We start from the raw sequence: 72089 nt of genomic DNA on the forward strand, positions 1-72089 counted from the left end.
ATAGCTTTATAAGCAAGTAGAAGTGTTTTATATTGAATACGGTAATATACAGGCAACCAATGGAGGGACTGGCAGAGCGGATCAGCAGACGATGAGCGTCTTGCAAGGAAGATCAGCCTAGCAGCAGCATTTAAAATTGATTGCAGTGGTGAGAGTCTGTTCTTGGGAAGACCAGTTAGGAGACTATTGCAATAATCAATGCGGGATATAATGAGTGCATGGATAAGAGATTTGGTAGTGTCTTGTGTGAGATAGGGTCGTATTTTGGATATGTTTTTTAGATGCATGTAACATGATTTGGAGACAGATTTAATGTGGGGAAGAAAGGACAGTTCAGAGTCGAGGATGACCCCTAAGCAACGAGCTTGTGGGGTAGGGTAGATTATCGAGTTTTCAACAGCGATGGAGATGTCAGGATGGTAACTGTTCTTAGTTGGCGGGAATATAAGTAATTCCGTTTTGGAAATATTGAGTTTGAGTTGGCGACAAGACATCCAAGATGAGATGGCAGAGAGACAATCAGAGACTCGACCCAAAACCACTGGTGACAACTCTGGGGTTGATAGATAGATTTGAGTATCATCAGCATACAAGTGATACTGAAATCCGAAAGAGCTGATTAGTTTGCCAAGAGAGGAGGTATAGATTGAGAAAAGCAGAGGACCTAAGACTGAATCTTGCGGAACTCCGACTGACAGAGGTAATGAAGAGGAAGTAGAGTTAGAGAAGCAAACACTGAAAGAGCGATCAGATAGGTAAGATGTGAACCAGGAAAGGGCTGTATCATTAAGACCTAGGGAGTGTAGTGTTTGTAAGAGAAGAGAGTGATCGACGGTGTCAAATGCAGCAGAAAGATCAAGAAGAATAAGTAGTGAGTAATGGCCTTTAGACTTAGCCGTTACCAGATCATTCACCACTTTAGTCAGTGCTGTCTCAGTGGAGTGTTGAGAGCGAAAACCTGACTGAAGTGGGTCTAATAGGGTGTTAGAGTTAAGAAAGTTTGTGAGGCGAGAGTAGACAAGTCTCTCCAGTAGCTTGGAGAGGCATGGGAGCTGAGATATAGGACGATAATTAGAGAGAGAGTTAGGGTCAGAATTCAGTTTTTTTAGAATAGGAGTTATCACTGCATGTTTGAGCAGAGAAGGAAAAGTACCAGTAGTAAGAGAGAGATTGCAGATTTTAGTTAAGGTTGGAATAATCACAGGAGATAGATTTTTAATGACTTGCGCAGGTATAGGATCGAGAGGAGAGGTAGTAGAGTAAGAGGATAAGAAGAGTGCGGATACTTTCTTTTCATTTGTGGGCTCAAACGAAGAGAAAGTGCCAGAGGGTTCAGGTGTGGCAGAAAGAGGGTTAGAGATTGTGGAGCATACCATTTCATCTCGGATGTTATCAATCTTGTCCTTAAAGTAGGAGGCAAGTTCCTGTGCACTGATGGTAGCCGGTGGAGGAGGAGGGGGAGGGTACAGAAGAGACTTAAAGGTCTTAAAAGTCGCTTAGGGTTGGTGGCATGAGAAGAGATGAGAGATTGGTAGTATGTTTGTTTGGCAGTGTCCAAAGCATTGCTGTAGGAGCTAGTTTTATATGCGAGGAAATCAGTCATACTAAGAGATTTGCGCCATTGGCGTTCTACTTTACGTGACTGATTTCGTAGTTGTCTTGTTGTTTTGGTGTGCCACGGTTGGCATCTAAGCCTACGTGGGGTGTAATGGGTAGCTGGAGCCACGTCATCAAGGGCTGTTTCAAGAGTCTGGTAGAGGTGGGAAACAGCAGAATCAGGAGAGGTAAATGTATAAATTAGTGAGAGCTGTTGTTGCAGGGAGGTGGTAAATTGTGGAAAATTAATTGCATTAGTATTTCTGCGGGTTAGAGTAGGCTTGCATGATTTCAGTGTCAGTGAGCTTGGGGTAATGGAAGAGAGTGAGAGGGTAATGAGATTGTGATCAGAGAGAGGGAAGGGAGTGTTAGTAAAATCAGAGACTGAGCACAGCCTGGTGAAAACAAGGTCAAGGCAGTGGCCTTCCTCATGAGTAGAGGAGTCAGACCACTGGGAGAGGCCGAGAGAGGAGGTTAGAGAGAGGAGTTTGGAAGCATGCAAAGATGGTGGACTGGCAATAGCAATATTGAAGTCACCCAGGATGACAGTTGAGATGTCAGAGGATAAGAAATGGGGGAGCCAGGCAGAGAAATCTTCCAGAAATTGAGTTTTGGGAAGCCCAGGTGGGCGATAGATAGCAGCAACACGCAGAGAGAAAGGGGAAAAAACCCTAATAGAGTGAACTTCAAATGATGTAAATGTGAGTGAAGGAGCAGATGGTAGAACTGAGTATGTGAAGTCTTGTGACAGTAATATACCAACCCCACCTCCTTTACAGTTACCAGGCCTGGAGGTGTGAGTGAAGTGGAAACCACCATGTGACAGTGCTGCAGGCGAGGCCGTGTCTGATTGTGTGAGCCAGGTTTCTGTAACTGCCAGCAGGTTGTTATATATATATATATATATATATATATATATATATATATATATATATATATATATACACATACATACATACATACATACATACACTAGGGATGTGCACCGGCCACTTTTCGTGTTTTGGGTTTTGGGTTCTGATTACCTTCAGGTTTTGGGTTCTAATGAGTTTTGCCAAAACACCTTCTAAACGTTTTGTGTTTGGATTTTTTGGTTTTTGGATTCTGATTTTTTTTTTTTTAAGCATAAAAACTGCTAAAATCTCAGAATTTTTTTTTCTCCTATGCTATATTGACCTCAATAACATTAATTTCCACTCATTTCTAGTCTATTCTGAACACCTCACACCTCACAATATTGTTTTTAGGGCAAAAGGTTGCACCGAGGTAGCTGGATAACTATGCTAAGCCACACAAGTGTGCAGCACAAACACGTGGCTCATGTAAGAGTGGCACTGCAGCAATTTTTTTTTATTAAATTATATATAGCAGCCTAGTATGTAGTTGTACTAGGTAGGTACACTTAGGCAGTAGCACTGCCAGTGGCAACAGTGGACTGAGTCAATAATACTGGCAACCTCTATTCACAGTATTCAGTGCAGGCAGCACCAGTGGACTATATATAATTAAATTAATTAAGTATTAATAATATAGCAGCCTAGTAGGTAGAGAAACTAAACTACTAGGTAGGTAGGCAGGCAGGAAGTAGCACTGCCAGTGGTCACCACAAAAGGTAGTTATATTACACACCACCAGCTTTATGCAGTGCACCAGCAGAATTTATAATAATTAATTTTATTATTAGGTACTGCTTGGCAGTGGCACTCAGTGGCACACGTCAGTGCACCAGCAGCATGGAATTATTTTTTATAGTCCCACACAGCACAAGTATTATTTTTTAATTAAATTAGATATACCTGTAGCAGTCTAGTATGTACTAGGTAGGTACACTAGTAGGCAGTAGCACTGCCAGTGGCAACAGTGGACTGAGTAACTAAATAATACTGGCAGATTCAGTGCAGGCAGTACCAGTGGACTATATATAATATAATTAATTATTTATTTATTCATATAATATATATTACAGCACAGCACCAGAGGTAGGCCCCAGCACAGAGGAGACAGTAGTACTACAGGTACACAGTTAGACTGTCCTCCTTGCTAGGGAGAGCCCACCCTAAGCAGAGAGGAGAACAGAGTACACAGCAGCACTGAGGGAGACAGCCCCAGCGAATAAAATAATTAATTACAGCACAGCACACCAGAGGTAGACCGCACAGAGGAGACAGTAGTACTACACAGAAGCACTGAGAGACAGCCCCAGCGAATAAAAAATATTGCGTTCAAGTCAAGGTCAAGCTCAAGTTTAAGCCCCAGCAGCAGCACCAGCACACCCTCTCCCAACCCACTACTAGACTGGAGTGCAGATGGCGGGCGCAGCAGCCGCTATTTAAAGCCTCGTGAAATCCGGCGCATGGAGATGACGTTCTGACCACGCGGACGGACCCGAGTCAGGCGGGAATCAACAAAAAATAAGAGGCAGACGCCTGTTTGGCTGATCAGGTCAACGTTTGAATGCTTTTGCAATTTTTTCAGGACACACAAAAATACAAAAACTCAACAATTTATGTGCTCCCCTCACCATGCGCCACCTTCCTCAGGTTAATTCCGTGCATTGTGTCAGCTGACGTCACACCTGTGCGCCCATCACCAAGGAAATGGTGTTTGTCTATATATGATTCAATAAAGTTATTACAAAAAAATGTCAATTTTTGTACTCGAAAATTTCTATCCATTGTACATGTACTGTATAATCATGAGACAAACAACGTCTTTAAATAAGCACCAAGAGATATACTGTACAAATATTGAATAATAAAAATTATATAAAATACATACATTAGTAAGAATCCTGGTACGCTCTCAGAAAGATCTGACTGCCATCTAGTGGATAATAAAGGATATAGCACTTGCTGCTAAGCATGAACAGGGAATATATACTGTACAGGGCCTTATTCTAGTTCAATCTTAGAGGCAAATTCCTTCTTAGCTGGACAAAACCATGTGCACTGCAGGTGGGGCAGATGTTACTTGTGCAGAGAGAGTTAGATTTGGGTGGGGTTTTTCTTCAAAGTGAGATCTATATTGCAGTGTAAAAAAAAAGTCAGTATTTTCCCTGTACAAAAACAAAATAACTCACCAAATCGAATTATATCATAGAAACATAGGGGTTTATTCTGGTTCGGGCGGCTGGGCCGTAAGCGTACGTTCTGGTTTTTTTTTTATCTGCGCATGCGTACCTTCCGCAATGCGCAGGCGCGACGACTCCACAACGCTCACGGACGGATGTTTCTGTGCGAAAAAACCTGTCCGCAAGAGTACGGTCACTGTGGGCGGCATAGGGGCGTGTTGAGGGGAGCGGCCGAAATAATGAGGAAAACTGGGCGTAAACATGGGCGTACACGGGGGTGTGCACAAAAAATGTACTCTGCTACAACCGCTCGATCCGCGAAAGCAACGTGCATTTCGGACACAAAACAGGCGGCCGCCACCTCCAGACCACCCCTACAAATACCGCATGAGAGCAGAATCCTGGGTCTGCTAATTAACGCTGATTACTACTCAAGCACATACACCTGAATGTAATAAGCAATGCTGCAGTCTATTAAGTCCAAACCATTATTTCACTACCTGCAAGCCACACACAGCACTCAAACACCTTGGAAGCTTATCTTTCTACACTTCTCTACATGTAAAGGTTGGTTTCATTTTAGTTAAGATTCTTTTTAAGACCTGCTTATATATGCTAAGGTAGTTATTTGGCAACCATTTACACACATTCAGTAAGTGTTTTCATATACTTTAAACAGCAGCACACTCAATCTACACAAGTCGACATGTGTCAACGTTTTCACTCGAATACAAACAATTTTTTTTTAATTTTGATAAAAATACATAAACCACATCTAAGAGCTACAAGGATGTGGCAGCAATGTTCTAAGGCCATGGCCACTATTTTGCACACAATCTTTGTATAGTACCCAAAATACATAACTTTACCACTTTCTGATCTGCTATGTATTGGATTTTACTACACTCAGGATGTAAAATGCACCAATCACATTATTGCAATCACATCTGTCTAACAAAGGATTCCTACATCTGCTTATGACACTGAAAAATCATATATATTAAAATATTTAAACATGTTTGTTCACAAGCAATTTTATCATGTTTGGTCGACTCACACATCTTTAACATACCTGTACCAACACGTGACTGGTTTTTTAGGGAGGACACATATGCATTCCTACTCAAATGTCCCTTTTGCCCCTTGTTGGGCTACCTCACCCAATCCATGACAAACTCATTGTTCTGGACCTGCTTTTAACTACTAATGTAGGAGTTACCTCACCTGCACAGAAACTGGGTTCTCACCTATTAAGTTGCTCTGCACATGTGCTGACACAAACTAATTAGCTGGGAAAAGTTGGATATGAACATGTGAATGGCCATGGAGAGGGTTACACATGGGAAACTTCTACAACACATCAATAAATGCACATAAATACCCTGGTCAGTAACTACACATAAATGTATTATTTGTTTGACATAAGAAATTACACATACAACAATTGTGTGTTAATTGTGAAATTAAATTTATTTGCTGTTCAGCATCACAGCTTATTTGACAATTTAATATCATAAATAAAATTAAAATATAAAATATTGACAAAAATAACAATCAGCAAGAACAAGAGGTTGCATATCTCCAAACATGTGTTACCCTGCAAATGCAATGGTGAAAGAAATGTGGACACCAGAATACGACCTGCAACAACCAGGGTGAATACTAAGCAAGATACACACCACCAAAAATAAAACCTGCATTTCAAGAGGTCACAATAAGCACTTTACTGCCCTTTGCAAGAAAATGGATATATGGCCAACTCAGGAAGTGGATGTCCAGTGCAATGTAAAAATTTGGGGTCCAAACACAGAGGAAGTGACCCAGGTGTCATTATTTTGGCCCTTTTTTACCCTTTTTGGATGGGGCCTTGGGGACAGGGGCCTTTGGCACTGAAGGCTTGCGCCGTCTTGCCCCAGTGGACAGAGGAGGGTCAGCAGAGGTGGTAGCATGTGGAGCAGCTTGGGGTGGGCCAGCAGATGGGGGATTGTCCCTTTGGGACCTGGCGGTGGTGAGCAGCTCCGCCAGAATGTCATTGCTGAGTTGTTGGGCAATGCTTTGCATGCCAGCCACCAGAATGTCATTCTGGCGTTGGAAGGCCTCAAACTGCTGGGTGTTGGTCTCCTTCCAAATCCCAATGAACTCAACCAACTGATGCTGACGTTCTGCAGCCTCCATCCCATGCTGCTCGATCTTGTCCAGCATCTCCAACAACCTGACATCATATGAGGCCAGTGAATGGGGGTGGCGTATTGGTGGAGGCTGGACCACTTGCTCCACTTGTGGCTCTGAAGAGGAAGATGCTGCCGGTTCATCATGTGTTTCTGCTTCTTCTAGGATAAAAATTTAAAACAATGTCACCATCACATACACAAAAAATCTCTCTTACCAAATACAATGCATTACTGTGACTTACCATTAAAGCAGCAGCAAAGACCTCCGCCGGGAGCTCACTATCCATATTGGATACCCCCCTGACCTCGCCCACATCAATCATATCCAACGAGTCCTGCTCCAGGGGGGTATATTCCAAACTCTCTGGCATAGGCCCCCTCCCGGTGGACATGCTGTGGTTGTACCGGTCAGTCATCTTCCTCTTCAGTACAGTTTTGAAGTCTGACCACCTACAAATTAAAAAAAAACAACAACATGAGATATGTGCACCACTGTGCTAGTGAACATCATTACTACGTAACATTTCCTAGTGTGGGTGTTTTTATGTTTTTTTATGCATGTTTCCCACACACACATTAATGTCTCCATTATGAGGCATTTCAGTGTCTCATCTCATTCATTAGGCCACTAAATGCACATACATAGATCACTATGCAGAAATGACATCATCCATGGCCAAATTATGCACCTCCACCTGGTGTGAAACTACACATCCCACCATAGCTTGACAGTGTTGATAATATGGATTTAGTTAACTATGGGAAGGCATGCTGGGATGTGTAGTTTCTCACCAGCTACATGTGCACAGTTTTGACATCCTTGTTTCAGTAGCATCATATGGAACGTTTTACTACAACTCTTTTTCAACAACACACTTTCTGTTGTCCCATCACATACTGTACTTCACATGAGCAGAACTGTGCCCATAACCTCACATCACACCAATGGTGCATGTTTCATATATAAATTAGAGATGAGAGGGTCCGGATTCCCGAGATCCGACAGATCCGAATATCGGGGATCCGGGCCAGATCCGAGCCAGCTCGGGAGTTCCCGCCTGAATTCCGGACCAATAACGAGGCCGAACGTCATCATCGCACTGTCGGATTCTCGCGGGATCTTATAAAAGACGCACGCGCGCCCCGCCATCTTCACTCCAATCTTGGAGAGGGAAGAGGGTGGTTGGGAAGCTCTGTGTGCTCCGTGCTGTGCTCTGTGCCATGTGCTCCGTGACCTGACCTGTGCCCTCACTGCCCTGTGCTGTGCTCCGTGCTGTGCTCCGTGACCTGCCCTCACTGCCCTGTGCTGTGCTCCGTGCCATCTGCTCCGTGCTGTGCTGTGCTCCGTGACCTGCCCTCACTGCCCTGTGTTGTAGACTTGTGACTGTTTATAGGCCTGAGCCCTGTAGTGTGATTTAACTAACAAGGTGCTGCAGTGCTCACACGCAGGGGCTGCAGTGTCCACTGTCCAGGGGCTGTCCTGTGGCCCGTGCCCTGTTGTGATTTATTTAGCCCTAAGCCCTGTGTTGTGATTTATTTTATTTAGCCCTGAACCCTGTGTTTTTTTTTGTGATTTAACTAACTAACTCAGTGCTCAGTGAGGGGCGGACCACGGCGCACGTAGCGTAGGGAGACACGCTCCCCCCTCCTCCCACCTCCGGCGTTAATGGAAGGCTGTAACTAAGCCAGATGCACAAGCTAACCCAATGTGGCTTCTAACCCTGCCCGAGTTCGAGACGTACCGGAGCAAGTGAGTTGGCGTGTGTGTGACCGCCGACGGGGGAGCGTCCTGTGTCACGGAGAGCACTGAGTCAGAGCACCAGCCGGCGTGTTGAGGTCCCACGTGTGGCGTCTGGCAGGCGTCTCAGCAGTTGGAGCCGGCAGCGGTACAGTGAGAGAGTACACGCTGCCGATCGTACTACAGCAGTCGACTATACGCTGCCTCCCAGAGCCATCGGGTATACCGGCGAAAGAGGAGGGTGCCGGTTGGGTGCCCGCTCACGGAGGGTGAGTCAGTCCACGCCGCCGGTCCTGTTACAGCATCCAACTACACGTTGCTTCCCAGAGCCCCCTGTGCATACCGGCGTAAGAGGTGTGTGCCGGTCGGGTGTCCAGCTCACGGAGGGTGAGCCAGCCTGAAGCAAATCGGCGTGGAGAGGCCGCCTGTTCCCCCCCCTCGCACAGAGCTACCTGCAGAACCGTGAGTGCCCTGAATCAATGTAACTTGGAGGAGGCCGATATTTCTCAGGTGCTGGGACTGTTGTTTTTGGGCCCATTGAAAAAACAGTTTGAGGTTGGTGGTTGCCCTATAACTGCCCGATTGGAATCTACCGGGTAAAAGTGGTTGTATTAAACCGGCCCTGAAAGAGCGGGGGTGTGGCACTGTAAGTCGGCTGGTGATATTAAGGATTGATATCAGGACGGGACTGATCAGTTGAATATATATTTTTTCTGTCTCCTCGCTTGTGAAGGACGGCTCAGTTGTGACGGCGGGACAGTGATTATTGCAGTGTATTTTGAATACCAATTTTTGTGTTGGCCAAGATGGGTAAAACAGGTCAAAGCACCGCGGCCGCTAGGCTCGAGAAGTACGCTAGAACCCAGGCCTTGTCCCAGTCTGGGAGCAGGTCACGATCTGTGACCCCTGTATCATCCCCCAGTAAGAGCGAAGGGGCACTTGCCACCCCGGACATAACTTTACAACAGGTTATTGAGGCAATTAATAAATGTGAAACTCGCCTTGCCGAGCAGTTGGGTAAAGTCCAGTCGGATATCATGTTGATTCGGCAAGATGCGGAAAGAATGAGAGAACGGATGACCGAGGTGGAGACGCGAATCTCATCTTTGGAGGATTTGGCTACACCCTTAAGCTCTCAAATTAACTCCATCTCCTCGCAGGTGGGCGAGTTGAGGATGAAACTTACCGATATGGAGGGCAGGCTCCGGCGAAGTAATGTTCGTTTTCTGGGTTTTGACGAGAGAGTAGAAGGTAGTGAATCAGAAAAGTTTTTAGAGGATTGGTTGGTCCAGGTGTTTGGAAGGAACATTTTCTCTCCCCAGTTCTCTATTGAGCGGGCCCACCGTATCCCAGGGAGACCCCCTGCACCGGGGGCACCACCGCGGACTATCATTGCTAAATTCTTGCACTTTAAGGACAGGGATACCCTCCTTCGAATGGCTAGGGATAAAGGGGACCTGTCTTATAATGGGAAGAAGATATCCACCTTTCCTGACTTTCCCCTTGAGGTGCAGAGGGACAGAATGAAATTTAAAATGGTCAAGGCTCGGTTACGCGAGTTAAACATTCAATTTAATATGCTGTATCCGTCCAAATTGAGAGTAGCGGTTGATGGTGTGACTAACATTTTTTTTTCCCCAGGAGAGATGGCGGAATGGTTAGACCGCTCATACCCAGGGAAGCGTCAAGTGTTGGCCAGCTAAATTGATAATGATAACTGCTATTAGGATGTTCGGGGTAGTTCTGCAATATGTTGCTCGGGTTGGGTGAGGCCAGTCCGATTCTTACTGGCGGTCAGTAAGTAAAATAAGCCGGAGGGAGGGGGGGAGGGGGGAGGGGGTTGTTTTTGTTCTTCCGAGTGGTTAAGTAGTATAAGCCTCAAAAAAGGGTGGGGAGAGCGAGTAGTAAGGGTAGGTATGCCCGGGGTAGGGCCTACAGGGAGGGGGGGCGGGGGGGTGGGGTTGTGTTTGTTGTTGTCTTTTCTATGTTTGGGTGCTTACATGGTCCGGTCACCCCCGAGAGAATGTAGAACCTATGTGGGGAGGAAGGAAAAGTTGTTTGGCTGTGGATGGAGAGGTTTTATTTAAGGCTGACCTGGAATGGGAGTGCGTTTTTTGTCATGGAACGTTAGGGGTCTGAACGACAGGGTCAAGAGGGCAACGGTCTTGGGGCAATGCAAAAAGTATGAGGCGGATGTGATATGCCTCCAAGAGACTCATCTAAGTGCAGAAAGATCTAAGTCCCTAAGGCGGCCCTGGATTGGCCCTGTGTTTCACGCCCCTTTCACCAATATGTCCAGGGGGGTCTCTATTTTGATCAAGAAGTCCCTGGCATTTACCCTAGGTAGTTACAAAATTGACCCGGGTGGACGGTTTATATTTATTGAGGGTCGCATAGACCAAGTTCAGATTTGTATTCTGTCAGTTTATATCCCCCCCCCCATTCTCCTACGAGGTTATTAAAAAAGCGGTGGAATTTGCGGCAGGTTTCCCTCAAGCGTCGACAATTTGCATGGGTGACTTTAATAAGGTTCTAGATTCCCGATTGGATAGGTGGAGGCCGGGAGGGCAGCCCATAAATGAAGGTAGTAAGTTCAGGGAATTTGTTCAGGAGGTTGGACTAGGTGATCCATGGAGGATTAGGTACCCCGACCGAAAACAATTTTCGGTACTTATGTAGTAACTGGGCTGCCGATTTTGAAATCGGGTCCATCGCATCGCATCGCACCCGACCAAATCGCATGCGATGCGATGCGATGCGATGCGATGCGATGGACCCGATTTTTCCATAGGATTCAATGTTAAAATGGACTGAGTCCATTTTAACATGGAATTCAATGGGAAAAAGGGGTCCTTTTCATACCCCTACTATCCAAGTGGGCATGGAGTTGGATATAAACCTGTGGCGAGCGTAGCGAGCCACCGAGCCCGAAGCGTGGCGAGCGTAGCGAGCCCCGCGAGGGGACACAGAATACCGTCCCCTCGCGGGGCTCGCTTCGCTCGTCACGCTTCGGGCTCGGTGGCTCGCTACGCTCGCCACAGGTTTATATCCAACTCCATGCCCACTTGGATAGTAGGGGTATGAAAAGGACCCCTTTTTCCCATTGAATTCCATGTTAAAATGGACTCAGTCCATTTTAACATTGAATCCTATGGAAAAATCGGGTCATCGCATCGCATCGTATGCGATGCGATGCGATATCGCATCGCATCGCATCTGATTGTATGCCTTAACTTAAGGCATACAATCAAAAAATCGGCAGCCCAGATACTACATAAGTACCCAATTTTCCTGCTACTCGGATTCGTATGGGGTCTTTTCGAGGCTGGACCTAGTGCTTCTCTCGAAGGACCTACTAAATAGAGTCCAGTCGGTTGAATATAAGTCGCGTGGTATCTCGGATCATTCTCCGATTATGGTTGATCTCGATTTGGCAAGGCAGGTTGGATATAGGTGTTGGAAGCTGCAGCCATTCTGGCTCTCACAGATGGGTGAGGTGACGGAGGTCGAACAATTGATTGGGGAGTATTTTCAACTGAACTGCGGCTCGGTCTGTGGACCCATTTTATGGGATTCATTTAAAGCGTATATTAGGGGGGTGTTCATTAAAAAGATTGCTTATGTTAAGAAGAATTATAGGGCGGAGACGGGAAGACTGGAGGGCAGGTCAGTGGAGTTAGAAAATTTGTACGTCTCCAGCGGTCAGGAAGTGGATCGGGTAGCGTGGCAGGCTGCTCTTAATGAATGGCGGGATCATGTTCAGGACACCTTCTGTCAGAGAGTTAGAACGGGGGATCATAGGCGATATATCAATTCTGATCGGGGTGGGAAATGGCTGGCTTTGATGGCTAAGAATGAGCGCTCCTCTAATCTCATCTCTGAAATAAAGGATGATTCTGGGAATAGTGTAAGGGATACCCCCGCAATTGTGTCCAGTTTTGTGACATTTTATAAAAAACTATTTACCTCTCAGGGATCAAACAGTAATGGGAATATTGTAGATTATTTGGGGGCATTGGAACTCCCGCAAATCTCTGTGGCCTCTAAAGAGCTTTTAGATGCCCCAATTACGTTAGAAGAGGTAGTCTCTGTAATTCAAGCCCTCCCTAAAAACAAGGCCCCGGGGCTGGACGGGTTACCGGGGGAATTTTATTCCAAATACTCGAGTGTTCTGGCCACTCCATTATGGGAACTGTTGGGTGGTGTCCAGGCTGAGGGTAGGCTACCCCCCTCTATGGAAGAAGCTTACATTGTTATGATTCCCAAGGAGGGGAAGGACCCCTCTCAGGTTGGATCTTATCGACCAATATCAATTATGTCTTCGGACGCAAAAAATTTTTCAAAAATACTGGCCAATCGCTTGGGGAAGGTGTTGGATGAGATAGTACACAATGACCAGACAGGTTTCAGACCCGGCAGGTCGACGGCTGTTAACTTGAGGAGGGTCCTTTCCTATATTCAAATTATTAATTCTGGTAATAAAGGTGCGGCTGTGGCCTCATTTGATGCCAGTAGGGCTTTTGATGTAATCGAGTGGGAGTATTTATGGCCTGTTTTAAGAGCATTTGGTATCGGGGAAGGCTTTATTGGATGGATAAGACTAATGTATCGGCAGCCATTGGCTCGTATCTCGGTGAATGGTTTTACCTCCTCCTCCTTCCCCTTGGCTAGGGGTACAAGGCAGGGGTGTCCGCTGTCCCCGCTGCTTTTTGCGGTGGCAGTGGAGCCACTGGCTCATTTACTGAGACAGAAGTTGGGCTGTTATAGTTCGTCTGGAAGTAAATTGGTTTCTTTGTATGCTGATGATCTTCTAATTGGGTCTGACAGTCCGGGCGTTGATCTCCCATTAATTGTGAACCTCTTAAATGATTTTGGGGGTATATCAGGTATAAAAATGAATTGGGACAAGTCCCATGTTATGTTCCTGGGCTCCGTGACTCCTGATATCCAGCTTGCCTGCCCGTTAAAAATCTCTAGTAAATTTAAGTACCTGGGGGTTACGATTTCTGACAACCCGCGGGACTACATCGCGGACAATCTAAGGCCGCTTCTGGGTGAAATTAAAGCCAAGTGTCGGAGATGGGTTGGGTTGCCTATTTCGCAATTAGGAAGGGTTAATTTGTTGAAGATGTGTATCCAGCCAAAACTTTTGTACCTGCTGCTCCATTCCCCTTGCTATATAAATGTTAAATTTTTTCATGAGTTGAATAGTGTTCTATCTTCATTCATTTGGAAAAATAAATGCTCGAGGATTAGATTATCCGTCCTGACCCGGGATAGAGGAGAGGGGGGTCTTGCCCTCCCAGATTTCAGTCTCTATTATTATTCATCACAGTTATGTCATCTTTGCCCATGGATAAAGGGAAGTGAGGAGGGTGGGGAATTTAGGACCCTAGCAATGGCAGGGAAGTCAGGGTTATCTCCCCTTCAATTGTTGTTGGCAGGGAAGGTATGGGGTAAAGCACCCCCCCTGATAGCCCAAGCTATATGTGTGTGGAGACAGGTGCAAAAGTTGACAAAGTTTGTGGACACGGATCCACAGTCCTCAGTTTTCTCCTTGTCGGAGGTTAAAAAATTGAAGGCCGTAGGCGGAGTATTATGGGATACGTATGGTTTGTTGGATGTAGGGACATGGGTAAAGGAAGGGATAATCTGCCCCTTTGAGGATCTACAACAGGGGCATGACCTCCCTAGGAAAGTGTACTTTAATTACCTTCAGGTCAGAAGTGCATTAGCCTGTATGATGAGGAGAGGATCCCTGACTATTAGGGAAGCTCCATGCAAGGAATTTATGAAAAAGTTGGGTACCAGGAAGCACCTCTCTAAAATATACTGATTTATCCACTCCTTTAAACAAGAAGGGGGTCTGGACAAGTTAAGGACTCAGTGGGCCAGGGTAATTCCCCATGTCCTGGTAATAGATTGGAGGGAGGTTTTATCGGCTAATGGCAAATCCTCAATGTCTCTCTCGGTCCAGCAGGTACAATTTAATATTTTACATCGAATCTATTTTACTCCAGAGCGATTGAGGCATATGGGGAGTTCTGCCAGGGGGGGATGCCCCAGATGTGGGGTAGAGCCAGGTACATATTGGCATTTAATCTGGGAGTGTATGGGTGTACAAGCATTTTGGTCAGCCATTTGTAAGGTTATGTTAGAGTTAGGAATTCCCAGCTCTATTTTCAGTCCTATTTGTTTAGTACTAGGGGTGGTGGATACACAACAGAGTGGGCAAGCGACACATCTGATTAGGATCCTAGTCTCATGTGCTAAAGTAATTATTGCTAGGAAGTGGATGGCAAGGGTGGGGCCCTCGGTGGTGGAATGGATTAATTTAGTCAATGCTACCTGCTCCCATGAAAAATATATGTATGCTACACGAGGGTGTTTTTCAAAATTTTATGTGGTATGGGGTGGGTGGACGACATCTAAATTTTATATTGCATTATAATGAGATTGTGATGTATTCAATAACAAAAGGGTCTTTCAATGTTAGTGTTAGTGAAATAATTTGTGCACGGTTTATTAAAGATAATAATGGTTGAATTATATATGAAAAGAAATTAAGTGATGGTCACGATAGTGATACAAGGGGAGATAATGTTGGAATTCACTATATAATCTAATGAAGTAAACTATACATCATGGGGCATGTTGTAGTTATGAGTACAGGACACAAAGGGGGTTTATAGATTTATAGGGATAGGGGTGGGGAGGGTATCTAATCACTAGAATATTTGTTTAAAGTATATGGATTCACGCTTGGATTACAGGCCGTAATGTATTTTGTGAGTTAGAGAGGTAGGCATTGACTAATAATATTAATTCGATATAGGTTATAACAAGTAATTTAAGGGGGTCATGATGGGCTTAAGTGTTATTGTTCACGATGAAGTTATGAGTATTAAGTGTATAATGAGGGAGGACGGGTTTTCTACCTTTTGGGGTGCAGGGATATAGCAGATTGGATTGGATTCTTGATTTAGTGCCATTCACAGCCTAGCATATATAGCATATAGGTGTAGTTTTTTCCTGTATAGTTGGGGGAGTGACCGGCCAGGGGGATGTAAGCGGGGTTTTTATGTACATGTAATGTATTGTGCCTAAGTGTATGTATGTTTGTATTTTGCATATGAAAAATAAAAACTCAATTAAAAAAAAAAAAAAAAAACTAACTCAGTGCTGCAGTGCTCACACGCAGGGGCTGCAGTGCTGCTGAGTAGTACACTGTGTACAGGGGCAGCATTAATACAAGGGGCTGTGTCCAGTGTGACGGCCTATATCTTATCCATTGTCCAGTGTCACGAGTCACTCACGACATATATCCTGTGTCCTGTCCTGTGTGACGACTGACGACATATCCTGTGTCCAGTGTGACGACATATATCCTGTGTCCAGCGTGACATATATCCATTGTCCAGTGTGACGACATATATCCTGTGTCCAGTGTGACGACATATATCCAGTGTGACGACATATATCCTGTGTCCAGTGTGACGACATATATCCTGTGTCCAGTGTGACGACATATATCCAGTGTGACATCTAACCATTGTCCAGTGTACAGGAGCTGTGTCCAGGGGCGGTGTCCAGTGTGACGGCTGTGTCCATTGTCCAGGGGCTGTGTCCAGTGTGACGGCTGTGTCCAGTGTACAGGAGTTGTGTCCAGAGGCTGTGTCCATTGTCCAGCAGCTGTGTCCAGGGTGACAGGCTGTGTCCAGTGTCCAGGGGCAGTGTCCAGGGGCTGTGTCCAGGGGCAGTGTCCAGTGTCCAAGGGGCTGTGTCCAGTGTGACAGGCTGTGTCCAGTGTAAAGTAAGAAAAAGAGATAAAAGTAATAAATAAAATAAAAACACATTTTTGGAGGATGATGGAGGAGGAAATAGTGGGAGTGCTGAAGCTGCTACCACCAGTCATGACAAGGCCGATACCTCTTTGTATTTGCTGTTTGGAGCATTTCTCTTTTTTTGGGATAGTTTATTAAACTGCCACCCTGTCTGCCCCTGCAGTGCCGCTCTGCCAGGTTGGAAGTGTAAGGTCCACATGTATGTGATGCCGACTGCTGTCGCTTAGCTTAGTCATCCAGATACCTCGGTATACCCTTTTGGCCCAACTACAGTAAATGAAAACAATTTTGTAAGCTGTGAAGTGATCGAAATTGACTAGAAATGAGTGGAAACTAATGTTATTGAGGTTAATAATACTTTAGGGGCAAAAACAGGCCCAAATTCTGTTATTTTAGCCATTTTTAGCATTTTTTCATAAAAATCCAGATCCAAAACCAAAACCAAAACCCACAAGGGTGGTTTTGCCAAAACCAATCCAAATCCAAAACACGAAGGGAGAGCCAGATCCAAAACTAAAACCCGAAAAAGTGGCCGCCGCACATCTCTAATATAAATGTGGGTTATCTGACATTGTTGTGTTCACATGTGTCATTGAAGTGTAGCACTATCTACAAACACACCTTTCTATTATTCTCAAAACATACATGTAACATATATGACATTATCAGGGGGAGAAACACACTTTCCTTTTCTTCACTGATGTCACATCCCTTTCCACTCTTGACACCTGGTTCACTTCCTCTGTGATCTTCTCCCAAAGCTTTCTCCTTGCACACTGGCACCCGGCTTCCTGGTAGGTAATTCAATCCATTCTCTTGCTCTGGGCACTAAAATTCTCATTTCTGCCTCTTGAAATGCAGGGTTTCGCTTTTTGGTGGTAGTATCCTGCTCAGTACTCGCCCTAGATGGTGCAGGTCGATTTCTGGTGGCCCCAGTTCTCTCACCATGCAGCTGCTGGGTCACACATGTTTGGAGAGATGCAACCTCTTGTTCTGGCTGGTTGCTTGGCCCTTGTGGAGCTGGTGGCGTTGTTAGTGAGGGGCCCCCTTGCTCTTGGGCCCTCCTTCTCCTCTCCTGCTCCCTCTGCCTCAAGCTTTCAAGCAGGGATTCTGCTCTTGCTCTCTGTAGAGCGTCCTCAGCTGCGGAATCATCTGAGCTAGACATGTTTGCAGCAATCATGGGCTGCAACTGACTGGATATTTATATTCAAAACTCCCGCCTTGAAAAAGGGGCGTATATTCCCCCCCCCCCCCCCCCCCCCCAATGTAGTAGCTAATTTTCGCCAATATTTCCCACCGATAATTCCCGCCAATGATCTTGGCAGATAATTACCGCTTAAATTACGCAGGTCTCCACACGCCTGAGCATTCACCTGTACATGCACATACACAGGTTGTTGACCATTGTGTGCTACATGGTTAAATGTGTGCACATGTCACTCCAATGATGATTGTTTTCAGGTGGTTTCTGTGGGAGTACGTGTATGCTTTCTTAAACAAATGTATAAACATACCAACGTTACAATGCTTTCCTTACATTTGTAATGAGGATTAATTTGTCATGCACCAACATGTTGTATGTGCGTTGTTATAAGCGTGTGTATTAGTAGATGGGTGCGTGTATAATTTTACGCACACTGAATATACACAGTACGTGTCTCTACATTGAAAGCATAATGTATGTTATGGTGTGCATATCGGAACGGTCCGTGAAAGTTTTTATTCGCATACATATTGTTAATGTAAGATGGATTAATAAAGTTTACACTAAAAAAACAAGGTTTTAGACCAATCAGCAATCACCAAAAGTTACAACGTACCTGCAATTAATATCTGCGCCATTGCCAATATGTCTTTGACACGGGCTGCCCCATTCTCCACCCAGGAACTGTTGGCCCTGGTCTATATTATGGACCGTCGCCTGGGGGCCAGGGGCCCTTATGTCTCCAATATGGAGAAGCGCCGGGCGTATAACGCTGCCCGGCGCTTAATTTACGCCAGGACCCACGTCCATAGAAGCCTGGGTCAGGTGGAGAGGCGCTGGTCGGACCTGCGCCACCGCCAGCCAGTGCTTCTATGCACACTTCGGCGGCATATTAGCCGATATAAGTATATATTTTATCTCAAATATGTATGGGTTTTTTCGCAATGCTTTCAGGAATTACTTTTAAAATGTGCATGTGTATGTGGGTGTATGTGGGTGTATAGGGGTGTATAGGGGTAAGTTTGGATTTTGTCTGTAGCAGATCTTAAATTTTTCACAGAAAATTTTAAATCTAAATGTAAATGTATAATTTCTATTTAAATGACCATGACTAATGTAATTTTTTCTTTCACTTCTTTTGATGAAACGCAACATTCAATATCGATACCATCAACATGAACATTTCAGCACGCGCAAGGGCACGCATGAGGGCCAGAGAGGAGGCCCAGCTGCAGGAGGCCCAGCTGCAGGAGGAGGATTTGGTTGAGACCACCTTGGGGCCTGCTGGTACCCATACCATCTCCCCCTCCACTTCCCCCAGCCAGTCACCCACCCCCAGCCAGGCAACCACCCCCAGCCACTCACCCACCCCCAGCCACTCACCCACCCCCACCCACTCACCCACCCCCAGCCACTCACCCACCCCCAGCCAGGCATCTGCTGCCAGCCAGGCAACCACCCCCAGCCACTCACTCACCCACCCCCAGCCACTCACCCACCCCCAGCCACTCACCCACCCCCAGCCAGGCATCTGCTGCCAGCCAGGCAATCACGCCCAGCTAGGCATCTGCTGCCAGCCAGGCAACCACCCCCAGCCAGGCATCTGCCGCCAGCCAGTCACCCACCTGCTACTGGACACCCATCCAGTGAAGAACAGGATGGCAGAAGTAGCCGTAAGTAAACAATGTGCCAAATGTTTACATAAACATTTCTACACATAAACAATCACAACAACCACATATGTGTATCCAACATCATCATTAGTTGCAACATATCAATGCAGTGAGAGCCATAGCTGTGGCCTGTCCTCCTCCAGGAACAAGGGTCCCCTTGGTGTATTTTCAGAGTGTGGCGAAGCCTCACCTCTTGAGTATTTGACATAACAGTACATCCAATGACATATCCTACAGTAGTGGTGTTGAAGTTATGTGGGCCCAGCTGTTGTGTAACTATACTTCCCAGCATGATGTGCAACATTAATTTATAGATTGATTTGTTACTAGTGTGAGGCCATGCGGATGCCTGCTTTTCAAAAATAGCTGTAGGCCTATAATTTGTTCAGCAATGTCCTACATTTTAAATAGTAAGGAGTGCTTAAGCCTAATTGTGAGGTTAGAGGTGAGTCCCCCCAGCACAAACCTCCCAATTAAGATACAGCATACATTCATCCAAGAAGGAGGAATTCATTTAATTCATTTAATGTTATGTAATATGTACAGTATGTGTGTGTAAAAAGATTAGTATTTAGTACCGTGTTTACAGCAGACCCATCTTCAATGTAGTTGACAAATGTATGTGGCCTTCACACTTAATTCACAACTTGGTATTATGTTAAAATACAACAAACATTTGTGTATATTATATATAATTTTTTTTTGTATTTTTTCCCTTCACTACAGACACTGAACAGCACCAGGAGGAGGTGGCACGGATAATGAGGGAAATCTTCCTGACCCTCCTCTATTTAAATATTATTTTTGGGCAACTGGAGGCACTCATTTAATTTTTCTTTTCAAGTTTTAATGTTTGTTTAAAAAAAAAAAAATTCTGTACAGTTAGAAGTTGCCTGTGTTGTTAATCATAAATATGTTTGAGGGTTTGTAACGGCAGGTACATACAGATGTGTAATGTCAGTTATATTTGTAATTTGAAGCGAGGGGTAACGATTGATGTGTGAATTTTTGAGTTAAATAACACATAGTGAAACTGCATGAATGTTTAATGTTGTTATATTAAAACATCACACATAACATCAGGGTAGGTATACATATTAAAAATTCGGATCTAACTAATTATGGACATAATTCAGTACATACACACAAACAACACCATGACTTTATTTAAAAGTAAAAGCAATGTGGGGACACATAGATAATGCAACATTAGAACATAAAAAATATACCTCTAAGGAGGGGTAAAATGTATTTTTATTAGGGTGTTCATTAAGGTAGATAATTGAAGTAACATAAAACAATTAGAATAAATCATTTAATTGTCTTAATCATAGTTGAAAGGCTAGATTATGAGGGCCATATATGTGAAGGCCCTTGTGCCTTCGTGCCAGCGTGCACGAACGTACGCTAATTCTCACGATCGGTGACATATGCTGAGTTTTCCATTGAAAACAGACGAGACCCGTCCGTACAAGGTGGCGAACGCTCAGATAGCCGTAAGATGTTGGTGTGAAAACGGAAGAGTCCCGTCCGTAAACGGTGGCGTACGCTCTGTTGTACGCCAGTTGTCGGTGTATAAGCGGTGATCCGTCCGTGTACGGTGGTGTACGCTCAAGTGTACGCCACTCCCCTTTGTCGGTGTTTGTGGCCGTCCGTATGCGGATGTTTTGTGGGTGGACTTTCGCTCAACGTCTGTGTACGGTAAACGTACGCTGATACGGAACGTACGTACGGCCGCCGCAACCAGAATAAGGCCCATAGAAACATAGAATTTGACGGCAGATAAGAACCATTTGGCCCATCTAGTCTGCCCCTTTTTTTACCCTTCAGGTAATCTCAACCCTTTTTCATCCTTATTTCTTTATAAGGATATTCATATGCCTATCCCAAGCATGTTTAAATTGTTCTACTGTCTTAGCCTCTACCACCTCTGATGGGAGGCTATTCCACTTATCCACTACCCTTTCTGTGAAGTAATTCTTTCTAACATTTCCCCTGAACCTACCTCCCTCCAGTTTCAGTGCATGTCCTCGTGTTTTATTACTTCCTTTCCTTTGAAGAAAATTTCCCTCCTGTACTATGTTAAAACCCTTGATATATTTGAAGATTTCTATCATGTCCCCCCTTTCCCTTCTCTGCTCCAAACTATACATGTTAAGATCTTTTAGTCTATCCAGGTAAGTTTTGTGATGTAGGCCATGCACCATTTTAGTTGCCCTTCTTTGTACACTCTCCAATGTATTTATATCCTTCTCCAATGTATTTATATCTGCACCGGTTACATCTGCCCCCCTGCAGTGCACATGGTTTTATGCAGCTAAGAAGGAATTTGCCTCTAAGAGTGAACACAGTTTGGCCCTTATTCTGATTGCCTCGCTCGGGCACGTATTATTTCGCAGAGCATTTCTTAGCTCACGAGTGCATACCATTCGCAAGGCGCATGTGCAGGGTTGGGGAACCATGCACACTCGCGACCTTACGTGTAGAAATATGCTAGCGAACGAACTCGTGCAGAGTAGGCATAATGTGGGCATATGAATGGGCGCAGCCACAAAACTGGGCAAAAATGGGCGGCATCCAGGGTGTATACTTGGGTGGTGGCTACATGTTCTGGGCGGTGGCTTCTCTCCAATGTCCGAGCGCACGGACTGAACAACATGTACAATTGATAAACAGGGTTGCAGACTTTTAGAATCTCCTCTCAGAAGCCAGGAGAGGAGACCTTCAGCAGCAGTTCGGGGGGGGGGGGGGGCTTGAGCATGGCGTCATTAAGCCCCAACCCCAGGATGTAAAATAGCCAAATTTGCGGATCTCGTGGAGGGGGTGGGGCTAAAATGACGCAATTGTGACATTTAAGCTCCGTTCCCTCCTCTGAGACCCGTGGATTGCGGCATCTAAATGCAGTGGTCAGGGGAAGATGGCCGCGATCGGGGGGGGAGGGGGGGGTAAGTGTTTTTCAGGAGACTCCCGGCCATTCCGGGAGGGTAGGTAACCCTGGATAAACTACATGCACCTGCACGCAATACACACCCATGCAGCATACAAGTTTCTCTCATTAATCAATTAACAAACAACATGGCAGCCACATGGGAAGCACTTTTCCAGTTTAACCATTTACCTTATCTGCATTCATATCTCTTATCGAGAGAATAGTAATGTGTGGCAGCAACAAAAAATTGCTTATCGCTCGTCTGCCCGCTCACCAGCACGCTGGATGTCCGAGCGGACAGGCCGAGCTCCGTGTGAACAAATTAGCGTACGTGCGGTAGCACGCCACTCCCCTTTGGCTTTAGATGCGAACGAATGGGATCACCAGTGTTATGGGCGTGCCTTCACTGCCCGTATCCATGTGCGGTCTGGTCGCTCGGCTACGTGCGAATGTGTGTCCGAATGATCAATCAGAATGAGGGCATTTATATGCATAGGGGAATGCCTGTACATGCATGATAACAAAAATCTTTGTAGCCCAAGAGATTCATTGAGGCCCTTGGGGCAAATGTATCCAAATGGAATATAAATCTAGATTCCATTTGTATTAGCACTTTGCCTCGGTTACCTCCACATGCATCCCGTCCCTTATGTTTAAGGGAGGTAAGTGATTGACATAACTGGGTAAAATGCCTAGCAACCGGTTTCTCGCTTTTTGTGCCCCAAAAGCCTGGCTTCTCATATCACCGAGCGATGTAATGAAATCCATTCCTTAAAGGTACTTTGGGTTTTGCCTATGTAGACACACTACAAATAAATCCATACCTCCCAACTATCCAGCTTATCCCAGGAGCGTCCTGGTTTTTTGGGGTTGTTCCCACGTTCTGCCCAGACGCATGCGCATAGCATCTATTCCTACAGCAGAGAGGCTGGCCAGCAGCTTTCAGAGCTGCTGGTCAGGCCCCCACAGCAGCCTCTTGCCGCTAAGCATGCCCTCTAATTTCAGACGCGCGGAGCTGTCCCTCTTTCCCTGTATAAAAAGTTGGGAGGTATGTAAATCACATACCGGCTGCTGCTTGTGAGTTTGTGACACATTTGAAATATTCTCCAGTGTAAGGCAGGGTTGCCGACTTTTAAAAGCTCCTCTCTGGGAGAAGCCCGGAGAGGAGACTTTCAGCAGGAGCTCGGGGGGGGAGGGGGGAGGGGGGGGGTTGACCCGTTTTTCGGGACCCTCCCAGCAATTCCGGGAGGGTAGGCAACCCTGGTGTAAGGATGACTTTTAGAATCCTATGTTTGCATGTAACTACAGGTCACACAACCTAAACACTAAAGGTGCCCGTACAGGTGCATTTTTCGAGTGCAATGCGATGCGAGCTCCCGTGCAGAGGCAGAACTCTGGGAGGCAATTGAGTCATCTGCCGCCAGGCTCCTGCTCCCAAGGGGCACCTCTCCTCCCCTGCGAGTTTAAATCAGTTAATTGAAAGACAACAATATCATTTCTGTGGCTAAGTTCTGAGAAATACAGTATGTGTGTTCTCTCTCCTTCTATCTCTCTCTCTATGGCAGGTATTCAATACTTTAATTCTCCTTGTGCAGCGAATCCTGTTTTGGATTCGCTGCACAATCGCCGGGTTCCGGAGGGCTGCAGCATTCGCTGCCAGCCCTCCCTCACCCCCTATTCAACGCCTCAGGGCGAATGCCGCAGGGAGCCGGAGGACGGCTGCAGGCAGAGAGATGGAAGCCTCCCTGCCTGCGCCGGACACTGTGTAGTTGAAGGAGGGCTGTCGGGGACACAGGGAGAGCCCCCCAGAGCTGGCAGGGGGCTGTGTTAGGGAGCCCCTACACACTGGTCCCGATTGTGCATATGTAATGATCGGGATCAGTGTGCAGTGAATATATGAATATTAATGAGCGGCTCCCGGCTCAGCCCCCTGCAGGTGAATGTGTAAAAAAAAAAAAATATTGTTAAATTTTTTTTTTAAATAAATTCATGTGCTGCAAGGACATAATTATAAATAGCATGCCCCTTCATAGGAAAAAAATCAGATTTTTTGACACCAAAATAAAAATAAAAAATAAATAGAAAATAAAAAACGCTTTATTTTCAAAGATCACATTCCAGTTCACCTAAAAAAGATGACAAATGTAAAATGGAGAATCCCGGGAAAATCACTGGAGAAAGCAGTTCACTTCAGCATTGAATACACTCTCGGCGAATTCCACTGAAAACCCCATTGAAAACCACTGGCGAATCGCGGAGAATCACAAACAGAGAATCACCAGCCATTCGCTCTTCATTTGCAGCGAATTGTGTCCATTGAATAGGGCGAATTGTTTTTTCTATGAGAAAATTCGCCAGAAAACAGGCGAATTGCCAGATTCGCTGAAAAAAATGGAGAATCAGAGGCATTGAATACTGGCCTATATATATATATAGATACGGGCATATATAGAGAGCGATATAGATATATATTGAACACATATATATATTTCAGAACAGACATATATTGGGTTGTGGGGGGGTGGACACAATATATATCTTGCCTCCGGGCAACTGGAGCGAACTTATGCCACTGCCCCCATTCACAGCACATCGCACAACACATACAGGGGTAGATTTATGAAGTGGCGTTGATGTGTAAATGCGCTATCCCCGTGCGCTGAAGCAGGGGATAGCGCATCGCCTAATCTATCACACCCGCCGAGCGTTTACTCTAACGCCGGCGGTGTGGGGCAGGAGGCATAGCGCAGGGGCGATATTTTGCACTGCGCCCCTGCCTCCTGCCAGATTTATGAATGGTCAGCATCGCTGACCGTTCCGCCGCCTGCAGCTGTCGACTTCGCCAGCTGCAGACGGCGATGCCTATACCTAACAGCAGGGACAGCGCTGTCCCTGCTGCTGGGGCTGAGCTGCACTGGGATCTCGCGAGACTAGCGAGATCCCGCGCATGCGCAGTAAGCCGGCCAGGGGGAAAGGAGACGGCGCATCAGTATTAACTGATGCGCTGTCTCCAGGAGGGACATCGCCGGAGGGGGGAGTTAGCGCTCCCCCACTCCGGCGGCAAGATCTTAATAGATCTTGTCGGTGTCCCCTCCTGCTTCGCCTCGCTAATGAGGCGAAGCAGGAACTGTTATAGTGGCGCGATAGGCGCCGCTATAATAAATCTACCCCAAAGTCTGTGCAGCCCATGCTTTTAGTACTAGATTTCATCGTATCTAGTACAGAAAGCACAGAGTTCATTGCACCGTGTATGCTGCCTGGTTTTAAGGTGGATAAGAAACGTTTGTCATGCTGGATTCCAAATTTACTGATGTCTGTTCAGACAACTAGGGGATTCAGGTTCACTCTCAAAAAGCATTTGGGAGGTCATTCTAGTTCAGATGCAGAGCTGCGAAATTCGCAGCTTTGTGTGAGCTTTAAACGCCACCTGCACGAACGCCGCCCCCCCCCCTCGAATGCCGAGTTCCCCCGCACGTGTGTGAATGGATGTTTAGCATAACATCCATTTGCAGTTTACTTGCGGGGAGGAAATCATTTGATGGTCGCTGACCATCAAATGATTTCTAAGGTGCATGCAAATCTAAGACACTCTCTGTGATTTGCTGATCCCTTGTACAGGAAGAGGGTTTGCAGCTGACATCTGGTGATGTCAGCTGCCTGCCCCCGGCACCTGCGTCATTGCCCCGGCACCTGCGTCATTGCTGAATCACCATTTCACTGGGCATTCCCATTGGCTCAGCCAGTGGCCACTGCCCCACGCCCCCTTCCCACACTTCTAGGTGTGAACGGAATGGTGAATAAGCATGAATAAGCATGCCTGCTCGCATCAAGTGCTGTACATGCGCATAAATGTTTATGCACATGCGCAGAAGCTAAATATCGCTCCCTCGTGCAAACTCGCAGGGGATCGATCACATCAGAATGACCTCCTTGGTTTGCTAATGGACAAAACCATGTGTACTGAAGGTGGGGCAGATGTAACATGTGCAGAGGGAGTTAGATTTGGGTAATTGGTTTTGTTTCTGTGCAGGGTAAATACTGACTGCTTTATTTTTACACTGCAATATAGATATCACTTTGAAATACAAACCTGATCGAAATCTTACTCTCTCTGCACATGTTACATCTGTCCCACCTGCAATGTACATGATTTTGTCAATTAGCAAACCAATTGGGTGGTCAGAATCCTGAACATGAACTCCAGGCAATTCCTCTGGGGGATCACCTGCTGCAGCTGCAGGGTGTGTAATGCATCTGAATCCTGCAGCCTCTACCCGTCCTCTGCACCTGACAGATGTCTTCTGCCATTTTTGCCTTCAGTACCAGCTTAACATAATTGAATTTTTTTTTATGTTGTGCACATTGTGCCTACAGATGCTAATGGCATCGATTGCATGACATCTTGCTAGTGCCAGCCATAGCTTATCTGATGCCCTAGGCAAGATTTTGGTTTTTGCCTCATGGCACTGTTGCTAGTTCCACCCTGCACATTATTCACATTACACCACACCATATTGATCCTTATTCACATTACACCTCTCTGTATTGCTCTGTATACATATTACACTGCACTGTATTGCTTCTTATTGACACTGCAACACACAGTACAGTAGTTCCCTTAATTCACATTATACCACACCATAATGCACTGTATAAAAATAATGTCTCTTAAACATTATACCACACATTAGTAATATCCTTATACATATAATGCCACAACGTAATGCTGCTTACACATATGCCACACATTATTACAACCCAATCCCTCCATACAAATATGCACAGCACTTACCCAGTCTGAACTCTGAAGATATTGAAGCCTGTTGTGATGGCTGCAGGGAGTCAGTCAGTGAATGCGTGTTCTGTTGGACTCCACATTGCCCATAGGAGGAGGAGCTGCTGCAGCTCGGCATGCACATAAGCCCTCCACCAGGGAAGATGGACATTTTGTTACTGCCCACTGCTGCCACACTGTCTCTTCTCTCTGCACTGATGCTACTGGTGGCACAGTTGTATGCACTGCATATCCCTGGGCATTCAAAATACCATAGACCAGGGGTTCCCAAACTTTATTGAATTACAGCACCCTGGAGTATCAGAAATGTTTTTTCGGCACCCCTAGACAAAAAGTTTCTCATTGAGAAAGTCAGAAAAAAATAATAAAGTAAATTGTGGTTATCTCATCCTAAGGGTCAGTTATATGGTTATGGAGAGGATTAATTTCTATTTGTCCACCATTTTGCTATTGCATTGGCCATAAATAACTTGAACTGGCCATGGACCACCAATCTAGGGCACCCCTGCAAATTCCAACAGGCACCCCAGGGTGCCATGGCCAGAGGCGTAACTAGAACTTTGAGGGCCCCATAGCAAAATTTTGAAGGGGGCCCCCTATTGTCAAAATGCCACATAGGGGAGAGCAAGAGAGAGAGAGAGAGAGTGAGGGAAATGAGAGGCAAAGAAGGTGTTAGGGGGAGACAGAGAGAGGATAGAGAGAGGAGGGGAAGTGAGCACTATCTCACTGCAGCACAACCATACAGTAGGTCTCTGATCAGGCAGGAACTCCATGGCATTAGACCCCACACCATAAAAATGTGAATTGTGGTGCTGCTCTGCTGCCAAGAGCCAGCCAGTCTAGGGCTAAACTTTCTGCAGTGTGTGTGTGGGCACTAACAGGGGTGGATTGGGACAGATAGGGCGGTTTCACACATTCTGGCTCCTGCCGGGCGGCGAAAACCTGCTGCTGCTGCTGCTACCGGACGGCCGGGCCGTTGCTGTCCCGTGTGAATGGGCACAATAGTGTCCATTCACAACTACTGTGCATGGCACGGCTTCCTGGCCGTGCGGGATTTTGCCATCCGGCAGGAGCCGGACAGTGTGAAATAGCCCATAATCAGCCCTAATTGGGGTGGGGTCTATTAAGGGGGTGGCATGCAGCCTAACCCTAACCTTCCCAATTGTGTCTAAACCGATGTTCGCTGTCTGTATCCTGATACTTTTTCGAGATTTCTGGTGCCAGTCTTCTGACAGCAGTTGGGATGCTGGAGTCGGTATTCTAAACACCAGCATCCTGATCGCATCTTGCTCTGATACCACTACTCCTCCATAACACCTAATCATACATCTACACCAGAATCTTACTATAACTACTACAATAAAACCATAAGGCAATTGTGTTGATGTAGTGATCCCAAACAGTTAATTTGTTACCAGCTCCCACTGAATTGTTCATGCAGAAAGATACATACATTAGTTGGAAGTTTTAAATACCGTCAGGAGTGTTTTATATGACCTGCCAGTGAGCAGGGGAGGCTGAGCTCACAGCGCGGAGAGGTGAGGACTTAATTTATTGAACAAGGGAAGCTGGACTGGTACCTGCACTGACCTGTGATGTGTGGCTGGACAGTGCAGCAATCACTCATCCCCGCACTTTTGGTAGACTGTGTATCCGGCTCCCGTAGCTCTCAGCTAAAGCAGCAGCCTGACACTGTGCTATGCTGCTAGTGCACTGCCCTGCAAGCCTGCACCGCTGCTGTGTTGTACTGTCCTGGTGAAACTAAGTAGCGGTGCCTGCTTTCGGAAATGGCCAATAGCCTGTGTTGATGATAGCAAGCCACCTGATGCTTTCCGCAGCGGAACGCAGTGCGCACATTTCTGAATCTTGGTCTCAGGCCAGCAGCAATATGGATTGTTGGAGTGACCTAGCTGAAGATACTTCAGGACAGTAAGTCACTGGGTGCAGGGGGAGCTGCGGGCCCTTGAAACAGCTCGGGCCCCATAGCAGCTGCACCCCCTGCACCCTCGGTAGTTACGCCACTGGCCATGGCACACAGTTTGGAAACCACTGCCCTAGGCATTTACCTAGTTTGCCTAGGGCTGTCTCTGCATCTGGCCACATGACCCTCATCAGGGCCGAAACTAGGGTTTCCGGCGCCCGGGGCAAGGCAGTCTTTTGGTGCCCCCCCCCTAGTGATGCTGCTGCGCGCCGGAGACGCGCCGACATTTTTTTGGGGGGGCGTGGCCTAATTTGGGGGCGTGGCCTATAATCGCTGCTCTCCCGCGAGGCCACGCCCCCATTTTGCCGCTATGGGGGCATGACCCAGAGGCTCTGTGAGCCTCTAGCCATGCCCCCAGCCCCCTGGCTGCGGGAATAGACGCTGTGCGCATGCGCACAGCGTTTATTCCCCGCTGCTTAGTTAGCAGCTGACAGGGGGGACCGACCAAATGACGCCTTGTCCCTGGCGCCGGAGACCCCCCCCTCCCCGCACAGTCCTCTCACCGTTGAAGCCGCAGAAGCCGCAGCCGCATCTTACTTTGACTTCATCCGTCTCCTACTAGCGCTGCGGCAGGAAGCGCTGATGACTTCAAAAAGACTTGCCGGACGCTGATTGGCTGAATTCAGCCAATCAGCGTCCGGCAAGTCTTTTTGAAGTCATCAGCGCTTCCTGCAGCCGCGCTAGTAGGAGATGGACGGAGTCAAAGTAACATGCCGCTACAGCGTCCACATACCTGTCACCGGACCTCACAGCGCCCCTCACCTCCAGCGCCCGGTGCGCGTGACCCCCCAGCCCCCCCCTAGTTACGGCCCTGCCCTCATGCAGGCAGTTGGGGTATAAATCCGTCCATGGCATGGACCAATGCGCAGTTCTCAGCATAATAAAAGTGCACATTCCTGCCAGAGGGTGTTTTGCCTGGTGCTGGAGCAACTGGGTCAGCTGAAACAGTGGGTGCCCCCAGAAAACACTGGGCTTCCCTATGCGAATGCAGGCAGGCAGCTGGAGGCTAATGTCACAGTACATCAGCCGTCCACCCCATTCTCGAACCAGATGCCGCAAATATAGGTCAGTGAAGACTCTATATGTAATAAACTGGAATTTTATTCTAATGTTTCTCTGCCTTTCTATTTTGCAGGATACTTCTTCTTTCCTCTTCCACTTCCAGGATTATTCCATTGTCGGTAAGTATAAACAGGTTTTTAGTTTATAATGAAGTATTTATTTATGAATACATTTATATATTTGCGAAGTATATAATAGTTCCACTTCAACAGGTTATGCAACAAGAAATTGCAACATAAAACAAATTAAATTAAATTTACCATTTTCTAGCAATACATTAGAATTTTTATAGATCAAATAGCTAATAACAATAGTTAACCCACAGTGAATATGACAAAAATTCACTTGCATACATCTAACGTCTCAATTACAATACACATTTACAACTAATATACTGTAGTCGGCATTGCCACTTTAAAACGCATATTTCACTCTTCTGCTAACAGCATAAATTGAGTCCCAAAAGATTTTGTAACAGTCTATCCTATTAACTCGCAAAGTTCTGAGTATACACTGTGCACTGCTCCTCACAACGATTCTCTCCTTAAGGTAGAACTACTCTTGCAACAATGGATTATCTTATCCTATAATATTTCGAGTTCCTAGTCTTTGTTGGTTACAACAGAAGGAATATTAACCTATTGTTTCCAGCTTGTAATCCCACACTTTGAACAAGACTTTGCTTTACTTTGTCTGACTTTTATTTGCAGAAGCTGAGAAGACCCTGAAGTATAAAACCCTTTTCCTTGCAGGCAAGTGTTTTGTCAATCATCACTAAATGCTTTCCTTTATAGGTAGAATAAATATCTAACTGTATAACATCCTTAGCAAAGTTCTTCTTTCTTTATTCCACTGCTTCATCACTTTATCTCTATCTATTTCGCCTCTTTGCAATATTTATGGAACTGTGAACTGTATAAAGGTGCTCCTCTCTAGGACTCCAGCCTCTCAACTGTTTAGTGTGACACTTGTAGTTCTGCGACTGGCAATTTATACTTTGCTATCTCCTTATGCAGGGTCTCAAGACTATACGTTTTGCACTATAAATCTTTGGCTACTTTATTTGGAATAGTACTTATACTCCGGCTCTTCTTATGCTGGGCAAATCTCACCAACACCTCACTGTATTGCAATTGCTAACTTCTATAGACAGCTCACTAGCCAGGGGGATGGAGGCAGGGGTAGGGTACAACTGCTCACCGCTGGGTTAACTGATGCTGCTATTCGTCAGCACACCTCCGTGGCTCCACTCCACTGACAGCCATGGGGGCCTAACTGCGTCACAGCACTCTCCTCTCCCTCTCAGCCTCCAGCGCTTACCGTTGGTTTCTTTCTCCAAGGCCTCGCCTCAGTTACCACCCACCTCTAGGGCAATTGGTCTCAGCTACTTGCCGGGATTTCAGCCACATTCCTCCACCGTCTACAGCCCGCCTCCTGCTGTAATGTTTACTCTTGCACCCCTCAGTGTCATTCCTTACTTTAATGATTCTGGCCGCGATTCCGGGTCCGCTCAGCGAGCAGTGTCACGCCTCCTGGCGGACCAGAGTGCGATAGGCTCCGGCACCCGGTCACCGGATTTCGGGCAGATAAGTATCACCTCTCCAAGTTCTCACCGGCCTTCCTGTCCCAGCAGCCGCTCTCGGCTTCCTCTATACTGCGTTACTCTGCTTTACACAGCAGCTCTCCATTTCAGCTATATTGTGCCGCTCTGCAGTCTCTCTCCTCTCTAACTGGTCAACTGTCACCTCCAAACGGCCCCCTGCCTTTTTTTTATGCCTCTGCATGCGGATTTGTGGCATGAGCTCCCCAACTTTATTAGTACTTCACAGTGGCTGTTCTCAGAGATTTTCTCCCCTATGTGGCAGGAGAAATAGTTCAGTCCGTGATTCCTTCGCATGGACTAAGCAAACAGACTAGTCCAAGATGCCTAAAGTGAGGGGCATTTCAGTTCACCTAACAGTCTCTGATGACACTCACATACTTTTCTGTAAAAAGGTCTCTGGTTTCTAATATTTTATTCCCTCTATGAGGGACCATAGTTCATTAACTTACGGTATTTACTATATATACATGTATAACATTACCACATGTGCTGGTTATTACATACAACCCCCCTAGAAATTTGCGTGTCCCCACGCACTCTTACATAAAATATTACAACTTATCAAACAGATACATATCAATTTTATACAAAGCTACTCTCTATATCGTAAAGGTAAATTACCCTTACTACTTCTCTCTGAACTTCTTAACTCTGGTACAGACATGTCTATCTTTGACAAAGCAGTGCTATTCATATCATCAATTACAATTTCATGACGACCATAACATGAACTTTGTAAGCTTGGGCAACTAGTCCCCGTAATAACGGGCCCAGTCATAAGCATTAACAATGCCATGGGGTCAGTAAGAGGATCACCCCTCAACATTAAAATTGTTTCATTACAATATTTACATTTTCATCTTCACAATTTCCGCTAAACTAATATTCTGGACCAACAATATATCAGATAACAAATGATATTCTACATCATGGCTAATATCTACGCTGCCTACTTGAGGTACTTTGGTTATATACCTTAGACCTCTTCAAAGCCTGCTGGCACATCAGTTTTATCTCCTCAGAGGTTATAGTGGTGAACTCGAGGTCTGAGTGATACCAGTCTGGAAGAAAATTTTTCTCTGAATCTTTAGCTATGCCAAGGGATTCTTCAGGAACCTTAGATTTAGAGTTTGACACAACAGAATCTGGGGAATTTGGTCTAAGGGTTCCCAATCCCCCAGCCTCAGCCACACAAATCACTTCTGTGTCTTTTGCTTGATCAGATGTGCTTGAATCTGCTCGACTTGGGTTGACCATACTGAAATTGATGTCTTCAACTTTTAATTTACTGTCACAAACCATCTCTGGAGGCGGTTGCTGTTTGACCACATTCTGCAGACTTTGCTGCACTGTCTCATTCTGTTTCTCCACAGTTTGTTTGTCCGTTCGTTCCACCAATTCACTTTGCTCAGGAAAATCATGTTGTTGCTGTCCAGATTCTTCTGTTCTCATGTGGCAATAAGGGCGATGAGGATTAGTACTTTCAACCGCACTGTGACCTTCTCCTGGTTCCTCTCCACCTCCATTGTGTCGAATATCCTGTTGACAGGTGCGTGGAGAATCTCTACAGCGTGGACAGGGCCAGTATTGGCTGCGATTTGTGACATATTTGTTGCCTTGCACCGGAACACCATTAGGACCTGTTACATTAATCGCTTTGATGCCCTTCTTTCCATTTGCCAAATCAAACTCAACTATTTCTCCAGTTACCAGACTCTTGAAGCACTCTTCAGGGTTGGTCTTCTCAATGGCAGTGTAATGCACATAGACTCTTCTTTTGGTGTCAGTTCGCTTTATAAATCCAAACCCACGTGGTACACTAAACCACACAACATGACCTGAAATCTTTCTTGGGCTGAATTGCTGAATATCGCTTACAGATGTTGCTCCAGATATGCTAATCTGGTTCTGAACTACTGTATTTGAGCCTATATCTCTGGGTCCTCTATATCTCTGGGTCCCCTGCCTCGGGACCTCCGCGTTTAAAGCTTCCTGTTGACAGTTGCAAGCAATATGTCCACTCCTCTGGCACTTCCTGCAAATGGGCCTACCTTGAGAGTCAAACTGATCCGTAGGTAGCCTTCCTGTAAATCTTGGAACATCCCATCTTCGAGGCGGCATTCTTCGATCTGAACGCCACTCTTGCGGTTTGTTAGGCATCTGGTGTTGCTTAAGTTCTCTCAATTCTTGACAGACCAGGTCAAGGCTCCTGGTAAGCTGTGTCATCTGTCCCTCTAAGACCCCTACTCTGTCGGGTTGAACAGGGGCTTGCACTTGTTGGAGGACAGGAAACTCTTTGGCCTTTGGCAAGTCGGTTTTATACACTGTGTGTTTTTTTTGTGGAACATCTGACTCATACATATCGTCTGACTCGGAACTCTCATCCTCATCCGGCTGTTCGTCCTCCAAAATTTTCAGTACCGCCTCCTTAAAGTCTAAAAACGAAGCACCTGGATTCTGGGATCGATACATCCGGAGTTGTTTTCTCACATCTTTACACCTGGCCCCTTCTACGAATACATTTGTCAATGTCTCATTCTCTTGTTGATTTTCACGAGGGTCCAAAGCCTGTAATGTCTTAAGTGACTCCTGGAGACTCAACGCAAAGTCTCTTAGTGTCTCATTGGGTAATTGCTGTCTTGCGTAAAGCCGTTTCTTCAATGCCGCCATGGTTCGAGATTCAAACATGGCAACTAATTTTTTGAAGATCCCATCGACGGTCTTGATTTGTTGGTCTGGCCATGTCTTGACTTCCCTCTTGGCAGCACCCCTTAACTGTCCAATGAGCATTTGGACCTTCTGCTCCTCCTTCAATGGGTGGATGGTAAACATGGCTTGTAAGTGGGATTTGAAGTCCTTAAAGGTGGTGGTGCCAGATAGTCGCACTTTGCCTGAATATGTGGGCATCCACGGAGCTCCATAATAGTAAGGCATTGTGATGGGTGAAGTTATTATCGTTGGGCCAGCAACATTCTCGTTAAGTATGCCTTCCCCTTGGGCTCCAGAAGCTGACGCTTGTTCCTGAGACATTTTTTTTTCTCTTCTAGTTTTCCCCTTGCGCACAATTAATTATCCGTATCCTGTTCGTGACGCCACGAAAATTCCTTGTAATAAACTGGAATTTTATTTTAATGTTTCTCTGCCTTTCTATTTTGCAGGATACTTCTTCTTTCCTCTTCCACTTCCAGGATTATTCCATTGTCGGTAAGTATTAACAGGTTTTTAGTTTATAATGAAGTATTTATTTATGAATAAATTTATATATTTGCGAAGTATATAATAGTTCCACTTCAACAGGTTATGCAACAAGAAATTGCAACATAAAACAAATTAAATTAAATTTACCATTTTCTAGCAATACATTAGAATTTTTATAGATCAAATAGCTAATAACAATAGTTAACCCACAGTGAATATGACAAAAATTCACTTGCATACATCTAACGTCTCAATTACAATACACATTTACAACTAATATACTGTAGTCGGCATTGCCACTTTAAAACGCATATTTCACTCTTCTGCTAACAGCATAAATTGGGTCCCAAAAGATTTTGTAACAGTCTATCCTATTAACTCGCAAAGTTCTGAGTATACACTGTGCACTGCTCCTCACAACGATTCTCTCCTTAAGGTAGAACTACTCTTGCAACAATGGATTATCTTATCCTATAATATTTCGAGTTCCTAGTCTTTGTTGGTTACAACAGAAGGAATATTAACCTATTGTTTCCAGCTTGTAATCCCACACTTTGAACAAGACTTTGCTTTACTTTGTCTGACTTTTATTTGCAGAAGCTGAGAAGACCCTGAAGTATAAAACCCTTTTCCTTGCAGGCAAGTGTTTTGTCAATCATCACTAAATGCTTTCCTTTATAGGTAGAATAAATATCTAACTGTATAACATCCTTAGCAAAGTTCTTCTTTCTTTATTCCACTGCTTCATCACTTTATCTCTATCTATTTCGCCTCTTTGCAATATTTATGGAACTGTGAACTGTATAAAGGTGCTCCTCTCTAGGACTCCAGCCTCTCAACTGTTTAGTGTGACACTTGTAGTTCTGCGACTGGCAATTTATACTTTGCTATCTCCTTATGCAGGGTCTCAAGACTATACGTTTTGCACTATAAATCTTTGGCTACTTTATTTGGAATAGTACTTATACTCCGGCTCTTCTTATGCTGGGCAAATCTCACCAACACCTCACTGTATTGCAATTGCTAACTTCTATAGACAGCTCACTAGCCAGGGGGATGGAGGCAGGGGTAGGGTACAACTGCTCACCGCTGGGTTAACTGATGCTGCTATTCGTCAGCACACCTCCGTGGCTCCACTCCACTGACAGCCATGGGGGCCTAACTGCGTCACAGCACTCTCCTCCCCCTCTCAGCCTCCAGCGCTTACCGTTGGTTTCTTTCTCCAAGGCCTCGCCTCAGTTACCACCCACCTCTAGGGCAATTGGTCTCAGCTATTTGCCGGGATTTCAGCCACATTCCTCCACCGTCTACAGCCCGCCTCCTGCTGTAATGTTTACTCTTGCACCCCTCAGTGTCATTCCTTACTTTAATGATTCTGGCCGCGATTCCGGGTCCGCTCAGCGAGCAGTGTCACGCCTCCTGGCGGACCAGAGTGCGATAGGCTCCGGCACCCGGTCACCGGATTTCGGGCAGATAAGTATCACCTCTCCAAGTTCTCACCGGCCTTCCTGTCCCAGCAGCCGCTCTCGGCTTCCTCTATACTGCGTTACTCTGCTTTACACAGCAGCTCTCCATTTCAGCTATATTGTGCCGCTCTGCAGTCTCTCTCCTCTCTAACTGGTCAACTGTCACCTCCAAACGGCCCCCTGCCTTTTTTTTATGCCTCTGCATGCGGATTTGTGGCATGAGCTCCCCAACTTTATTAGTACTTCACAGTGGCTGTTCTCAGAGATTTTCTCCCCTATGTGGCAGGAGAAATAGTTCAGTCCGTGATTCCTTCGCATGGACTAAGCAAACAGACTAGTCCAAGATGCCTAAAGTGAGGGGCATTTCAGTTCACCTAACAGTCTCTGATGACACTCACATACTTTTCTGTAAAAAGGTCTCTGGTTTCTAATATTTTATTCCCTCTATGAGGGACCATAGTTCATTAACTTACGGTATTTACTATATATACATGTATAACATTACCACATGTGCTGGTTATTACATATATTTGCGAACAGAGGAACAGAGGCCTCTTTTTCATATGCAAGCATTCATTTAAATTGCAAAAAGATAGATGATATGACAGCAATCCATCAATATTTGCTTTTGTCAAAGTGAAAATGTGAGGCTACTTTGCCAAAATTTCCATGTCACCGTGCTGATACAGACAGCTTTGTAAGTCAGTGATCATCTCAGTACAAACCAAACACCTGAGATGGAAAATAACATTTTTGTCTATACTATACGTTTGTTTTGTAAAATGGAAATAATTTCATGTGCCACGTCCACTTACATGTGGCAAGGGGGCTACCACTATCACCCTGCCCAAAGAGGAAACAGTCCTGGCACCTGCGCAATGGATCCAGCAGTTGCCAGGAACAATGGATGTGCAGATACTGCTATGCTACTGCGCACGCACATACCCCCAGCTTCTATGGACTGCACTGGCTCAAAACCCATGGAAACCGGATTGAGCTGCACTGTAAGGCAGGAAGTGGCTTCATACAGGAAGCCTGCTTTCTACTTATTACAGCCAGGGCCGGCAGTCCTGGATTGAGGGAACACCCCTAAATGGGACTGCCTTGAGTGTCTGTGACTGGCAGGTAGGACTTCCAATAGGAAGTAACTGCCAGTCACACTGAAGCCAGTGGACTGCAGCTGGCTCGCTGACACTGAGCTGGCTAGCGGATTTTACCTTGGGAGGATGCAGTCCTGCAGCCCATAGGTAAAATCCGCCACTAGCCACATCCTAACAGAATCATATGTAAGATGCTGTAGCTGAAAGCACCAAAAAATCGAAGAGCAATGATCTATTCTGAAGATATGATATTGTTAATATTTTCAGGGAACTGTAATAATTACAAGCTCAAAATAGATGACTTGAAAGCAAACAGCACAATTTATTGTAGAAAATTATCAATATGATTGCAATACTGTGGAACTCCAATGCCATTGCATTCCAACAGTATTGGAACTGTGTATGAGTGGATTCAGGCTCCACCAATCAGAGTGGGCACAGATGTTCATGGTTGTGCTATTCATGACTTGCTGCATCTAAATCCCAAACCCCCTGCTTTGGGGGATGGGATTAAGGCGTAGGACATAGGTAGACTGGTTCAGATCAGCTCAGTGTGAAGTGACAGATTGTAGGCTCCATCTTGCATGCAGGATTACTAAACTGGATGTTTCAACAGGAACACTGGATACCTCTAGCAGGAGGATGAAACCAGTAATGCAGGATACCTCTGGCAAGAGGATGAAACCAGTAATGCAGGATACCTCTGGCTGGAGGATGAAACCAGTAATGCAGGATACCTCTGGCAAGAGGATGAAACCAGTAATGCAGGATACCTCTGTCAGGAGGATGAAACCAGTAATGCAGGATACCTCTGGTAGGAGGATAAAACCAGTAATGCAGGATACCTCTGGCAGGAGGATGAAACCAGTAATGCAGGATACCTCTGGCAGGAGGATGAAACCAGTAATGCCGGATACCTCTGGCAAGAGGATGAAACCAGTAATGCAGGATACCTCTGGCAGGAGGATGAAACCAGTAATGCAGGATACCTCTGGCAAGAGGATGAAACCAGTAATGAAGGATACCTCTGGCAGGAGGATGAAACCAGTAATGCAGGATACCTCTGGCAGGAGGATGAAACCAGTAATGCCGGATACCTCTGGCAAGAGGATGAAACCAGTAATGCAGGATACCTCTGGCAGGAGGATGAAACCAGTAATGCAGAATACCTCTGGCAAGAGGATGAAACCAGTAATGCAGGATACCTCGGTCAGGAGGATGAAACCAGTAATGCAGGATACCTCTGGCAAGAGGATGAAACCAGTAATGCAGGATACCTCGGTCAGGAGGATGAAACCAGTAATGCAGGATACCTCTGGCAATAGGATGAAACCAGTAATGCAGGATACCTCTGGTAGGAGGATGAAACCAGTAATGCAGGATACCTCTGGCAGGAGGATGAAACCAGTAATGCAGGATACCTCGGTCAGGAGGATGAAACCAGTAATGAAGGATACCTCGGTCAGGAGGATGAAACCAGTAATGAAGGATACCTCTGGAAGGAGGATGAACCCAGTAATGCAGGATACCTCTGGCAGGAAGATGAAACCAATAATGCAGGATACCTCTGGCAGGAGGATGAAACCAATAATGCAGGATACCTCTGGCAGGAGGATGAAACCAGTAATGCAGGATACCTCTGGCAGGAAGATGAAACCAGTAAAGCAGAATACCTCTGGCAATAGGATGAAACCAGTAATGCAGGATACCTCAGGAAGGAGGATGAAACCAGTAATGAAGGATACCTCTGGCTGGAGGATGAAACCAGTAATGAAGAATACCTCTGGCAATAGGATGAAACCAGTAATGCAGGATACCTCTGGCAAGAGGATGAAACCAGTAATGCAGGATACCTCTGGCAAGAGGATGAAACCAGTAATGCAGGATACCTCTGTCAGGAGGATGAAACCAGTAATGCAGGATACCTCTGGAAGGAGGATGAAACCAGTAATGCAGGATACCTCTGGCAGGAAGATGAAACCAATAATGCAGGATACCTCTGGCAGGAGGATGAAACCAATAATGCAGGATACCTCTGGCAGGAGGATGAAACCAGGAACACTGGACACCTGTAGTAGGAGGATGAAACCAGTAATGCAGAATACCTCTAGCTGGATGGTAAAGCCATGAACTCTGGTTACCTCTGCAAGGAGGATGAAAGACACGCTGCTGTCCTGATTGCTTGGCAATTGCCTGGAACTGCGGTGCGCATGTGCCAGAGTTGTCCTTTGCCGCTTGCCAAGTGGGAATGTGCTGGCTGACATTCCTGGTGTCTGACAACAGTCGGGACCAGCTTCAGGCCACCACAGTGTGTAACACATTCTGATGGCTGAGAGAAAAAGGAATAGCCCTGGGGGCAGGCGGTGGCAACTTGCGGCGAGGCGGCGGGGACCCGGCGGCAGCTCAGTCGGAACGGGGCACGCAAGCTGCTCGTGCACGTGTGCCCCCTTCTGGCGGCTGCAAGGATGGAGTACGCTCCATCTGTACCTCACACAACAGACATATATACTGGCAGAAGCTCAATTAGTTTAGTGATATCACTCAGGTGCTTGAAAGGGAGGGCTAATATTGAGTGGGAAAAAAGCACATTTGTGAGTAAAATACACAGGTGCAGCATAATTAATGCTCTATGCTGATTGGTGAAACCACCTTTTTAAATAAGGACTCCAGCATGATTTTCCCATCTTCTGAGGAAACCATCATTGTATGCAGACGGAGAAATGCGTTAAGTCCGGGAACTGGACTGCCTTATACCACTCACCTGCCTCCCCAGCCTTTATTTGGTCCAGATTGCCTGGCTACATTGCTCCTGGATCACCACTTTAAAGCGGCCGTGTACAGTAAGAGACCTGTGGCGATCTTCACTGTCCGTCCATCACTGTGGGTAAGAGCACCAGAGAATAAATATATACTAAATTGATATATCAGTTTGGGAGACTAATATCAGTGGGTGTGGTAATAATACTGGACATTTTATGTATATTATGTTTTTTATTATACATCTTTGATTTTATTATTGATACTGTCTTAATTGTGTCTTTTTACTGTCCTTAAATTGATTAAATTACTTATAGATCAATTCAGTGCGCTCTCTTTTCTAACTACTCTTACACATTAGCACAGTTTAGTCACAATTCACTTCACAGTCCATTGGTTTATCGTGTAAGGAGAATAATGCATGATTAAAGAAAAACTCCCTACATCTGACACTGGGCCTGATTCAAACACTTGATTAGATTTGATTCAGACGCAGGTCTGGGCATTGTATAGAATGGGTCTTGCAATCAGGCAGGGGCAGTGAGGTCATGGGGGATTGTGTTTCCAGAAAAAGGGGGCATGTCACCCCATTTTCTGGAATAGGAGAGTCAAGGGACGGCATGGTACCATGTCTGTATGGAACATCGCAACCGATGATTGTGATGTTGGATATCAGCTTACAACATTGGTCACAGAGCTGGTATCGCAGCTACATGAAGTAGGCGTCTCTTCTGCTAATATGTCTCTGGCTTGTCCCTACTTTAGATCGGATGGAAATACAGTGCTGCTTGGTGAGCTGTGATTTGTTTACTTCATACATCGTGCCTCTGCTCTCATTTGCAATATTCTGTATACATGTAGATTGTTTCCCCTTGTTTTGCGCACAAAAATATAGGTATGAAAACCTCATGATTTGTATGTAAAATCCAGAATAGCAGAAAAACCAACAAAGCCGGCAACAAAAATAACACATTTTGTATAATATATATCAGGAGTTTGAGGCATAGAAGTACTACAAAGGCAGAACATCAGTATCTCCATGCTCTGAAGGCTCAACCTAAAATTAATATAACTAATTAAAATATATAGATACAGGTCAGCCACTTGTTAAGTAGCTATAAAAAAGACTGTACTTTTTGACACGTGTAAACTGGACGTTGCATGTACAGATAAGAACTTGGCACCACCATGGCTCTTTCAAACACAAACATTCCATTGGTTTTCCATATAATTTTCCTCATGACAGGCTCAGCTGGAAGTCTCTTTATACTGAGCGTTCACTTTCTCGACTGGTTGAGAACCCATAAATTCAATTCTTGTGATTTTATGATCAACTGCATTGTGATATTCAACCTCTTACTCCAAGGAACGATTGCATTCGACCAGATCTGTGCCTATATGTTTGCGGAATTCTTCATTCAAGTTTGGGTAATCAATTCAGTGATAACTCTCATGTCTTCACTCTCATTCTCCAGCCTCTGGTTCTCCACCTGTCTGTGCTTTTACTACTGCGTGAAGATCATCAACAGCAATGGGACATTGTTCTACAAGCTCAAGACAAAGCTTTCAAGAATGATGCCATGGCTGCTGGTTTTGTCTTTTGCTATATCTTGGGCCGCTGGACTGCCAGCCTACTGGGACTTATACCTATATTTTGATATCACATTTTCCACTTTTAATGGTACAAGAAATATGTCATCCGTTAATATAAGATTGAAGAGCAGATGTAATTGTCTCTTTCAAATTTACATGTTCATATCCGCTGTGGCTATTTTTATCATCTCCATCACAGCCGGGGCCATTATCACCTCTCTATGTAAGCACATTGTACGAATTAAGAAGAACAATGAAGGTTTCAGGACTGGAAGGATCTCCTCCCATGTGACAGCTGCTAGAACCGTGACTTCTCTCCTTATACTTTTTTTCATTTTCTACATAGCAATTAATATTGTATATAATGAAGCACAAAATAATAAGAGTTTAATATTTGTTGTATCCTTACTCGTGTGCTCCAGTTTCCCAACAGTAAATGCCATTATTTTAATTAGTGGAAACAGAAAGCTGTCTAACATGTGCAGACATCTCCTTGGTATGAAATCTGCTGCTGGTAATACTGATGCCACTGTGACTACTAATTAGGTTTTTTTTTTACTTATGGTCGTTGTTTTCTGATATAACTTATTTTACCCACTAGGCTGTATATTACGTAAGAAAGAATATTTTATATCTTGCTATATCAAAGAACATGTACATAGATTACTAATGGCAACCTTTGTATCAAGCCCGTATAGTTAGCTTTTGCTAAATAACTATTTACATTTAAATATAATGCCCGTCCTCTTTATTCTCCTCACCAGAGATACTGTATGTTGATCATGTTTTTTCTTTTTTATGATAAACCACTACTGGAATAATGTTCGGTGGTTTTCTTTTCATCTTCTATAAGAGTTGATTGTATGTACAATACAACACATCATTTTGTGTTAATAAAAATATCTACTGTATGTAAACATTCTATCTGTATTTCTAACAGCAGGAACGTGAAATGTGCTATTTACAGACACTTAACAAATTGCTATCTTTATTGTGTATCCTTTAGACTGATTATCATTCTGTTCTGAAAGTGAGTATAGAGAGTAAATTGGTTACATCAGAATGGGACAGAAAGTTTCCTTATATATTTACTGATTGTTTTGTCTTCAAGAGGAATGATGGGGCAACATTTAGAGAAAAGGGCAAATTAGTAATTCTTTTTCTGCTTTTTGTGGTGCACTTTTAGGGGTTTCCTCTTTCATTGCCTACACTGGCTCCACTTCGCTATCTGAATCCAACTCACTTATGAAGCCCTTGTCCTTTCCTCTACCACGATCTCTCCTTTCACTCCAACTGGCACTCTTCACTCTGCTAATGCATGCCGCCTCTCCTGCCATCTGGTTACTTTCTCTCACTCCTGCCTCCAAGATTTTGGCCATTGTTCTCTCTATCTCTGGAATTCTCTACCCCTCCCTATTAGACCGTTCACCTCTCTACAAAACTGTAAACAGGCTCTTAAGGCCCACTTCTTCATTAAAACCCAGCCAACTCTCATCCTAACCTTCTGTTTATGTTCACTTTTACCCTTTCTGTGTCACTTGGTTGTCTGCCCCTCCCCTTTAGAATGTAAGCTGTCACAAGCAGGGCCCTCTCCCCTCATGTGCTTTTGCCTCTCTTAGAATATAGGTTTTTTACACCATTTTTGCCATCTTAATAATTATTTTAATGTCCTGTCCCCTGATGCATCTATATTTACCATGTACTTGTCCTAAATTGTCTTGTACTGTAAGGGCTATTTCACACGCTCCGGCTCCGGCCAGGCGGCAAAACTCTGCACGGCCAGGAAGCCATACCACACACAGAAGTGAATAATGGACATGATTGTGTCCATTCACACGGCCTGGCCGCAGCCGGCTGTCACCACTGGAAGGGACGGCTGCCGGGCTGTGGCCATCCCAACCATTCTAAACTTCTGTGTGAGGCACGGCTTCCTCGCTGTGCGGGGTTTCGCCGCCCGGCAGGAGCCAGAGTGTGTGAAACAGCCCTCAGTCATTGTTTTCTTGATTTTGCTTATTTATGTATTCTGTTTGGTGCTGCAGAACCCTTGTGGCACCATATAAATAAATAAATAATTATAATAATAATGAAATATAAAGATTTTCTGTTTTAATTGTGTCAAATACAGTATTTGCCGGCAATTGCTATGTAATATAGAAGTGTCAAAGGGAGCAATTTTACAAGAATCTGCACTGATTGAGATGGGATCAGTGAAGGCTAAACAGAGCATAGCTGGGAATATACAGGCTCCTGCTCATTTTCTGATTATCAAAACAGAAGACGCAGGTAGAGCCGGCGCCACCACTAGGCAGCTTTAGGCATTTGCCTAGGGTGCCGGCCACTGGAGGGTGGTACTGAGCCACCAAGGAGAACATGTGCCATAGAAAGCTGCCAAGGACGGCAGCAGTACATCGCAGCAGGGTGCAGGAGCAGGGAGCAGGTGAGTGATACAAACCCCCCCCAACACAACCCCCCCCACCGCCCGGGGTAACCAGCGGCAATTTCCCATGTGGCGTGGTCAGTGCGCCCCCCCGGAGCATGATGGTAATCCCCTACCACCCGCCTCTGCCTCCCCCGCTGCTACCTCAGAGAGATGGCAGCAGAGCCACACACTGACGCTGCCCCCCCTCCCCGCCCGCTTCACATCCACACACCCCCCGCTTCACTCGCATCACACAAACTCCCTCCCCCACACCCGCCGCCTGCTCCCCGGGGGGGGAGGAGAAGCGGGCGGCAGGAGGGACGTTGATTTGCCTGGGGAGGAAGGGGGTAGGGGCTTGCACCGGCCCTGATCAGGATAGCTCACACTAACATCAGACCCTCTACAACACATTTGATATGGTGCTAGAAATGTTGTTCTCTGCCCCTTATTACAGGAGAGGTTATGTACATGAAGTGTACAAAACTGAATTAGCAGAAGTTCAAAATCCAATCAGTTTTCAATGTAGCTATAATGCAAAATATAATAATTTATAGCCCCTATGCTCAGATCTTCACACTTTTATGTAGACCAAAAACGTTTGGGGCTATAAAAGGCTTAAAAATGTTCTCCTTTTCCAACAGACCAAGGCTAATCATCATCAGGTCCAGCTCCTCCTTCCTAGAGAAATCTGCAAAAGCATGCCCCACCATACAAGTCAATAGATGATGCAGGTGGCATTAGTGCCACTGATGAGCTGCCACCACCTACCGCTTCCTCAGGTCCTTGTGGATCCATGGTTTTCCTCCACCTGCAGCCTGCCCCTCCTGGTATTCAGATGTCTTTGTCTGCTCCACATGTCCCATCACATTATGGGCGGAATTAATGTCGTCCGAATTCAGCAGCAGTGCGAGATGTCCGCCGAACTCTGACTTTTTAAAAAGAGGAATTCATTTACAAGGCAAAACCATGTCTTGAAAGTTAATTCCTTTTAAAATAATGTCAGCGTTTGGCAGACATCTCACACTGCTGCTGAACTCTGGGTGCAATCATTCCACCCATAATGTGAATAAGAGTCACTACTGTTGGTCTTAATGTAATTAAGGGCACCACTTTGTGGTGTAATTTGAATCAGGAGGACTACATGTGGCGTAATATGAATAAGGTTGGGCTACTGTGTGGAGACCATCTCCCTTCCTTTTTAGACTGCTGTCCCTTTATAATGTATGCGAGGTAGGGCAAAAAAGGTATAGTTTTTGGTGAATACTAAAAGCCCTAGCACTGGCTTTTCCTGATGGGGGGTAGATGGCAGTGCAAATGTTTTCAACCACCTCTCCAGGACCACTTTAAGCCCTGAGGATATCTATTAAAAAAAAATAGGAAACTCCAAAAAAGATGCTTCCACTAATGCAATCACAGTTGTGGTATTAAGACACACCCACCAGTCATCCCGGAATTGCATACATATTAGGATGAACATGTGTAACAATTCTCAAAAGCCATCTGTGTGACAGAAATTTTACAGAGAAGTCTCCCAAGTATCGCTGTTCTCTGGTGTCAATCTAATACCAGTATTCAAATCATAGATGTACCCAAAGGGGTTTCTGAATACCTAGAAACCTCGCTGCCTGCCAATCACTCTCCGCCCACAGCTGACACTTTTTTCATTTATGATGGAACTCTGAACAGACAGCTCAGTGAGTGACAAGGCAGCTGCCTCCATGCTGTATGTCCACTGCGAGGCAGCAGACTGCCTGAGATGATGTCTGAAAATAAGTATTTGGAATCCGCAAACCCCCCCCATCCCCCATCATGGTCAAAATTCTGCATTTGCCACCGCAAGCATTCAATTACTATCTATCTTTCTGTACTGTACCCAAACATGTTTTATATAAATTATTACATCAAAATGTACATAAAATAATTATAGAATTTTAGATTTTTTTAACTGAATATTTTTAAATAACAATATATTTAACAAAGTACAAAACTTTTTTAAAAATTTACCACATTGATTGGAAAATATTGATTAATATCAATTGATATATGAATATTTTGGAGGCTAATTCTAATGGTGACCACTCTGTCCACCACTCTCTGTCTCATCTGTGGCATCAGGTCATCAACATCTGCATGAAAAACAGTTAAAGAGAAAGATATTTTGAAATATAAATATAGGCGCTGTTAAATAAGAGGTTGGTACTCCCCTGAGGCTTCTGGAAACTCCCGATTAGGGTCCTCGTGATGTATTTTCGTAATAATATATGAAACGAGAAAAGAAAAGAGAGAGCCAAGCTCCTCGTGTAATCCTGTTTGGTTATGTAAATCACGCTTTTTTATGAATTAGATGGTAACTAAATTCATTAGACAATAATTTATGTGTTGGGGTATCTCCCCCTTACAATCTCACTCACACAAAGAGTAGATTAAATCGCATATCACAATATCAAATTTCCAAAGTTTATCAGGAGACGATGTAGATTGGGGTTTCCCCCTCTGTTATGTACTCACAACCAAGTAGATGTCAAAGCGCATATATCAGGGTCTTTCACCTATGGATTTTTTTCCTCCTGGTCCAATAAATGATTTCTGGATTCTTGTGACATTAAACAAGTATCCTTTATTAAAACATACAGTTTTTAAAAAAACAAATATGGTTTATGAGAGAGACTTTGGCTGTGTGGAAACGGTTAGGGCTGGATGGAATGATGTTTTAAAGAGTATGTGGAACAAGTCTTACCGGGGCCCCCTGTTCATTGTCCACCTCCAATCCACGTCCTTTTCCGCTCCACAGCCGTTTTGTCTCCTCAGATATAAACAAAGGGAACTGCACAGACGCGTTTCGAACCTCCGTGGGTCTTTTTCAAGGTGCACCTTGAAAAAGAACCACGGAGGTTCGAAACGCGTCGGTGCAGTTCCCTTTGTTTATATCTGAGGAGACAAAACGGCTGGTGGAGCGGAAAAGGACGTGGATTGGAGGTGGACAATGAACAGGGGGCCCCGGTAAGACTTGTTCCACATACTCTTTAAAACATCATTCCATCCAGCCCTAACCGGTTCCACACAGCCAAAGTCTCTCTCATAAACCATATTTGTTTTTAAAAAAAAACTGTATGTTTTAATAAAGGATACTTGTTTAATGTCACAAGAATCCAGAAATCATTTATTGGACCAGGAGGAAAAAAATCCATAGGTGAAAGACCCTGATATATGCGCTTTGACATCTACTTGGTTGTGAGTACATAACAGAGGGGGAAACCCCAATCTACATCGTCTCCTGATAAACTTTGGAAATTTGATATTGTGATTTGCGATTTAATCTACTCTTTGTGTGAGTGAGATTGTAAGGGGGAGATACCCCAACACATGAATTATTGTCTAATGAATTTAGTTACCATCTAATTCATAAAAAAGCGTGATTTACATAACCAAACAGGATTACACGAGGAGCTTGGCTCTCTCTTTTCTTTTCTCGTTTCATATATTATTACGAAAATACATCACGAGGACCCTAATCGGGAGTTTCCAGAAGCCTCAGGGGAGTACCAACCTCTTATTTAACAGCGCCTATATTTATATTTCAAAATATCTTTCTCTTTAACTGTCTTTCCTAAGGAGACAAGGTGGTCTCTTTGTTTTTTTTTAAATTATATAGGCAGCTTTAGAGCGCAGACCAAATTATTCCCTAAACAAACCTACTATCTGCATGAAAAATTATGTGCAACTGATGCAATGTATGTATGTCCTGTTATCCCTATTGTACCACGCTTGAAGCTGCACTTTATCCACAAAAATTCCTAGTATATAAGAGATGGCCAATAAAGTGATTCTGATTCTGAAAAACAGAAGAAAATAACATGTAAAGCCTACTTTACTGTAGGCTTTACATGTAAGTATTTTATGTACTAATGGTTGACTGTTATTGTTTTAAATTATTTTAGACTGCAGAAAATCTATCTTGAGTAATTCTGTATTTTCAAGCCTGAAACAAGCATTGTATAAGGATTTTTGTCAAAAATTAAAAAATGCTAGTAAATGTGTGTTTTAGCCATGGAAACTCAACAATATTAATTTTCCTTCAATTTTAAATTGATAAATATTGTTGAAAATCAACCATTACTAAATAAATCTCCTACATACAGTCTATACATATTTATACCAAAAACTAACTTACTCTAGTAGGAGCTTCTGCTGCAGCATTTGACCCTGAAGAAACAGAAGATGGGGGTAGGGGGATGAATGGCCAGGAAAACACTCCAAAAACATGGATCGATTGTGTAATTGCATCCACATCTGATAAGGTCCTAAATCTTAATAGCTTTCAGACCCCTGCTGGTGCCATTAAGGTCAGGGCCATCTCAACATCAGTGAGGGCCCCTGGGCAAAATAATTCACTGGGCCCTCATTGATGTTGAGATGGCCCTACACTGCAAGCAGCAGGGAAGTGCATAGGAAGTTCTGGGTGCAGGGGCTTGGGAGGTTTCGGGCAACGCTCCCTGCATGCAATGATGGGGTAACCCAGTAGTATATAGAAATGAATGGGATCCATGTAGCATCCACCATCCTGGGTGTGCAGCAGGCAGCGCCCGCCGGGTTATCTCCTTACCAGAATGAGCATGGTCTCCACGATGTCCAGATTGCTGACCTTACCGACCTGAATGAGCCTGATGAGGACGGCGAATTTCATCCTCATGTTGCGGATTGGGACGGACGGGTTGATCACCCCGCCCAGCAGCATCATGGAACCGGAGCCACCCGGGGGATCCCTGTCTGGCCAGCCGGCCCCCACCAGCAGCTTGTCACTTGCCATCTCCCCGGCACTTAACAGCATTAATTTAGACAGAGGGTAACAAGTAATAAATATAGACAAAAAGTTACCTATTCTGAAAGATAAAGATTCTTATGTAGAATAAGAGTCTCTCGGTTTCAGAATAGGTAATATTTTTGTCCATATTTATTAACCAATAAGTTAAATCTGTTTTTAATATTTTAAGTCTTATTATTCTCCTTTACACATTAGCACAGTTGAGTAACAATCCACTCCACAGTCCACTAGTTGATCATGTACTCCTCTAAAGTGAGTAATGGATACTGACAGAAAGGCATCATCTGACACTGATATATTTGTTATATGTCATTTGTTTACTTCATACATTATGTCTCCGTTCTGATTTGCAATATTCGGTATACATGTAGATTGTTTTTCCATGATTTGTGAAAGAAAACATAGGTATGAAAATCTCATGTTTTGTATGTAAAGGAACACCGGAATAGCAAAAAAGCAACAAAGCCAGCAACAAAAATAACACATTATGTAATGTATATCAGGAGTGACGTTAATACGTTTCAGGCATACACATACTACAAAGGTAGAAGATCATTATTTCCATGTTTTCAAGTCTCGAGTATAAGTCGACCTGAATATAAGCCGAAGCACCTAATTTTACAACAAAAAACTGGGAAAACGCATTGACTCAAGTGGGACTCTCACTCGAGTATAAGCCGAGTGGGGCTTTTTCAGCATAAAAAAATGGTCTGAAAAAGTAGGCTTATACTCGAGTATATATGGTAAGTAACTATAAAAAGGACTGTACTTTTTGACACATCAGGGGCTGAGATGAGCGAGTTGACTGCCTCACTAATCCACTGTCCTCAGGGTATGGATCCTGGCAGGGACCTGACCCCCTCCATCACTTTAGCAAACCTCCTGCCTTGTGCAGCAGTGGGGATCTGGGCAGCGTGGAGCAGCAGCTGACAGCTTCTAGCGCTATTTGCCGGTGCAGGAAGCGCTGCTGAATATGAAAAGACTGTCCAGATGCTGATTGGCTGAATTCTCTCCAATCAGCATCTGGCCAGTGTTTTCAAATTCAGCAGCGCTTCCCGCCCTGCCAGCAAACAGCACTATGGTACAAGCGGTTAGCCACTGCTTCCCGCTGCCAATATCCCCGCTGCCTGGATCCCTGCTCCCTGCTGCCCAGATCCAACCCCCCCGGCGCTGCTTGCCGCCGTGCCGTCTTTTCTATTGAGATGGGCCCTAGAATATTGGGCCCATGGGCAGCTACCCATCGTGCCCAATGGGAAAGACGGCCCTGATTAAGGGTTTAGGTATTAGACTGATAATCATGTGTCCCCCTTAATAAATAATTCACTTTGTGTCCATATATGTTAAATATAAAATAACATATATGGACATTTTTGCAAATGAGCTGCCAAATTTCCGGTGGGTGTCATTTCTGGGCAGCAACTTCTCTTGCTGATATCAGCCATTGCAATGCCAAAAATATCACACTTGCAATTGTATTTGCACGCATCTCTGAATCAGTCCCTTTTTTTCCTTCTTTTTGTTTACGTGTCTCCGCATGCATTGACAAATGGCAGAATAATGACTTCATGAAATCACTGGGAGAATAATTCTACATTTATAAAAGGAATCTAAGGCATTTTATATATCATATACTACAGTATATGCAGCAGATATTGTGATCTTTTGTCTCTACCTAAGGTGGAATTATCGAACAGTGAAATTATGTCCCACCCCCTTCTATACCACATTTAAATAAACTGCACTACGTTTGGGGTAGACTATAGATAGTTGCATGCTAATTATGCATCATTGATGATCTGGCAACAATGGGGAAAATTTACTAAGATGGGAGTTCTATTTCACATGCAATGGGCAACCAATCAGAATCTACTTCTAATTTATTCAACACCTGATTGGTTGCCCATAGCAACATCTCATCTGAAATAGAACTCCCATCTTAGTAAATTTCCCCCAATAACTCTAAAACAAAACATGTGCAAACACCCTGTGTTTTCCCCTGATTATGAGCCCAATACTGTTAATGTTAATTCTTAAATTTGCCCCACCTGCAGTACATATGGTTTTGCCCATTTTGAGAACAAATTTGTCCTGAGATCAGGTCTGAATTGGGTCCTTAGTCAGCACAGATAACTGGTTACCAAGAGACTTACTGAAACTCAGAGAACTAACATGATCATGGTATATTACAGGTGCTAACAAGTAATGCAATTTTTAGAAGTTTCTTACAAAAACACCTTCAGCCCAGTCCTTACAGTATGTTACTATTACTATATCTTAAAAAATAATTATGGTTCTCACTACTGAGCTGTCTTTTTTAGCCCCAAAGGTAAAAATCTTACACCAGCTAATGGACTCTTATACCCCGAAAACGAGTAGCAACACGGCAAAACGAACCGGTAAAAAAGAGTCCTTACCGGTTCGTTGCTGTGTGGCTTGGCAATGTGAACGGGTTAAACAGGTCGAGCGATCCGTTTCCCATTCACACTTTGGAGGAGGCAGTGCTTAGAGCAGCCCCAGCTCAAAGTGCTGCCTTTTCCCCCGCCCCCAATGATGCACCGACTCCCCATATCGCCCCCCGGATGATGGCAGCGAACCGGCATTATTGTCGTTTTGCTGTGGGGATGTGTGTGAACATCCCAAAAAGAAGGTTTGTGCTGGGACTGACCCGTTTCAAATTCCAGGTGTGAACCTTATTTTTCCGATGTGAAGGCAGCATTACTAAAGAAGTTACAGTAGATAAGATATCCCTGTGAAAATTTATGAGAATATACAGTAGTTTTGGGTCCATACAATATTTTTTAATGATTAAGATGGAAAATCTTGTTCCCTTCAGATATCATTTCAAAGATGATGTTAAAGATTTTCTGAATACTCGTCAAAATGTTGCCAGAACAAAGGTCTTAGAGGTCAGCTTCTCTTTCTTAGGATATTGATCATAACTCCAATATTTTACATGATTTTTGAGATAATAACACAACTAATCAGTTTATATTCTTTAATATAAAACATATAAATATATTTTCAAATACTTTTATGGGAATGCTTTTATACTGTACCTTCCAGGATTACTAGATACATCTGAGCCAACTATGTAAGCCAACGTTACATATTTTTGGGGAGACAAATGACTGGTTCAATTATACTGCTTGGTTTTCTTTTATTCACTCAAGTTAACTGATTTAAAAGTCTTGCTTAATTCTAACAGCATTAATTTAGACAGAGTGTAAGAATTAATAAATATGGACAAAAAGTTACCTATTCTGAAACCGAGAGATTCTTATGTAGCATAAGAGTCTCTCGGTTTCAGAATAGGTAACATTTTTGTCCATATTTATTAACCAATAAGTTAAATATGTTTTTAATATTTTTAGTCTTATAATTCGCCTTTACACATTAGCACAGTTGAGTAACAATCCACTCCACAGTCCACTAGTTGATCATGTACTCCTATAAAGTGTCACGCCTGTGGTTAGATCTTGGGTAGAAGTAACCACAGGCGTAGGGGCTGGCTGATACTGGAACTTGGGAGCCTTGATGAGGGTATGGTGCATGCCAGGGACCCTCTACAGTAGCAGACGTGACCACTTAATATAAAAGAAAAAGTATTTATTGACTATAACAGATAAACAATTGATAAGCTGAGGAATGGTATTGCAGATAATCACAGGCAGTAATGAAGAAGCATAAATGACATTAGCAAGATTGGCATTTAGCTGCAGTGTGTATGCACTGATGAAGTCCAATGATATATATTATGCAATGCGGATGTGAAGGATACTGATCACTTTGAGAAGCTGGATACCAAGGAGGATGGTCACGGGATGGAAATATTAAAGGTAATGGGCACTTCTTGAACAGTCACCGGAAACACAGAGAGTCACTGACACAATATCGATGATGGCAGCAATAGATGTAACAGGGTAGTGGATATCGATGTAGAAGGTACCTGTGTGATCAGCTGTGATGGGATGACAGCGATGGTGACATGGAGGGATGAAGAGCCCAAAGGATGAAGTTGGTGTTTCGATGACGGAGCACCGATGGTGAGAAGGAAATGATGACAGAGCACCGATGGTGAGAAGGAAACGATGACGGAGCACCAATGGTGAGAAGGAAATGATGACAGAGCACTGATGATGTGGAGGATTGATGACAACGCACCACTGTTGAAGAGAGATGATAATGAACGATGTCAGAGCACCGATGTTGAAGAGGAGCGATGATGAACGATGTCAGAGCACCGATGTTGAAGAGGAGCGATGATGGACGATGTCAGAGCACCGATGTTGCAGAGGAGCGATGATGAACGATGTCAGAGCACTGATGTTGCAGAGGATGGATGACAGAGCACCGATGTTGAAGTGGAACGATGACAGAGCACCGATGTTGAAGTGGAACGATGACAGAGCACCGATGTTGAAGAGGAACGATGACAGAGCACCGATGTTGGAGATGAATGATGACGGAGCACCGATGTTGGAGATGAACGATGACAGAGCACTGATGTTGGAGATCACCGATGACAGATCACCAATGTTGGAGCCAGGCAGCTGCTTGCAGTAGAGAACATGAACTGGAAGAAGTAGAATCCTCAGGGACTGGAACCTGCAACACAGCTTGGAGACAGAACACACCAACAGGTAATAACCTCAGGATGAGATCAGTAGCACTGGCCCAGCTCTGAGTTCACCCAGCCTATTTATAGGAAGCAGTGGAAGTGGAAAGGTGGGAAACTGAGCCAGACTGAGGAATCGCCAGGATTGGCTGAGACTGGAACATGTGACAGGAAAGCCATGGCTGCTCCCATGTCTAGGAAAGGCGGGAAACCTTGTTTGTTTGGCAAATGGTCTGAGCTACTGTAATGGCGGCGGCATGAGAGCCGCAGGAGGCTGAAGCTGAACCTCAGGAGTGACAGGTAGGGAGTGAAGCGCAAGCGCTGAGTCCACGGCAGCGGGCAATGGCAGATGCTGTACAGTGCGGGCAGCGTGGTCATGGCATAAGTGGAAACCAGGGGTGACATTTATTAGGGAGCGTTTTTGTTTTTTTGGCGATTTTTTCGCCAAAACGGGCGAAATTGTACTTTTTTCATAAATTGCCAACTTAATGGAATGTGAAATGCGGCAAAAATTACACTTTTTGCTGCGAATTCGCACATTCAGAAGTGGTGATTTCTTAATTCACATCCAGATGTTTTCCCATTGTAAAATATACAAATCGCCAATTTAATGGAGTGCGAATTTGGAAATCGCCCAAAAAATATATATAAAAAAAAATAGACCAGGTTTTAAATGGCAAATTTGTCAGAAACATGCACAGATCATTGCAATCTGTGCATGGTTCTGCTGTAAAAAAAGAGTTACAACAAAAAAGTGAAAAATAAAAGCGGCATGGGGTCCCCCCTCTTGAGCATAACCAGCCCCGGGCTCAAAGAGCAGGTCCTGGTTTCAAAAAATCATGGGGCTGAACAAATAGGGGTCCCCAGGATTTTATAAAACCAGCACCAGGCTCCTGGTTCCCAAAATATGGAGAAAAAAAAGAGTAGGGGTCCCCCATATTTCAAGAACCAGCACCAGACCCAACCAGCCAGCAGGGTAATGCCACAGCCGGGGTGAGACTTTTTATACAATTCCCCCTGGCCAAAGCATTCACCCCCTGACCGCAGGGCTGTCTTAACATTGTCAGGGGCCCCTGGGCACAACACTAGCGCGGGCCCCCCCTCACATACGGCCCCCCTCACATACAACCCCACCACATACCTATGGGCAGCGGGATCTGAGCAGCGGCGGCTGGGAGCTGTAGCGCTATTTGCCGGGTCGGCGGGAAGCGCTGCTGATTTTGAAAAGACTGGCCGAATGCTGATTGGCTGAGAGAATTCAGCCAATCAGTGTCTACTGAATTCTCTAAGCCAATCAGCATCCGGCCAGTCCCAGTGTCCCACCAACCCGGCAAATAGCGGGACACTGTCCAGCCGATGTCAGGCAGACGGAGCACAGGACGCCCTCCCACATCCCAGGTGCAGCTAGCCAGAGCACCACTTCCCCCAGGTACCCGGGAGGCTGCGAAGCTGTGATTGGCCTTAGCACGCGCCCGTCAGCTGATGAAGCCTATCCAGCAGGGGGTGTGTGGGTCCGCACTGCAGGAGGCTGAGCCGGGCAGCGGAGGCCATAGGCAGGGATCAGCACCATGGACAGCGGCATGCATCGGGATTGACGTAGAGTGGGCGGATCGCTGACAGGACCGACCGAGCTGCCACCTCCGGCTGGAGTGGGTGTACGGGCAGTGCCGTCTTCCCCATTGGGGTGGGCCCTTAGGTCATAGGGCCCCTGGGCAACTGCCCATCGTGCCCAATGGGAAAGATGGCCCTGCCTGACTGGTCAGCATGGGCAGGCTACATGTCTGGAGCGCAGCGCCAGTCTTCTCAAGCATCTGAACGGTAAATAAGTTTGTTGTGATACCCGGATTGTGACATAAAGAGAGTAATGGATACTGACAGAAAGGCATCATCTGACACTGATAGATTGGTTATATGTCATTTGTTTACTTCATACATCATGTCTCTGTTCTTATTTGCAATATTCGGTAGATTGTTTTTCCATGATTTGTGAAAGAAAACATAGGTATGAAAATCTCATGTTTTGTATGTAAAGGAACACCGGAATAGCAAAAAAAAACAAAGCCAGCAACAAAAATAACACATTATGTAATGTATATCAGGAGTGACGTTAATACGTTTCAGGCATACACATACTACAAAGGTAGAAGATCATTATTTCCATGTTTTCAAGTCTCAGCTTAAAACCAATAAATCAAATTGAACTATATAAATACAGTTCAGACACTTGTTAAGTAACTATAAAAAGCACTGTACTTTTTTACACGTCAGTTGGAAGATAGATGTACAGTAGTACTTGGGATCAACAGGACTGTTTAAATACAAACATTCCATTTGTTTTCTACATGATATTTCTCATGACAGGCTCAGCTTGATAACCCATCATTTGAATTGTAGTGATTTTATCATCAGCTTCATTGTGATTATCAACCTTTTACTTCAAAGGAACATTTGAATTCAACCATATCTGCACCTACATATTTCTGGAATTCTTAATTCAAGTCAGGGTAGTCAATTCAGTGATAACGCTCATGTCTTTAATCTCATTCGTCAGTATCTGGTGTTCCACCTACCTGTGCTTTTACTACTGTGCGAAGATCCTAATGGAACTTTAAGCTGAAGGCAAAACTTCCAAAAATGGTGCCTTGGCTGCTGGTTTTGTCTAATGCTAAGTCTTGGAATGCTGGACTTCCTGCCTACTAGGACATATTCCTGGATAATTATGATACATTTTACACTTTTAATATTACAAGGAACATGTATATTAATTGAAAAAATAAAAGAGAACATTGGGGCAGATGTATTAAGCCTTAACAAGAGATAAATGCCAGGGTGATAAGGAGAGATAAACATCCAGCCAATCAGCTCCTTACTGACTCTTTTCAAACACAGGCTGTAACATGACAGTTAGCAGGTGATTGGCTGGATGTGTATCTCTCTTTATCACCCTTGGATTTATCTCTTGTTAAAGCTTAATACATCTGCCCCTTTGTCTCATAAATGTACATGTTATTATGCGCTCTGGCTATTTTTATCATCTCCATCACAGCTGGGGCCATTATCACCTTTCAGGAATAGAAGGATCTCCTCCAATGTAACAGCTGCTAGAACTGTGACTTCTTTCCGTATATTTTTTTCCCATTTTCTACGTATCGATTAATATAGTGTATAATGAAACAGAAGTTTAATATTTTTTGTATCCTTTCTTGTGCTTTCCAGTTTCCAACAGTAAATGCCATTATTTTAATTAGTGGAAATAGAAAGCTGTATAACTTGTGCAGATATCTCTTGGGATGAAATCTGCTGCTGGTAATACTGATGTCACTGTTAGTACTAACTAGGTTTCTGCCAGTTTACGTATTAGTTATGCCCATTGTCTTCTTAACAACATTTGTTTCACACAGTAGGTTGGTATATTGTGCATACCTTCTAACATGACCCTCTCCAGGAGGGACACAATCCTCTACTCCTGGACTTTATGATTACCTTCATCTGTATTGAGCAAGTTAAGTGATAAGAAAAGTGCTTCAACACAGGTGACAGGAAGTCCAGGAGCAGAGTAATGTGTCCCTCCTGGAGAGGGTCATGTTGGGAGGTATGTATTATGTAAGTAGCACCTAATTTTACAGTATCATAGTGTAATGTACGTGAAGTGTTTAGGTAGATTGTTAATTGAATTTAAAAACCTCTCTTTACGGTGGATCATGTGCTCAGGGAAGCAGGTGTTTCCATTGCAGAAGGACAAGTCTGTTACTGAAAGGGTTAAAACACTCAGTATTTGGATGCTGTTATTCCAGTCTCGGCCTGAGCTCCAGTGGCGCTGGTGAGCAGGAACTGTATTCAGTGTTTGACATATTTAGAAAAAGGGGAGGAGGTGGAGCTAAACCCTGTGTTCTCCCTCTTACAGGCTTCCAGCATTGTTACTCATACTGGTGCCACTCTACTAATGACACCTTCCAGATGTCACAGTTTAAGGAAGAGCAGATAGGACTTCAGCCACAATGGACAAGGCACCAGGAACAGATGAGTATAAACAATGTTTCTTTCTTTGCAGCAGCACCTAATGGACACTGGCACTATCAATATAAGCTCTGTCTCAATCTTTTAGTGTAGGGATAGCAGCACTGTAAGGAATTCCATAATTTTAGCCCTGCACCACCTGGTCCCTGGAGTTGCAAAACTAGCCTCCTCCATACTCCAGCCACTCATTAGCATCAACTTTCATAGTCCAGCCAATAGTATCCCAGCCCACATGGGTGTTGGCTTCAGGAAACTCTGAGACAGTACACAAACTCAGGAGCAGGGTCTTAGACGTGGGTACCCACGCACCTCATCCATAACAATTTTTCACTGAAGCGTGAGACAATATATTTTTTTCTCGTAGGTAGCCATATATAAATTGGCATATGCAGGTGCCAAATTAGACCCCATAGTAGTGCCGTTTACTTGCAAATAGTAATTGGCACTGTACATGTAGTAATTTTGCGTTAACACCAATGTCATGATGAATTCAGTGGGGGCTTGTAAATGTTGGCTCTCAACTAGATGTATCCCTTATGTAACTTGGTGTCTTATGTACAAGTGGTTGTAGGAACGATCCACATACACAGCTAGAGGCTGCAACAGTGAACCCCTGGCCAATATAATTGGTCGGCCAGGGGGACTGCCCAGCCTCTTGTGTATCTTTGGTAATGTGTATATAATAGGTGTCATCGGGTGGTCGACCATGAGATATTTGGCAATATTACTGTCGATCCAACCTGCTGACACTCCCTGTTGATAGACACATCAATTTGTGATTTTAGGGACAATGTAAGGTTCTTGTCCAATTTTTGGTAGGTATCTGTATCATTTAGTTGACTTATTATTTCTCTGTCATAGTCACACCAATTCTAGACAACGACCACCCACTTTTGTCTGCGGGGTGGATCACTATCCCTGCATTGTATTTTAGTGTGGACAGGGCTAACCATTGTTTGTAGGACAGATTTTGATATTTGGGTTCAACCACCGAGTCCCTAGTCACCTCAAATTCCGTCATACGGACAAATGTATTTATACTGGGGTTAGTGGACAGTGGGTCGAAAGTACTAGTTTTAAGGCCTTTAAATTGGGAGGTTGTATCTATATTTGATTGTATATCCGAGAAATGTTCTCTCAGTCTCAACTTCCGCCCAAAGCGGTAGTTGTCCACCATGATAATACTGATGTCTCATCGTCCGTCAATTTATGATCCGAAAGATTAAACACAAAGTCTGTGCACTTATTTTTCTCTCTTTTTTGCCTCCAGCCACCCCGCCTCTGATGGGTGCTAAGGCGCTTTTGCCGCCCCGGTTGCGTTGTGGCTGTGTATGGTCTAAAAAAGGACCTTGTTCACCCCTGTAGTCGCTGAGTCAGAAAATTAACCTTCTGATGAGGATTTGGTGGAATAAATTTTGGATTTTATATATATATATATATATATATATATATATAATATACAATACGGGAGGTGGGCGGCACTCAGAAATAAAATCACACCACAGTCCTTAAAGATGAAACATGTGTATTCAGGCGCCTAGCGCTTTCGGGTGTCCCCCGTCCTCAGGGCAAATACACCTGAGGATGGGGAACACCCTGAAAGCGCTAGGTGCCTGAATACACATGTTTCATCTTTAAGGACTGTGGTGTGATTTTATTTCTGAGTGCCGCCCACCTCCCGTATTGTCTATCAAGCTTCTGGGGATGGCACCTGCATTGATGGCCTTTTGAGTCGAGTGCCGGCATATCGTGGATGTTTGTATATACTTCGAGTGCCGGCATATCGTGGATATATATACTTCTTTGGTGGTGAACACGGAACTCCAGACGGATTTCAATTCAAAGACAAACTTTATTGAGATACAGCAACGTTTCAATACATGAGTATTTTCATCAGGCTCCTGACGAAAATACTCATGTATTGAAACGTTGCTGTACCTCAATAAAGTTTGTCTTTGAATTGAAATCCGTCTGGAGTGCCGCGTTCACCACCAAAGAAGTCTACATTAAATAGCTACGAAGGCACCCGACAAGCAACCACATTTGGAGGTTGTGCCCGGCCTCATAGCAAATATATATATATATTTTTATATATATATATATATATATATATATATATATATATATATATATATAGACTCTGTTTATTCGACCCCCCAGGGGGAAGAAAGAAGTGGCACTCAGCGGACTTGATTCAAACAGTGATGACAAAATTTATTCCATTTGAATAAAATGCAGGGACGTCATGTCGACGTTTCAAGGCCGACTGGCCTTTTCATCAGGACGTGTGTCCTCCAAGGTGCATAAAGTGCTGTGTGGAAAGTGCGGTGCACCGCACTTTCCACACAGCACTTTATGCACCTTGGAGGACACACGTCCTGATGAAAAGGCCAGTCGGCCTTGAAACGTCGACATGACGTCCCTGCATTTTATTCAAATGGAATACATTTTGTCATCACTGTTTGAATCAAGTCCGCTGAGTGCCACTTCTTTCTTCCCCCTGGGGGGTCGAATAAACAGAGTCTGCATCCATCATTTAAGGAGGCACCGCGGCAGTCCCCGTCGGCAGGAGTGCCAGTCAGCCGAGCTCTATATATATATATATATATATATATATATGTAATGAACTGGAAAGTATATTTAGTTATTCCCTTTTCCTTCCCTCTAGCAGCAATGTGTATTAACTGTAGGAATGTCCATGGCAATGTTTCTTTCTTTGATATATCAGATATTTTATTTTACAAGTTAAAACATTAAAAGGTATATGCAATAAATACTACATTAATACAGTAACAAATATAGTTATGATTACGACAGACACAGAACACAGAACTATAAGACAATTTATATATAGATATTCAACATAGATACTAGGTACTGTTACCATTTTCACTTGACATCAAAATAACAATATTATCACTATTTTATGCTAAAATACTTTATTATTGAGCAATAATATATCTGCTGCAGCTGTAAATTTTTACTTAGTCTCTCTATTTATCAAGTAGTCACTATAACCAAAGCAGCTATTTTTGTTTTGTAGATTGGAGTTCCGCACTGAGTATCCTGGCAATGGGCTTGTGAAAGTGAATCAGGTAATAATTGCTGGCTTTCTCACAATGTAACAACACTGTAACAACACTGTATATATCCTCTCTCCACTTTTCTTCATATCCTTTGCCTCAGCGTGTAAGTCACTGTAGCATGAAGCCAGCTGTATAAAGTCTTTACACCTTATTGCTTATTACAGTCAGTATTTCTCCATCAAATACTGTAATATTAGTCAGGGAAAATGATGACTTCTCTCCTCTGATGAGGAACCACATTAATGTCAGCCTGTCGTACATTTATTATCTGAGGTAAAGGCAGTCTCTGGGCAGTATTCAATGAACATAATCATGGCCTGCAGCGAATCCTGTTTAGGATTCGCTGCACAGTCGCCGTGTTCCGGAGCCTCGCTGTCCCCCTGCTATCCCCGTATTCAACGTCGCAGGGGCTCGCTGCCCCTGACGGCGAATCTTAACCCCTGCGGTGTCCCGCAGGGAGCCAGGGGATGGCGGCAGGCAGGGAGATGGAAGTCTCCCTGCCTGCCCCAGAATGTATATGTGGAGGGGAGGAGGGCTCCCCGGGACCCAGGTAGCACGAGCTGCCCCCCGGTAGAGCCAGCAGGAGACTAGGTATTTACTGCTCCTGATCGTGCATATGTAATGATCGGGAGCAGTGAATATATGAATATCTAATGAGCGGCTCTCTGCTCCCGGCCCCCTGCTGGCTGTTATGTGTAAGTACATGAATAAAAATAACAGTTCACATTCCACTTCACCATGAAAAGATGGCGATTTGCTACATGGCGACACACGGCGAAAATCACTAAGAAAGACGGCGAAAAGTGCACGTTGAATAGGGTGATTCACTTTCTGACACAAAAAATCACCTTCCAACGCGAAAATAGCACAAATTCGCCATAAAACATGGCGAATTGGCCTCATTGAATACTGCCCTCTATGTTAACCCTGCATTAGGGTGTTAGCTTCTTTTAACCTTCCTAGGATAGTACATCTTTCAATATATACATTTTGGTGAGAGAAGAGTGTATTACAGCCTTTCTGAGGTAAAATGTCTCTTTTCTGTCAGCAGCTGTATACAACCATAACGCAGCCTTTCTGAGGTAAAATGTCTCTTTTCTGTCTGTGGCTGTGTATACATATAGCCGACTTTAGCTATCTGAGGTAAAATGTCTTTAAACTGTATACAGCTGTGTAGGTAAATATGAGAATACCCATTTTCTGCACTGGTATGAATGTATTTTTGGGCTGGACTCACCACACCTCTCCTTTTATCATTTACAGTCCAACAGGTGACAGCAATAACTTGAGAGGGATTCCCAGCAACTGATTAGCCATTTCTGCATAATACCCCCAGTAAGTATAAGCGTCCTCTCCACACCAACTGCCCTGTCCAACTGCTCACCCTCCTTCTGACACTGGTCATGTGACATGCTACTGACTTTCTGTGCAGCTGCCGAGGCTGCTGGGAATTATTCGCCACTGTAAACAAATTCACTATAGCATGCTTCATCATGACACACAATACATTGTATAGCAGGTTATTACATATATATATATATATATATATATATATATATATATATATATATATATATATATATATATAAAAGATAGCTGGTCAGGCACTCCCAATGAGAAAACTGATGGATCCGGTGCCTTCACAAGTAAAGTCAATGTAGGAGGAGAAGGTGCGGCACTCGGCAATAAAGAAGTAATAAATCAAGGAGCCATAGTAGTGGACTACTATAGCTCCTTGATTTATTACTTCTTTATTGCCGAGTGCCGCACCTTCTCCTCATATATATATATATATATATATATATATATATATATATATATATATACCATGTACAAAAAAACGGCACTCAGGAGGCAGAATACAACTGGTTTCAAAACTTGGTGTATTTAAAGCATGACACTTCTAGATGACAAGCTTTCGGGGGATCAACCCCTTCTTCAGGTCACAACACCTACAGCAATGAATGTTTCACAAAACATACAGTACCTTTTATACCATGTTGCTGCATCCTCACACCGCTGCAGGACACGCCAGACGTCGCCGGCCGGAAGTCAGGAAGTGACGCACATCCGGATAGACACTCGATCAGGTTGCTAAGCAACACTCTCAAGCGTCTCACTCCGGGAGGCGCACAATCCCGACACCAGCCGCATTGTCATCGGCATATGTACAAGCAGTCTTGTGTTTTGGAAACCAGCAAACTAGTATGCCACTTACCCCACTGTAGCGGGATACCGCCTGACAGGAGAGATATCCATTACTCACCGCATGCCAGATCAGGACGCAGATGGTGGTTGCTAAGCAACGCAAACCTCCACATTCACCCAGGCTGCAGTACAGATGTCACTCAATCTCCAGCAGGGGGCTCCCGGACCTGGGAAAGAAACATACCACAATATTATATACAGACAACATACAACATACATTGCAAATGACAAAAAATATATCATAAACAGAATAAGAAAAAGAAAAACAGAGAATACACAAAAATAAGGAGATATGAATCGAAAACTCCAAGACGTCTGGCCTACATAGTATAACCCACACGGGCACACAATCACATAGACGACGTGAGTCGATCTACACGTCAACACGGTCCTAATTTCAAATGTTTTAGAAGAATGTGTACATATGCCGATGACAATGCGGCTGGTGTCGGGATTGTGCGCCTCCCGGAGTGAGACGCTTGAGAGTGTTGCTTAGCAACCTGATCGAGTGTCTATCCGGATGTGCGTCACTTCCTGACTTCCGGCCGGCGCTTAGATGTTAAACAAATAAGTAATACTTTCGGTGTAGCTGCCTCACCCACAAATTCCCTGTTGGCAAGGGAATAACACAACAATATAATACACAATTGTGGGATAGCGCTATACAATTCTTGGATTAACAAAATGCGCTTAATACACCTCTCTTGAATGTCTTTAATAAAGTCCACAATTGAAGTCCATAAAAGTTGTTTGCTAAAAGTCTCTTTTTAATAGATCAAAGATTTTTTACTGGAATCGCATCATCCAACTCATTTCGCCTATACAAAGGCTTCATCAGGGGTTTGTTATATTATCTTGGTAAGTTTAAACAAAAATCTTGAAAAAGATGGAGGGGGGAATTCTGGTACAATCAGAAATCTGGTACTAAAAGATCGCGGAGATTCTGGTACAATCAGAAATCCAGCAAATCGGGGTCCCTTCCAAGTGGTGTTTTACAACCAGTAGTGTATTCCTTTTATCATAGTAACGCCATATTCAATGGATGGAATACAAAAAGTTAATTAGGACTGGTAGCTCCTCCCCCTCTTCAGACAATATTGTGTACAAACAATGCTACAGTATTAAGGTGTTCTCACCAGAGAATTTCTATGTGAGCCCAAGAGTACCTCTCAGTTTGTGTTCCCAATTCAAGCTCAGCATGGAATTAAACTTTCTGGGCTCAGAGAGGGAGGGAACAACTCCCAATGGGACTGCCTTGAGTGACTGGCAGGTCAGACTTGCAATACGAAGTCACTGCCACCTACATTGAAGCTAGAGCAGTGTCACAGACTGCAGCTGGATTCACTTAGGCAGAGAATCCATAGTTAAAAACCGCCACTGCTCAGCACCGTAAATCATTGTCACATTGGCAGATAGATGAAGCTGCAGCCCTACCCCACTCCCATGCAAAAAACCTTTTAGCTAAAAAAATTTTTTTTTTAAATACAGGCTGACCACAGGGGGGTCCTAGAAGGGGGTCCAGGGGTACTGACCCCCTGAGCCACCCCCCTCCTTTAATCTGGGCCTATGTGAGGGTAGTTTTGTCAAAATCAGACAACACTGAGAACAAATTTGGCAACAATTAAATCAAAATTCTTGGATCTGTACAAATATCTCTAATTAAAAAAATTGTTATAAATAAAAAATAGTTTTTATTAATTATTTTTTTTTGGAGGGGAAGCATTATAAATTATCATCTCACTTTGGCCGCTCGCAAAATGCAGCTGCACATGCGCAAAAATGTTTATGAGCATAAACCGAAACATCACTCCTCTGTGCGAACACGCAGGGGAGCGAGGGAACCAGAATGAGGACCATTGTGTAGTGTACATCTACCATTATACAGACTGTGTAATGGATAGCATTCCTATCTCATAGCACTGAGATAATGGGTTTGAGTCCCACCATGGCCCTACCTATGCGGAGTTTGTACAGTATATTCTCCCCATGCTTGCGTGGCTTTCCTCTGGATACTCGGGTTTCTTCCGACAATCCAAAAATATACTGGTAGGCTACTTGGCTTCCAACAAAATTAACCCTAGAATGTCTATGTGCATGTATATGCGGTAGAGAAAATAGATTGTAAGCTCCACTGGGGCATGGACTGATGTGAGTGTTCAAATATTCTCTGTACAGCGCTGCGGAATATGTGTGCGCTATATAAGAAACTGATAATAAATGTCAGTAAGCCCTGCAGATAAATGCCGTGAATCGTGGCAGTTCATGGAGTGGCCCGCAAATGGTGGCTATAAACTCCCTTCTCAAGGGCAATGCGGGCGGGAGGTCCAGGGGTCAAAGAAAAATTGTGGGGTACTTGCCAACCTTTCCAGGGGTCCAGGAGTATAACATTAGCAGTAGCGCAGTTGAGTCACAATCCACTTCACAGTCAATTGATGTAAGGAGAATAATGGTTCATTAAATAAAGGCTTGCATACAGATGGGCTGGTGACCTGTCATTTGTTTACCTTATATATCATGTCTCTGTTCTTGTTTGCAATGTTCAGTATGTAGTTTCCCCATAATTTGTGAAAGAAATTATATACAGTAGGTATGACAACCTCATGATTTGTATGCCAAGTACAAACCGGAATTGCACAAAAAGCAACAAAGGAGCAACAAAAATAACACGAGAAGTACAGAACATACAAATTTAGAGCATCAGGCACGCTATTGTTGAGTAGCTATAAAAAGGACGGTCAAGTGTAAGATAAACTAGAAACATACAATTGGCACCACCATGCCTCTTTCAACCGAAAACATTCCATTGGTTTTCCATGTGATATTTCTTATGACAGGCTCAGCTGGAAGTCTCTTTATCTTGAGCGTTCATTTTCTAGACTGGTTGAAAACCCGTAAATTCAATGATTGTGATTTTATCATCAACTGCATTGTGATATGCAACCTTTTTTTCCAGGGAACAAATGCATTCAATCAAATCTGTGCCTCCATGTTTGCGGCATTCTTATCTCAAGTCTTGGTAACCAGTTCAGTGTCAGTTCTCATGCTATCTCTCTCATTCTCCAGCCTCTGGTGCTCCACCTGGCTGTGCTTTTACTACTGTGTGAAGATCATCAACACCAGTGGAACATTTTTCGTCAAGCTTAAGGCAAAGCTTCCCAGAATGGTGCCCTGGCTGATATTTTTGTCTATTGCTACATGTTGGATCATTGGACTGCCAGCATTCTGGGACATATATATGTCTGTTGATGTTACATTTTCTTCTTTTAACATGACAAGGAACATATCGTCTTTTAATATGAAATTGAAGAGCAGATGTAATTGTCTCTTTCAAATTTACATGTTCATATCCGCTGTGGCTTTTTTTATAATCTCCGTCTCAGCCGGGGCCATTATCACCTCTCTATGTAAGCACATGATAAGAATTAAGAAGAACAATGAAGGTTTCAGGACTGGAAAGATCTCCTCCCATGTGACAGCTACTAGAACCGTGACCTCTCTCCTAATACTTTTTTTCATTTTCTATGTATCTTTGAATATTATATTTGAGGACTCGGAAAATACTGAGGGTTTGATATTTGTTGTATCCTGTCTATGGTGTTCCTGTTTCCCAACAGTAAATGCCATTATTTTAATTAGTGGAAATAGAAAGCTGTCTAACATGTGCAGACATCTCCTTGGTATAAAATCTGCTGCTGGTAATACTGAAGTGACTGTTGCTACTAATTAGGTATCTGACGGCTTTATTTAATACTTACTGTATGCTCATTGTTTTCTGATCGTAATGTATTTTACCTACTAGGCTGGTATATTGTCTAAGCCAAAAAGTCTACATGTAACTATGGGTGCCGGAAGGGTTCCCGACAGTCGGGATCCCGACAGTCATTTACCCGACGTCGGGATCCCGACTGTCAAAACGCGACAGCCGGGTGCCTGACGGCCACCCGCTATTTTCCCTCGTGGGGGTCCACGACCCCCATAGAGGGAGAATAGAATAGGTGGCTCACGCAGCAAGCCACCGTGCCCGCAGCGTGGCGAGCGCAGCGAGCCCACAAGGGTCTTTTTTGCGCTCACCATGCTGTCTGACTCCGGGCAGTCGGGATCCCGACGTCGGGATAATGACTGTCGGGATCCCGACTGTCAGAGTCACATACCACACCCTGTAACTATATCATAGTACATAACTTGGTCAAGAAAACCACCGGACCAAGCCTATAATGTTAGTGAATACTAAATAAACTATTTAAAATGTAATAAAATGTTTTACCTTTTACTCTCCAGAGATATTTATAGCATGCCTCTGATATAACAAACCAATACTGGAAAAACATTTGAAGATCTAATTTTCATTTATTACAGTATAAGTCTATTACATGTCGAACACATTTTGTTAACAGATCTTGTTGCATCAATAAAAAAATATATATGTTAACATTCTATCTGTATTTATAACAGCATGGCTCTGAATGTTATTTTGAGACACTTAGAAATTTTTTTTATGGACATGGAAGATATCCTGCCTTCTGCAGATGACAGATTTGCACTATTTAGAGATACGTGGTCCTGTTGGACCCTCTTAGACCCCTCCCCTGTAGATTACTATCCTTCTTTCCCTCTTTTTATTTGTGGCTTCTATGTATGTGAGGTACTTGCTATCTTTTTACTCAGAGTGATTCCCTTCTCCCTCCCCCCCTTCTTTATTCTTTTCCTAGCTCTTTTTCCTTTACACTTTCTTCTTATACTTTCCTCTTACTTTATGCTGTTACACTTTGATAAGGAAGCCAGTGTGGCTTGTGAAAGAAGTAGCAAGTATTATGAAAGCAAATAATTTGGCCTTTAGGAAATATAAGCAAACACAGAATAATGAAGACAAAGATGTGTATTTTGTTTGACAGAAGGATGCTAAGAAGGTAATCAGATGTGCAAAAGTACAGGCTGAGGAGAAAATGGCCCAGTCAGTGGGTAAGGGGTGAAAACTATTTCTAGGTATACAGTATAAGTGAAAGGAAAAACAAAAAGTAGAGTAATAAGACTAAAGACAGAGAGTGGAAGTCTTCTTTAGAGAGACAATGTAATAGCAGGTCATATTAATAATAATTTCTGCTCAGTATTCACTGCTGAAAGAGAGGGGAGGGGGCCACAGTTAAGTTGCAAGTATATTCGCAAAAATGATTGAGAAACAAGTACATTTACAGAGGAGAAAGTCCTAACAGAACTCTTAAAATCGAAAGTGGATAAATCAATGGGGCCTGATGGGATACATCCAAGGATACTAAAAGAGCTTAAATGGTAGCTGTTAAAAACATTAACAGAATTATTTAACCAGTCACTAGCTACTGGAGTAATCCCAGAGGACTGGAAAATAGTGAATGTAGTTCCACTGAAGAAAAGTGGAAGCAAGGAAGAGGTAAGCAACTACTGACATCAGTTGTAGGGAAATTGATGGAACCACTCTTAAAACTATAAAAGCTATTATGTTTCACTGAAACCACATCTAATTTTTAACCCATTTAGAAGTGGTGTATTTTAACTCTTTCTCACTAGACCAAAATTCATGTTTTGGGTTACATCTCCTGTAAATGAAATAGTTCTTTCAAGGGACATCTATTTAATGTTATGTTAGGTTTGACACAGTTAAAAGGTCCAGTACAGTACATACTTGTTTACTCTCCCTTAAGTTCCAGAAAAACACCTGATTTTTGGAGTAGTTCCTCACACGTGCATAAGAGAATGTACTGTAGATCTTCTGAAAGCTGTCAAACTCCTGACAAAGCAGACAGGATGTGGATACATTCATGTCATTTTGGCCCTGCCCACTTCCCATAATGATGTGTGGCTAAATGGTTTGAGATCCTGTCCCTACCCCCTAAAGTGGCCAACAGGGTGTCCTCTCTTGAAGAAGCCTGGTTAGGAGACAAAAAACATAGGTAAGTTTAGCTTATATAGGCTGGCCTTTGCAAAACCTCCATTTGATATCTATTGTGGAATCCCTTGGTTCACCCGCTCCCATGTCTATCTCCAGCTTCACCCCATCTCTTCAGCCTCACTCCTCACCTATATCACTCCAGCCTCATTTTTGCCAGTGTCTTTCTGGTACCATCCCCGTGTATAAAACCTCAACATCCCCATGTGACTATTTATATCCAGCCATCCATTTATGTCATCTGTCTCTCTCAGCCACACCCACTATTTCTCTCAGCCTCATATGCCAACCTTTATCTCCCAGCATCAAAAGTCTTTCAGTCTCCCCTGTGTCTCCCAGCCTCAGCATCACCCTATGTCTCTCAACCTCATCATCCTCCTGTTTTTCTCAGTATTTGTCCATACTTGGTGGGAGATAGACCATTGTTTCAGCTGCTTGATGAAGGAGTTGGGCATCTTCTTCATTCACTTTGGAATGGTCTGGGTTAATTTTTGCAGTTCATAACCACATTGAAGATTGCATCTAGTTACGTTTCTGAGTCCTCATGGATGTGCACAATCTGATGACTGGCTGGGGATGGCTGCAAGGTCTAGGTATATCTTCAGTGGAAAACAGATGGGTGTCTTAGTACAGGGGCGCTTTAACAGCATTTAACAGAGGAGGGGGCCCACGTTATAGAACCTGTACACACATAAAGTTTTATAGGAAACGTGACTGCTGAGATCTCACAAAGTGACCAAACAAATCTCTTTAATTGGATATTAACCATACCTCCCTACGGTCCCAATTTTTTGGGGAACAGTCTCATTTTTTTGGGACTGTCCCGCATCTTACCTGGGGCCATCAGTGTCCCGTGCGGGGGGGTGGGGGGGGGGTGTCTTAGTGATAATAAAATACACCTATACACTTGCAAGGTTAACGAGAAAATGTGAGCCATTTGGGGTGCTGAAGACTAAGTTTGAGAACCACTAATACAGAACATATTAATATGTTAATATTATTATTAAGGCACAAAGCAGGGATCCCCACGAGGATCAAGTCACTGCAGCAATTTCTTGTGAAGAAAAGATGTTTATTGAGCCTCGACGGGCCGTTTCGGGGTACAACCCCTTCCTCAAGAGACTTCAAACAGGTACTAATATATTATTATTATTATTAATATATAATTTTATACTTTGATGGGAATGCCTGCACACATGCTATTCAGGGAGACAAATAATAATTCAATTACACTGCTTGGTTCGGTTTTATGCACTCAAACAACTTAACTGATTTAAATACTTTTCTTAATTTTAACTTATTAAGTCAGTATTAATTTTGTCAAAGAGAAGGAAATCTATACACAAGAGAAATTTAACAAATGATTATAAAACCCTGGAGCTGCCTATACTAAATGTATCACCTACATACAGTAAGAATCTCTTGGCCTCAGAATAGCTAACCTTATTGTACATATTTATTAACAAATAGGTTATATATTTTTTGTCTTATTTATTCTCCTTTACACATTATCACCTTTAAATCACAATCCATTCCACAGTCCATTTATTGATCACATACTTAAATAGGGAGAATAATGGATACATAATAATAATAATAATAATAATAATAATATTTACAGTGCATCCATAAGATATGCACAGAATAAGATATTCACGATATTCACGTTTTCCACATTTTGTTATGTTTCAGCCTTATTCCAAAATGGAATGAATTAATTTTCCCCTCAAAATTCTACACACAATACCCCATAATGACAATGTGAAAAAAAGGTTTTGGGAGATCTTTGCAAATTTATTAAAAATAATGCCAAAGAGTTCAATCTTTGTCTCATCAGACCAGAGAATTTAGTTTCTTGTGGTCTGAGAGTTCTTCAGGTACATTTTGGCAAACTCCAGGTGGGCTGCCATGTGCTTTTTACTTAGGAGAGACTTCCATCTGGCCACTCTACCATACAGATGGTGCCCCTCTCTTCCTTTCCTGGCTCTCGTCAGACCGCCCCTGCTGGCGAGAGCCGGTGAAGAGGGACTCAGTCAGACTGTGGCGCGCGTGCCGGGCTGCGGGACCCTGCCCTCCTCTGCTTTAGTGAGATGGGCAGGGTTAGGGGTGAGTCAAGGTGGCGATGGGGACTGTCAATGATGGCGGACAGCTCCATCGCCACGGGGCGTGTGAGCATCTCATGTGCGCATGCCCCCTGGTGATGGCTGGTGGGGCTGGTGATAGAATCGACAACCCCTGCAAAGATGGAGCTCCATCTGTACATGACTGATTGGTGGATTGCTGCAGAGATGGTTGTCTGCACTTTGCACAGAGGAATGCTATAGCTCTGACAGAGTGAACATCGGGTCACCTCCCTGAGTAGGGCCCTACTCCCCCGATCGCTCAATCTTGTCTCTGAGGTCTTCAGACAATTCATTTGAATTCATGCTTGGTTAATGCTCTGACATGAACTTTCAATTGTGGGACCTTATATAATCAACCGAATTTACCACAGGTGGACTTCAATTAAGCTGTAGGAACTCCTCAAGGTTGGAAATTTTGAGGTTCATGGCAAAGGCTGTGAATCACTATGTACGTGTAATTGCTTGGTTTTTTATTTTTAATAAATGTGAAGTTTGGAGCACCACAAAGCAGAATGGGTGAAACTGCCCAAATATAGGTGTGCCAAGCTTGTTGCATAATATTTAAAAAAGACTTGAGGCTGTAATTGCTGCCACAGGTGCATCGACAAAGTATTGACCAAAGGCTATTGTGTGCAGAATTTGGAGGACAAAAAATGAATTTATTCCATTTTGGAATAAGGCTGTGACATAAAAAAATGTGGAAACAGTGAAGCGCTGTAAATACTTTACAAATACACAGTATATGGCACTTTTCTCCAAATACTTCTCATGACAAGCCCAGCTGAAAGTCTCTTTATCCTGAGCATTCACTTTCGATACTGGTGGAGAACCCATACAGTACATTGAATTTTTGTGATTTGATCAACTGCACTGTGATATTCAACCTTTTTATTCAAGGAACAATTGGATTCTACCAAATTTACACCTATATGTTTATTGAATTCTTCATTCCAGTCTGGGTAGTCAATTCAATGATAGCTCTCATGTTGGGGCAGTACGGTTGGTGTAATGGTTAGCATTACTGCCTCACGGCGCTGAGGTCATGGGTTTGATTCCCACCATGGTTCTAACTGTGCAGAGTTTGTATATTCTCCCCGTG

Source organism: Crinia signifera, chromosome 6 (assembly GCF_055691185.1).
Source record: "Crinia signifera chromosome 6, ASM5569118v1, whole genome shotgun sequence".
Lineage (NCBI taxonomy): Eukaryota > Metazoa > Chordata > Amphibia > Anura > Myobatrachidae > Crinia > Crinia signifera.